General features: G+C 33.3%; 4 protein-coding genes across 9 annotated transcripts; 3 read left to right on the plus strand and 1 right to left on the minus strand.

The window, feature by feature from the left end:
* The first annotated feature begins 21,097 nt into the window (after window positions 1-21,097).
* On the plus strand, window positions 21,098-24,849 carry LOC129302841 (sm-like protein LSM36B). Its single transcript, XM_054941704.1, has 4 exons — window positions 21,098-21,112; window positions 21,870-21,904; window positions 22,984-23,096; window positions 23,179-24,849. The coding sequence occupies exons 1-4, from the start codon at window positions 21,098-21,100 to the stop codon at window positions 23,223-23,225; spliced, it is 210 nt and encodes a 69-aa protein (XP_054797679.1). The 3' UTR covers window positions 23,226-24,849.
* Window positions 24,850-26,253: 1,404 nt separating this feature from the next.
* Window positions 26,254-32,500, minus strand: LOC129301868 (UBP1-associated protein 2A-like). 4 transcript variants are annotated; one of them, XR_008591106.1, is made up of 3 exons: window positions 30,905-32,500; window positions 27,667-27,814; window positions 26,254-27,001 (listed from the first exon to the last, which is right to left on the minus strand). XR_008591106.1 is itself a non-coding variant. In XM_054940483.1 (2 exons), exon 1 carries the CDS (start codon window positions 32,396-32,398, stop codon window positions 30,905-30,907), a length of 1,494 nt encoding a protein of 497 aa, XP_054796458.1. In that variant the 5' UTR covers window positions 32,399-32,500; the 3' UTR covers window positions 26,254-27,814. The 4 variants fall into 4 exon arrangements, 2 of the variants coding, with proteins under 2 accessions (XP_054796458.1, XP_054796457.1); XR_008591105.1 differs by having other exon boundaries at window positions 26,254-27,100; XM_054940483.1 differs by having other exon boundaries at window positions 26,254-27,814.
* LOC129302842 (uncharacterized) lies at window positions 32,408-42,847 on the plus strand. The gene is made up of 2 exons (XM_054941705.1): window positions 32,408-32,472; window positions 42,547-42,847. Exons 1-2 carry the CDS (start codon window positions 32,408-32,410, stop codon window positions 42,845-42,847), a joined length of 366 nt encoding a protein of 121 aa, XP_054797680.1.
* An 11,131-nt stretch (window positions 42,848-53,978) lies between these two features.
* On the plus strand, window positions 53,979-59,694 carry LOC129303450 (ABSCISIC ACID-INSENSITIVE 5-like protein 2). Of its 3 annotated transcripts, none has more exons than XM_054942775.1 (5): window positions 53,979-54,105; window positions 54,237-54,318; window positions 54,829-55,508; window positions 55,618-55,689; window positions 59,064-59,694. In XM_054942775.1, exons 3-5 carry the CDS (start codon window positions 54,852-54,854, stop codon window positions 59,142-59,144), a joined length of 810 nt encoding a protein of 269 aa, XP_054798750.1. In that variant the 5' UTR covers window positions 53,979-54,105; window positions 54,237-54,318; window positions 54,829-54,851; the 3' UTR covers window positions 59,145-59,694. The 3 variants fall into 3 exon arrangements, 2 of the variants coding, with proteins under 2 accessions (XP_054798750.1, XP_054798749.1); XR_008591492.1 differs by having other exon boundaries at window positions 53,999-54,318; window positions 59,064-59,482; window positions 59,559-59,694; XM_054942774.1 differs by having other exon boundaries at window positions 53,999-54,318.
* Window positions 59,695-72,089: the final 12,395 nt, after the last annotated feature.

A 72,089-nucleotide genomic window follows, 5' to 3' on the forward strand; every position in this document is an offset into this window, starting at 1 on the left:
ACCCATTTCAGATTACAAGAGAGGAAAGGGAAGAGGAATAGAAAACCAAAGAAAATGAGCTCCAAATGTCTTCAAAGCTTCAATCTCTTGATCCCAACTCTTCCAATGCCCAAACCCTAGCACAACCAAGCTCCAAAAGTATCTAAAAGTCTGAAGAATACGTTCTGGGTCGAGCTCTCAGCTTATATGTGTCCTAGCCAACTAATTTTTGATAAATGAAACGCAGCATTTTTCTGACAGCGACGAAAGTCGCGAACGAAAGTCACGACTTTGAGACGACTTTGGCAGTTTTGCACTGTTTTTACAGCTAACAAAAATCATTCATTCTGCTCTTGATTTCTTCATCCAAAAGCCTTCCAAAAACATCCACAAAGCTCCAAAAATGTTTCTAATCAAAATAACATGAAATTAGGCCAAAAATATCAAATTAAAGCCAAGAACACAAGCCTAAAACATAATGCACATTTTCCTAAATTGGGCAATAAAAACATATACAATTAAACCAAAATGGACTAGAATCTAAGAAAAATGTGATGAAATAACATGAACTTCTAGAGGTTAACACACCCCCAAACTTAGATTTTTACTCGTCTTTGAGTAAAACAAGTAATAAAACAACTAGATTGACTAATTATTCATCTACTAAGCATGCATGAAAATATCCTCACTAGTTGCTCCAAATATATGTTAAAGAGGATAGCAGTGAAATATAAAGGAATGCCCAATTCACAAATTAAGATCATGCTTTCTAACAATTTAGAAATGTGTGTGTGTGAAACCAGAAAATGATTTTCCTACAACTATCAAGTCAAAATGTAACAACTCAATATGCATGGAACAAGCTCAATATCAAGACTTCATATTCCTAAACTCTTCTTCTCTCTCCACTAAAAGATCACTTCACATAATTCAAAATCAATGGGACTTTGTAAGCTTGTAGCGTGGCCGAAGGTTTTGGGCTTATTGAAATGAAAGGATAAATGGAATTCAAAGAACTTGAGATAAATGACAATGAGAAGCCAACCATTCCATCCATGCTAGCCAAATACTTTCTCCCAAACTTATCTCAAATACCATTCCTTGTACTCCAAATTTATTAATATTGAAACTCTTTTTTTTTTCATTGCATTTTTTTTTCATGTATATTTCTATTTTTTTTATACTTTTTTTTTTCAGGAGTACAATTAGTAAAATTGAAAACTTCATTTCCATTACTTACACCCAGATTTACAATAACAACACCTCCTTGAACAACTAAATCAATCTTCCCTACTAGCACATAAATTTTTTTTATCATTTACCTCAAGAGTAAGGTAGTTCATGGTTTTTCAAGTTGTAGAGGCTAGGGTTTAATGTAGGTTTCAAAAAGAAAATACATAAGATTTTCAATTCCAGACTCAAAAAGGGGTTCAAGTGGAAATGATGCAATAGGTGGGCTTGAAAGGCTCAAACGCATTTGAAAGAATGCCCAAATCATATTTTAATCTCATGCAAAGTGATTAAAATGCTTAAAGAGATTCCAAGATAGGTTCTAGAGTTTCTCAATTGAGAAAGAAAATGCACATAAACTTGCTACAAAATTTCCTAATAGAGGCACTCAAATCATTGTCTGGTTCAAAAATGAAAAAAAAAATTTCACAAAATTATTAGAAAGCAAGCCTTAACCCTGCAAATCAAGCATGCCAAAATATTTATCACAACTTCCTATAAAACATACAGTTTAAGCAACGTTCTATCATTGGATCACACATTTTATTCAACAAATAATTTCTCAATCTAGCTCAAATTTTAAAAGAGAGGAACAATAAATAGCTAAGTTTCAAAATTGAAGTTCATGTCAAATCAACCAAAATAATACCCTCACCCCCAAACTTAAATTGAACAGTGTCCTCACTGTCAAAAGAGGAAAGTAAGGGCCCTTTCTCATGCAACTATACAACCAAACAACAATAGAAAGGTTGCATGAGAGACACAAAAAGCACAACCTGTAAGAAAAGAGTATTTCAACAATATCCACAGGTAACAAAACAACTATAGAACTAGAATTAAGACAAGCTAATCTATGTGATCTCTTGGGAACTTTGAGGTAGAGAGGAGGATGAATGACAAATGTGATTCATGCTAAAGAAGAATGAAAGTGGACAAAGCTCAGGTGGCTAGAATTATGGATAGTGACAAGGGAAAGAACTTGAAAGATTTAGGGGGAAAAGGTTTGTATTAAAGTAATTGAGTGAGGTTAGCATTCATTGAGGGTAAAGTTTGGGCAAGAGAAAAAAAAACAAGAGGAAAAAATTCTTTCTCTTTTTTTTTTTTTAATTTTTAACTTTTTTTGAAATTTTTTCCAAAGTCATGACTTTCAGATTAGGCTTAAATTCAAAGTCGCGACTTTCTTCTTCTCTGGACGCTTATCAAAACTTTTAACAGCAAAAATTCTGTAGCAATCTGTTTTCAAAAATTTAATTTGTTCACCCCTTAAAACCTCTTCCAAACACTCAAATCACTCCAAAATCAATCTCTAACCATCATTCATCAACCATACACAATTTCCTTCAATTTAAATGCAATCAACCCCTAAAAAGAACCATTTTTCATAGGAATCAAACCACAAAAAATTGCATTTACTTCAATAAGCTCAAAATAATTACCAAGACAAGTTTATAAGCATAAAAACAACTTAAATAGCTTGACTTCCCTAAAATTTTCCTTCCTTTTATGCTCTTTTGTTCTTTGGGCACATTTCTTGCTTCTTCAAAGGCTTATACTTCCTCATATCTTCTTGTTAACCTACAAAAGAGACAAGATCACACATAACTTCACCAAAACAACTAATCTACAAAAGAAAAATCAAAAGATAAGGTTTAGAGCTTGGGTTGCCTCCCAAGTAGTGCTTGTTTTATAGTCATTCAGCCTGACTCTTCTCTCCTTTAAGAGGCATCAGATAAGGGCAAGGTAATTGCTTCACGGTCTACCTCACCACCCCAGTAATGCTTCACTCATTATCCATTGACTTTAAATCTTTCTCCTTCATTGCTTTCTAGCTCAATAGCACCATGAGGGAATGCTTGGACCACATTGAACGGTCCTGACCATCTAGACTTGAGTTTGCTAGGAAATAATCTCAATCTAGAGTTACACAAGAGTACTTTTTGGCCTAGCTCAAATGCTTTGCATAAAATTTTCTTGTCATGCCATCTCTTTATCTTCTCCTTGTATTGCCTAGCATTCTCATAGGCATTTAACTGAAATTCATCAAGTTCATTTAGTTGGAGAAGTCTCTTTTCACCCACAGCTTTAAAATCAAAGTTGAGCTTTTGGATAGCCCAATAAGCACCATGTTCTAGCTCTACAGGTAGATGACATGCTTTCCTAAAAACTAACCGATATGGAGACATGCCGATAGGAGTTTTGTAAGCCGTTCGATAAGCCCACAATGCATCGTCAAGTTTGGTGGACCAATCTTTTCTTGCCACTCCTACCGTCTTCTCAAGTATCTTCTTGATTTCCCGATTAGAGATCTCAGCTTGCCCGTTAGTTTGAGGATGGTAAGCAAGTGCAACCTTGTGCTTGACACCATATTTCTTCAAGAGAGATTGAAATTGGTTGTTGTAAAAATGAGTACCACCATCACTCACAATGGCTCTTGGTGCTCCAAAGCGGGTGAAAGTATGCTTCTTTAAGAACTTGAGCACCACTTTAGCATCATTAGTGGGAAATGCCGCCGCTTCGACCCATTTTGAGACATAGTCTACAGCTACAATGATATATTGATTGTTGAAAGACATGGGAAATGGTCCTATGAAGTCTATGGCCCACACGTCAAACAATTCTACTTCAAGCATGTTGTTGAGTGGCATTTCGTTCCTTCTAGATATATTACCCATCCTTTGACACCTATCACACTTTAAAACAAAGTCATATGCATCCTTGAATAAAGAGGGCCAATAGAAACTACTTTGTAAGATTTTAGATGCTGTCTTGTCACCCTCGAAGTGGCCTCCATAGTCAGAAGAATGGCAACATCTTAGAATTTCTTATTGCTCACACTCAGGAACACACTTTCTGATCATTTGATCAGCACATTGGTGAAACAGATAGGGTTCTTCCCAAAAATACAACTTAGCATCATAGAGAAACTTCTTCTTTTGATGAAACTTCAAATCAAAGGGCAAGATGCCACAAACAAGATAGTTGACAATGTCTACATACCACGGTGTTTGAATATTGTCAACTTTAAAGAGTTGCTCATTAAGAAAAGCTTCATCAATAACAACATTACATTTAAATTGAGCATCAGTACTTAACCTAGAAAGATGGTCCGCCACTTGATTCTCAGTACCCTTCATATCAATAATCTCCAAGTCAAATTCTTTTAGAAGTAGTACCCATCGAATTAACCTTGCTTTAGACTCCTTCTTGCTGAATAGGTACTTTAAAGCTGAATGGTTAGTGTAAACTATCACCTTAGTACCCACAAGATACGATCTAAACTTGGTAAAAGCAAACACCACTGCAAGAAGCTCTTTCTCAGTCGTGGTGTAGTTTTCTTGAGCATCATCAAGTGTTCTGCTAGCATAGTAAATTGGGTGAAGCACTTTTTCTTTCTTTTGGCCTAGTATAGCACCCACAGCAAAGTCACAAGCATCACACATCACAATAAAAGGCAAACTCCAATCAGGAGCCATCATGATAGGCGCAGACACAAGTCTTTTCTTCAACTCTTCAAATGCTTTCAAGCATGAATCATCAAATTTAAATTCAGCATCTTTTTCAAGAAGAAAGAGGCTTGACTATTTGGAGAAGTCTTTAATGAAACGGTGATAAAATCCCGCATGACCAAGAAAACTTCTCACACCCTTAACATTAGTAGGTGGAGGAAGTTGCTCAATCACTGAAATTTTAGCTCTATCTACCTCCAAGCCATTTTTGGAGACTCTATGGCCAAGAACTATACCCTCCTTAACCATGAAGTGGCATTTTTCCCAATTCAAGACCAAGTTGGTCTCTTTACATCTTTTTAACACATTGGCCAAGTTGATCAAACATTCCTCATATGAATCCCCAAAAACTGTGAAGTCATCCATGAAGACTTCCATAGTTTGCTCAATCATATCAGAGAAAATTGCCATCATACACCTCTGAAAAATAGCCGGTGCATTGCATAACCCAAAAGGCATGTGCTTGAAAGCAAAAGTTCCATAAGGACAAGTAAATGTCATTTTTTCTTGATCCTCTGGAGCTATAGCAATTTAGTTATAGCCTGAATACCCATCAAGGAAGCAAAAGAATTCCCTTCCAGCTAATTTGTTAAGCATTTGGTCGATAAAGGGAAGAGGAAAGTGATCTTTCCTAGTGGCCGCATTTAGCTTCGGGTAATCCATGCATACTCTCCACCCAGTGACAGTGCGAGTAGAAATTAGCTCATTGTGGGTGTTAGCCACTATAGTCATGCCTCCCTTTTTTGGAATGCATTGAACTGGACTCACCTAAGAGCTGTCAGAAATAGGATAGACAATGCCCACCTCAAGCCATTTTAAGATCTCCTTTTTCACAACTTCCTTCATAATAGGATTCAACCTTCTTTGATGTTCCACAGAAGTTTTATGATTGTCTTCAAGGAAAATCTTATGCATGTAAATTGAAGGGCTAATACCCTTTATGTCGACAATAGTCTACCCAATAGCTCTCTTGTGAGCTTTTAAGACTTCCACAAGTTGCTCTTCTTGTTGTTCATTCAACTCCGCAGCAATAATCACTGGCAAAGTATTGTTGGCTTCTAAATAGACATACCGAAGATGAGAAGGTAATGTCTTCAACTCAAGAGATGGTGGCTCTTCAATAGAGGATTTCAAAGATGGTCTACCAAGAGAAGATAAATCTAGAGATTCAAATTGGACACGGTTTCTAGGATAAACCGGTGATACATTCATGATAGCCATACACTCTTCTCCATCTTGAGTCTTTAATTGAGCTCCTAGTAACAAGGCTTCTAAAAAATCATTAGGAATTGCCTTATTGAATTCTTCTTATGCAACTTAATCAAGCATATCAACAAAGAAGCATTGCTCAAGATCATTGGGAGATTTCATCAACTTGTGCATGTTAAAAGTGACTTGCTCATCATCCACCCTCATAGTAAGCTCACCTTTTTCAACATCAATCAAGGTTCTAGCGGTTGCCAAGAATGGTCTTCCTAAGATAATAGGAATATCACGATCCACCTCACAATCAAGGACAATGAAATCAACCGAAAAAATGAATTTATCCACTTTTACAAGAACATCTTCAATAACACCACGTGGATAAGCCAAGCTTCTATCCGCTAATCGCAAAGTCACGGTTGTTGGTCTAGCTTCACCCAACTCCAATTTATTGAAAATAGAGAGAGGCATAAGATTGATACTAGCTCCAAGATCACATAATGCCTTACCCAAAAATTTATTCCCAATATGACACGGAATTAAGAAGCTACCGGGATCCTTCAACTTTTGAGGTAGTTGCTTAATGATATCCGTACAACTCTTGGTTAGAGCAACCGTCTCAAACTCATTAAACCTTCTCTTTTTAGAGAGCACATCTTTCATGAATTTAGCATATTTGGGCATTTGCTCCAAAGCTTCTACAAAAGGAATGTTGATATGTAATTGCTTGAACATATCAAGAAACTTTTTGAATTGGCCATCTTCTTGTTGCTTCCTAAGCCTTTGAGGAAAAGGTGGTAGAGGCACATATTTTGGCTTGGCCTCTAGTTGCTTTTTCTCATCACCATCCTTTTTGGCTTGATCTTCATTCTTTTTCTCTTCTTGATTATTCTTCGAGTTGTCACACTCTTCAACCACAATTTCTTCATTAATCACTTCATTATCAACAATCACCTTAGTAGCACCACTACTCACACCACTTGCACTTGGCATGAAAACTTTGGGTAATTGCATCCCACTTCTCAAAGTGATTGCTTTACACTCCTCCTTACCATCCCTTTTAGGATTTAGAATAGTGTCACTAGGGAGATTACTTCTTGACATAGCATTCATTTATGAAGCCAATTGCCCCATTTGCACTTCGAGGTTCTTGATTGCGGTATCATGAAGAGTAAGAGTTGCCTTAGTTTCAACTCTTGCAGACTCTTGATTACTCAAGATTTGTGCTAGCATCTTTTCCATTCTAGACTCCTCTTCTTTAACCGGCATTGGCTTTGGTAGAGCTTGAAAACCCGGAGGGTGAAGTGGCTTGACATTAGAGGATGAAGGTTGATTTGAAGAATTTCCTTGACTCCATGAAAAATTAGGATGATTCCTCTATCTTGAGTTGTATGTTTAAGAGTAAGGGTTGTTGTGAGGGTTTTGAAACTTACCCATATAGTTGACAAACTCAGTGGTCATATAAAGAGGACATTGATCGGGCATGTGCATATCATTGCATTGATTGCACATAGTTGGAATGGCTTGGACAGCATGCACATTATGAGAATTTCCCCTTTGCATTTGAGATTCCAACACATCAAAATGCTTGTTCATTGCATTCAAGATGGATACAATCTAGGAAGAGGAATCATCTTTAGCACTAGTTACCATTGATGTATTCCTTCTATCCGTGTTTTGAGTGTTGTTCACAGACAATTGGTCTAAGAGGTGAAAAACTTCATACATTCCGATATCCCCCATTTGTGATAGAATCAACCATGGCCTTCGAAGATGGATTCAGACGATTACAGAAAATTTAAATCACTACCCATTTGTCCACTCCATGATTAGGGCATTTCTTCATCAACATCTTGTATCTCTCCCAAGCTGCATAGAGATGTTCCTCCGGATATTGCTTAAAGCTAAGAAATTCATCTCTTGCTTCCACCATTTTATCATCAGAGAAAAATCGGGCTCTAAACTTGTTCTCAAGATCCTCCCATGAACCAATAGAACCTTCGGGAAGATTGTTGAACCATTCTTTAACCTTGTCTTGTAGAGAAATTGGAAATAATCGCAAGCGCAAGACATCTTTAGGCACCCCGTTTTGTCTGAAAGAATCACATACTTCCACAAAAGACATCAAGTGCTTGTTAGCATCTTCATTGAATAGACCATGAAACACACCATTCATTTGAAGCATTGTGATCATGGTGGGCTTGATCTCAAAAGTATGTGCTTGAAACTCCGGCATTCGAATACAAGATTGAGTACCCCTCAGATTTCGATTAGCAAAGTCATTGACTGAGGCAGTGTCATACTGGTCTTCTACCATGTTTCCCGATTCAGGAGTTCTTTTAGAATTAGGAGACTCAGTTTCTTCAAAGATTGTCAATCCTTCAAGTATCACTTCTAATCCTTTTGGGCCTATGACTTGCATATGCCAAATGGGTACCTAAAGAAGAAACAACCTAAGAAGTATCAAACTAAAACAAAAACACTGAATAAAGATAAAATAAAAATCTAGAACTAATATCTACAAAACTCAAGCGAAATCTAATATTACTAGTCTAAGGTTGATCAAAATATTTTCAAAAGCAAATCCCCGGCAACGGCGCCAAAAACTTGTTACTCACCGCAAGTGCACGGGTCGTAGCAAGTAATATAAAATGAGTAGAGTATCGTTCCCTCGAGGATTTGTTTAGAAAACTATAATCAAGCAAAAGACTAAGCAAATTTGATCAAGTTGAGCTACACATAGTTAGGTGAAATGGTTTTGTAAATGAATCTAACACGAGAAAATTAAGAAAGTGAGTGATTCACAAACTTCCAACACAAATTGAGACCTAGGATTAATTGTCCCCCTTGCATTTCATAACACCAAAATTACCTCCTCTCATAAATGCTTTTAATGGAAATAAGTGCTAACCTAAAGTTCTAAAAATACTTGGACAAGCTCTCTCAAGTCATGAACAAGTGTTTAGTTAAATTAATTGCCTAATCTCTTGTTACAATTAATAAAACTCAATTTTAAACACCAACCTTAATGTGGCTATGCAAGGCTAGCAAGTATATCTCTATCTTACTAGCAAAACCATCCATTCAACATGCAAATATCAAGTTCTTACACAATTTTACCCAAGTTCTACACTCAACCTAGCCCTCTCAAGCATCAATTAAGTGAACCCAACATCAAAATAGTGGCCAATCAAGTAGAAGCATTAAGGAAAGAGTAAAATAAACACATGTATATCATTAATCACAAAAAGAGAGGAGAAGTATGGTGTTAATCCATACAAGGGTTCTAAATAATCCTAGAACAAAGGGTTTAGCTACTCATAATCATCCACAAGCTACAAATATACAAAATAAGTGGACCCATTTCAGATTACAAGAGAGGAAAGGGAAGAGGAATAGAAAACCAAAGAAAATGAGCTCCAAATGTCTTCAAAGCTTCAATCTCTTGATCCCAACTCTTTCAATGCCCAAACCCTAGCACAACCAAGCTCCAAAAGTATCTAAAAGTCTGAAGAATACGTTCTGGGTTGAGCTCTCAGCTTATATGTGTCCTAGCCAACTAATTTTTGATAAATGAAACGCAGCGTTTTTCTGACAGCGACGAAAGTCGCGAACGAAAGTCACGACTTTGAGATGACTTTGGCAGTTTTGCACTGTTTTTACAGCTAACAAAAATCATTCATTCTGCTCTTGATTTCTTCATCCAAAAGCCTTCCAAAAACATCCACAAAGCTCCAAAAATGTTTCTAATCAAAATAACATGAAATTAGGCCAAAAATATCAAATTAAAGCCAAGAATACAAGCCCAAAACATAATGCACATTTTCCTAAATTGGGCAATAAAAACATATACAATTAAACCAAAATGGACTAGAATCTAAGAAAAATGTGATGAAATAACATGAACTTCTAGAGGTTAACACCACCCATACTGATGATTTGCAGACTAAGACAGTGGTTTGGTAGGCCCTATTTTGTGTAAGGCTAGAAGTCCTAGTTCAAGCGTAAAGCTTGCTTCACTAGAGAAAATCGAGAGTGCATGAGCATAATGGCAAATGAAAATGAAATCTCATGAATGCATGCTTATACTGTTTTATTGACATAATGCTACTTTATCTCTTGTTTATAATTTTAGTTGCTAACTGGTATTTGGGGTTTATCTAAGTTAAAAGGATGTATGTCTTACTCCGTTACCTTTGCACACAGGTGAAGAGAGCACGAGAAGGCCTAAAAAGGAAACGAGAAAAGATTACCCTCTACTGCTAGTTGTATGACTACCTTTAGTATAATGAATGTATAGTAAAGTTGTAAATATTTGAGTTACCAACTAAAATGTATAAGTATTTATGAATATGAATATATGATTTTGTTGTTGAAAACTTGTTTGTGTATGTGATATTACATCTTGCCGAATGTATCACAGTGGTAGATACGTGGGTAGACTCAGATGCTATCCAAGCAAGTTTTATATTATATTGTATGACTTGTTCTACTTGTATTGTATATGAATTTGTTATGTGAAATTGTGTACTTGTGGGAAACTTGACCAAATAGTAAGGCTTGGCTCCAGTTATGTGAATCAAGTGTATTTGCAATTCCCGACCATTTGGTGAGGCTTGGCCCCATATGTACAAGTCGAATGATTGAAAGTGGAACAAATGTATGTGTGCATGTGGTTATATGTTTATGCCTTATGTAAGTCCACAATTGTGTAATGTGGCATTGAGATGTCAAAATGAGTGTTTAATATGGTATATATGATATATTATGTTAATCAAGTGTATTTAGTCCTATTAAACTTGGTTCAAGATCTAGAATAGTCTAATGAGACAAGAAATGAGAATTAAATACTTAGAGTGCTAGTTTTTGAAAGAAAAGTAGCATTCAGATTGTTGAATCATGTCCAAACTTATCTCATTAGATAGATTATGTTATAAGCTTCATGTGGGCATTTGAATTACTCCAATTGGATGTCAGGTGTAAAAATGGAGCATGGCAGAAGTTCATATCAGAAAGCTATTGTGACAACAAAATCTGAAACATGCGTTATGGTGCATGCCGTGTGAGCCGTGGTGCATGGTTGAATTCTAAGGGTTTTGGGGTAGATCCTAAACTTATATTATTGAGATTTGTGTAGATCCAAAAGTGGAAGAGGATTTTGTGATTATTAGGAATTTATTTAAGGTTAAAAATTGTTTGTGAGGCTTTAGAATGGTTACTTGAGGCTTGAGCTAAGCATTTGATTTTTGGGATTTATTAGATGCAAAAGTAAGGTTTCCAAGAGGTTAATTATAATAATTAGAGATTTAATTTGTGTATTAGTAATGGATGGACAATGAAAATGATCAAGTCCAAGATTTAAGCGTATGAAAGGGGTGTTAGGTTAATTGCAATAACCTTTGTTATTAACTCTCAATTATTGAAACTAATGCTACTGTAACTAGGATCAATTTTGGTATGCTATTATTAAAAACCATTTATTACAAAATAAATAAGAACTAGGATCCCAAAATTCAATAAAATATAATAAGAATACTTTTCTAAAATTAAAGTAAATTTAAAGTTGTATGAAAATATGAAAAATCCCACTTGGCATTGAATTAGAAGGATAGAACATGAATTTATAAAATACCATGTGAGCTCATGGCGGCTAAGAGTACACTCATTGCAGCCAACCACGCTTGACTTACTCACCACGGCGAAGAAAGTTGTTTGCCATAGCCAACATATAAGGAGATGTTCACCGTAGTAGATGTTATACTCGTCACGGCTGACATAATTAGAAGACCCTCACTGCTACTATTGCCTCTTACACTATGGCTTATGAGGTAGAGGCTTTCTTGCTATGGCCAACGGCCTTCTTCACTATGATAAAGTTTGTGTCATCTGCAATACTCAAATAATAAGATGTAAGGTCATATTTACTAATCCATAATTAACACAAAACTCAAGGCAATTATTAGACCAATCCAATTAAATTACCAAGTTTGTGATTTGTAAAAATGGGATCCCAAGTTTTTATAATTCGAAAAATACTTACAATATCGTTTAGTGACTCAAATCAAAGTAAAATGTCATTACTGAAGCATGAAATACCTTTTGGGAGTCAAAGGGACTCAAAACTAGTTGGAAAATATCAAGAAGTAAAATACAAAGGGACGTGTCCTTCTTTATGCCACGTGTTGCGGCACAGGCACCATGCACAATGGCATACTACATGCTATTAGATAGCATTTTGTTGTCAAATGACAATAATTAGGGATAACTTTCAACGTGCTCCATTTCTCTGTCTGATGTTTGAATGAGGTGATCTAAATGTATATAGAAAATTCTTTTCATAAATTAGCGAATGACAAAGTTTTTACTTTCAAATTATTTCACATAAGGAAGATGAATATCCAAACATATTTTAACAACTTTTTACACTTTTCATAACTAAAGGATGTCCAAAACATCACACATGTGCCAAAAGCCACCACTAACACCTAGAACACACTCAATGGACTTAGGACTATCTATACAACATACCATATGCATATAATCTCAAAATTTCAAACTTTCTCTCTTTAACCCCTTTAATACCAAAACAGAAGGGAGAGGTTTTATCATCGCATAAATCATTTAATTTTAAATCAAACAATATGACAATATTCCATATACTTGCACTAGTATTTTGGCCTTATTAACATTTAAACAACTTGCCATTCCAAGGCTAAAATACATCCCAAGATTATAAACAATAATATAGTATAAGTGTAAACAAAATGCATTTCTTAAATGACAATATCCTATATACTATACAAAATAAATAAGTTTTTAGAAGCTTTATAGTAGTAACGACAATTCTTAAGCCTCCAGAGCCTTTTTCCTTTTCACACGTATGCTAGAATCGAAAAATATTGAAAGAGAAGGGCGAGTACAACTATTCAGTAACTAATGTACCTCTATCTTATGCAATTGCATAACAATTAACAACTTAACGTATAGATAATAACTGAATAGTCAAATACATGCAATCACTTGTATTGTAATTTCACAATTTACTTTAATCTTGTTTTTCACAAAATCAAATCACAAGGCACATTACCAGGACACAAATAACCATGTGACAATGGCGTAATCTATAATCATAATGCATATTGCCACAATACTGACAATCATGTGATAGTGGCACAATTACTATCACAACTTACTATAAACTTATTAACCATGTGACATATCAAATAAAAGTATAGATCAGTTCCTCCTTATTTCCTCCAACTGAAACCGTGGGTTATAATATCAATCAAGGTTCTGTTCGTGTGACTGGACTACCCAAGTTTTCCAATTGTGAAAAGTGACCCGACCAAAGAACCCTTCCATTCACTTCATTTAACTTTCATTATACTAATAAAATAATTTACAAACTACAATACTCTCCATTATCAATTTAACACTTATGGTTCATCTAAATCTGAAAATCAACCCAAACAACTTTATGGAATCACTAACTCTTGGTTTAGAACTTGGCAACTCCCATTAACTCCATTGGAGCCAATAAGTTCTAATAAAACCCTAGGAGAATTGAAATCATCATCATCCATCCCAAAATCTAGCTAGAAAATTGCATGACAAGGGAGGAGGGGGTTAGAGACACTTACCCAAGCAATCTTTAGCTCCAAATCATCTTAAATGGTTGACACTTATTTTTTTCCTTCTATATTATTGTCTAGTTCATGCATTTTAAATTTTTCAAAATGCATTATCTGCTATGGCAGATTTGTCTATTAGTCATGACAAACAGTACATATTCACTAACCTAATTTTAAAAATTTGTAATTAATTCCACACATCTCTAAAAATTGTGACTCTGTAGAAAGCTTAAGATGTCTACTTTCTCACGAAAAAATAATCACTCAAAAATATTATCATTTGCCCTTTACAAATCTTTAATTACAAAGATAGCTCATTTACATCCTCTTCTAAGCCTTAATCAATTGTAAAATCATTTCCCAATGTATTTAAATATCCTTAAACTCTTTTAAAATATTATTAACTTAATTAACTCAAAGCTTAAGAATTTAGGATGTTACATCTATCAAGGTTTAACTCCTAACTCAACTCTTATGTTAAGGAATTTCCAGAGTTAATGTGACTTTCTTAACCATATTTGCTGCTGGCCTTCTTCTCCGGCACCATGGTCCTCTTCATCAAGTTCACAATTAGTTGTAGCTCTTCCTATTTTTGATCCTAACTATGATTTATGGACAATCTGGCTCAAGAAATTTAAAAAGGGCATAAAGCATTTCTACTTTATTGTAATCTGCCTTAATTCTCAATTTATTAATGAAAAGTTGGTGATGAAACAAATTCACAATGCATCTCAGTTTCATTTCCTTTGCTTGAGAGCTACTCTTTGGTGGATAAATTCCTTTTGTGCTCATCATGATATATCTAATACTGCAGTTTAAATTAACAAACATTTTTCTCCTACGTCATTCTGTGGTAGCAGTTTCAACACCACGGTCTTAGACATTAATCATTTGCTCCACAAATTTCAACATTGTCATTTCCAAGTCATCTAAGAAGATATATTTTACTTTATATTTTTTTGTCCTATTTGGTTATTTTGTAATACTTTAGTTTTATGACTTTTTTCCTATACATTATGCTTATATTAACTTTTGACTTAACATACAAAAAAGATAGTTTTTGTTTTTCTACATAGTAAGAATTTTTTAAAAAATAGATTTTGTTTTAATTATCATAGAAGGTTTGAATAATTTGGTTTAAAAAAGTAAGGTGTTACTAATAGCCTACTTAGTCTCAACTGGAAATCGACTTGCCTTGTTTGCTAATGCGACAATCAATGCAGCCAGGGCTCTCTTCACCAAATCCCTCTTGACGCTGTCGATTCTCACCGCCGAGTTTTTGTTTTTGTTTTTAGGTTCCAATGCCATTGTGCACTATATTTTTGCAACTTTCCTTGTGATCAAAAAGCATCTTCTTTTACTTCCTCGTGTCCAAAATAAATCTAGAGTAGATACTGAGGAAAGATAAAGCAAAGAGAAGGAGAGAGAGGAAGATGAAGGAAAATAGTTGAGTCCTAATCAACATTTCAATTTTGGTTAGAGTTAAGTCTAGTAAGCATGTCTAATCGTTAACATTAACAACAAGGGCAAAATCAATACATTTTAATTATTTTAGGGGCAAAATTATTATGATAAATAGTTTAGGGTATTGGGTACTTCTTAGAGAATAATTCAAGTGTAAAAATATACCTTTACCCTTAATTAATTTAAGCATCAAAATATACTAAAAGCCAATTAAAATTTTGGCTTAATAGAAATATCAAGCCAATTCCTTCTAATTATTAGCACATCCCAAAAACTGGAGTTTAACTTTCATTATTTGTATGTGATAGCTTTTGAAGCCTTTTTTTTTAATACCAAAGAAAGTAGGGAGAATGATAGAAAAATGATAATTTGATTCCGTGAAATGTGATAATGACGAAAATTTATGTGTGAAATTACTTTAGTATCCATGTGTAACTAATTTTATATTGTTCACAAATTTAGTATAAATATTCGCAAGTTTGGTTTTACTAATGACGAAAATGATTTAGGAACACACAATTTTCTATCAACAATTTTCTTCAATTAGCAAAATCCAACTAATTTTATATGATTCACAAGTTTGATATAAATATTGGCAAGTTTGGTTCCACTAATGACTAAATGATTTAGAAAATTACAACTTTCTATCAGTAAAGTTTAACTAATTTTATATCACTTATGAGTTTGGTATAAGTATTTACAAATTTGATTCCACTAATAACAAAAATAATTTAAAAAATCACAACTTTTTAAATTGTAGAGGGGCAATAAAGTAATTTCAAGCAAAATTCTTGGAATGTCGCTGTCATTATCATATTTTGTAGGATCAAATTATCATTTTCTTATTTCAAAGGGATTTATCTGTCATTCTTTCAAGAAAGTACTAGCCAGACAAACAAACTTAAAAATCAAGAATCTATATGATAGTTATTTAAATCCTCACATGTCTCATCTCTTTAATTGGCTAATGATTCCATCATAATCATAACCTCCTTATCCATATCACAAGTAACATAAGATGCCAGCTTTTGTAAAGACATGCTTATACTTTATCTCCCAATCTTACTCTTACATAATTAACCTTATTATATCTTCAACTACGTTGAAGGCCAAGCGATTCCCAAAATGAACACTGCAAATGTTATTTAGGGTTTTAATGAAATATGAAAACATCATGTTCTTACATCCCCAATCCCAACAAATGAAAGATCCAGCCCTTCCCAAATGACTTAATGTATCTTTCACTAGGACAACATAGTTTTGAATACACTTGAAGTGGAATCGCTGGCTTTCATCTATCTACATACACATAACACTTGAAGTTTTCTACTCTATACTCACCTTCTGTTTAGACACATTTTAGACACATATTGCAAAAGCTATGAACACCGTGTATACTATGGTGGCTTATATTCACTTCTCTGCTACTAACACTTGACCATCAATGAACATTAGACGTACTATCAATTGCCCTCCCTCTCCCACTTCAACACGTTTTAACATTTTCTCTCCAACAAGTTTCGCTATTTCGTGGAACAACTTTTCCATGCTATCAACAAGATCTTGTCAAACTCTTTGAAAGACCTTTTCAAATAAAAGATATAACTATGATTATATTATATATAACTACTATTCTCTCATTTTCTTTTATTCTATTGCATAGTTAGTAGCAAATAGAAGTGGATGACTTGTCTTTCTTTAGTTTCTGACTCCTTTTTCTGCAGCAATATTAAAAAAATATACAAAATTAACAACTAGAAAATAATGGATCCAAGCAAGATTTTGAGAAAGAAGCTCTAACAATAGCTTTGTTTAAGACAAACATCTTTTGATGACTCAATATAATCTAGTTATACAATCTCGTCATATAATTGAATATCAAAAGTGTTAAATACACAATCTTGTGAAAACAGATAACTCTTCCTCCTTCCTTCTCATTATGCTCAGGTGTTCTTTTTTTTAAAAAAATAAAAACAATTATGTTTAAGATGCTATTAGATACAAGTCACTCTCTCTAAATTGTAGTTAGAGAAATGCTTAACAATCAACATCGTGGAATGTCCATGCTGATAACATAAAATAAAAAGTCTATTTAGGTTGAAAATATTTTTTTTAGAGAGAATGATAGAGAAATTTTAAAAGAATTAATTAATTTAAGTTAAATCTTAAATATTAAATTTTAAACATTTATAATTCAATTTCTCTATTTTACAACTTCATTATAATGAATTTATAATTTATATTTTAAATTTTAATGAAAAAAATAATTTTTTAAATTTTTTAATTATATTAAAATTTAAAAAAATAAATTATAAATTTATTATAATATAATTATAAAATTGAGAAATAAATTTGTATATTTTTAAAAGTTAACATTTGACACTTACCTTAAATTAACTGATACTTTTATCATTCTTTCTTTTTTCTCAGGAAAAATGACAATCAAGTCCCAAAAGATTAATTTTATACCAGTTAAATCCCAAGTAATTTTAAAAGGCCAATAAAGTCCCATGCTGTTTTTCACAAATTAGAGTTCTAATAAAAAAGACGAAAATGCCCCTATAATTATTGACTCAAGGAAGCTTTATTCTCTGCTGAGTTTGTTTGGCTGGTGCGTTTAGACATGTTTTTTTTTTGCAAATCCCTGCATCTGAATAAAAAAGTTGACTCCATTAAGATCTGATTTCTTGCAAAACGGCTCTCGTAAAGAAGAAGATGGAATGCTTTTTTACAACTGAACATGAAAGATTTTTTTTTTATTTCACATCTCTAAAAATTTAGCATGAAGATTCGACATTTTGCAACTGAAAGTGTAAGAATTTATCATCGAGTATCCATATTTTAAGATGGAACGTTCTCACTGTCTCACTGATGTAAAAATCACTTATGTCAAAAGTAACTTGTTTCTAAGTGATATATTATTACATTTTAATTTGGTAAGTTTGCAAGTTCAAAAATTAAATAGTTCTTCGATCCAAAATTTCATGTACAAGTTGCAAATTATTCCTAATGAAGTTGCAAAATTTGGTGTCTCAGTTGCAAAATACTGAAACGTTGTCCTAAAAGAATAAATCTTGTAAGAATCTAATAGTTCTTCGATTCAAAATTTTGAATACCAATTGCAAATTGTTCCTAAGGAAGTTGCAAAACTTGGTGTTTCAGTTGTAAATTACTAGAACATTGTCCTAAAAGAATAACTCTTGTAAGAATTTAATAGTTACTCGATCCAAAATATCGAGTACCAGCTGTAAATGCTTCCTAAGGAAGTTGTAAAATGTGGTGTCTCAGTTGTAAACTATTGGAACGTTATCCTAAAAAATTTAACTTTTCTATGAATTTAATAGTTTTTCGATCCAAAATTTCAAGTACCAGTTGCAAATTATTCCTAAGAAAGTTGCAAAATTGGGTGTTTCAGTTGCAAATTAATGGAATATTGTCCTAAAAGAATAACTCTTGTAAGAATTTAATAGTTCTTCGATCCAACATATCGACTACCAGATGCAAATTGTTCTTAAGAAAGTTGCAAAATTTGGTATCTCAGTTGCAAATTACTGGAACATTGTCCTAAAAGATTTAACTTTTCTATGAATTTAATAGTTCTTCGATCCAAAATTTTGAGTACTAGTTGCAAACTATTCCTAAGGAACTTGCAAAATGTGGTGTCTCAGTTGCAAAATACTGAAATGTTATCTTAAAAGAATAACTCTTGTAAGAATTTAATAGTTCTTCGATCCAAAATTTCATGTATAAGTTATAAATTATTCCTAAAGAAGTTCCAAAATTTAGTGTCTCAGTTGCAAATTACTGGAGCCATGTCGTAAAAGATTTAACTCTTGTAGGAATTTAATAGTTCTTCGATCCAAAATTTTGAGTACCAGTTGCAAAATTTTCCTAACGAAGTTGCAAAATTTGGTGTCTCAGTTGTAAATTACTGGAGCTTTGTCCTAGAATAATAACTTTTTTAAGAAATTCAGTAGTTATCCCACCCAAAATTTTGACAAACAGTTGCGACATTGGTTATATATAATTGATTTGGTTGCTTATTCAGCTTGTTTGATAGTCACAAAAAGTGTTTTATATCACTTCACTTGTCCTAAAATAATAATGAAATTAAAAAATTCCATGATTCATTTGTTACATTGAATTGGATCACCATATGATTAAAGTAATATAAGTAACAGCCTAGCTGTTTCAATTGGCAAGAAATACACGTTATATAGATAATTTTTGCCACTCGCATTGAATCATTGGCTTTTATAAGACCACTAAATTTTTCTTTATTTTTTTTTAGAAACTCTTTTTTGAAGTTGTCGTATCCAGACTTTTTTTTTATTGTAGCTTTCTTGTTGTCCATAATTTCTTGGTGTCTCAGTTGCAAATTACTTTTTTCTAGTTTGCAACAAAAGCAAATGAAATAGATTCAGCCAAATGTTACACCCAAAAACACATCACATACATATACACTAACATGGAATAGTGAACATGTAGGGTAGCAGCTTTTAATGGATTAATTAAAACTTTGGCAAATATGAGAGAGGAGAAAGGGGCTAATAGTGGTCATTTTCAAAAACATCAGGCCATTGTGATTATAGATAAGCTAAACGTAAAGGACATGTATACGCAGTGATTACAGTCCCAAGCCACATCATTACAAATATTATCCCAATACAAATGTAAAGAATGCACATACCAAACACCACTTAAAAGATTCTTCATATTTTAATGTATCTCATCATAGTTTGGCTACTATAATCATAAATGGGTAGGGTACCAACGCACATATTATCTCTTGGTGTAACAAACTTAGAACCTCACATAAGAGGAAGCAAAATAAACATAGAAGATTGCCTAAAAGATACGAACAAGAACCGGGTCTTACAAAATGCTACTCAAATTGGAAATACCATAGTGATATGCCATGTTCTGTTACAAAAATTAACACCTAAATAAAAGCATAAGCCTACACTTAAACAACTATTTGCATAACAACATTGCAAAGCTGATGAATTGACCAGTTTGCATCTTAATATAGACTTTAAAGTTAATAAAACACAAAACAGCAGGATCAAATGCTAATTACTATTGGATAAAGTCACTCGCATTCACTATAATGAGTTCATAACACAAACTAGTTTAAAAATAGCACAAAATTACTATATGGCTAACTGACAAGCTTTTCTTCTATTTAAGAAAGCATATCATGTTGTTCTTACAAGAAATCCTAGAAGATGGAAAATGAGTAACTAATGGGGTATGATATTGATTATGTCAAACTTATTTATAGAGCTGCCATTACATCACAATTGTAGTGATAACAACTTCTGAATGACATGGAATGTAATTCACACTTCATGATTTGGAAGACATTTTATTAAATATTAAAATATTTTTATTTGATTCTGAATTTATGACAATATACTAATAAAGCAGATGTGTATATATCTATGTATGTGTGCATGTATATGTATAACGGACTAAAATCATATTCAACTTCTTCTAATTTGATAAGCATTTGCAATCAAATTTCATGTAAAACACATGTCAAACACTTAATTTATCTCTAATTTGTGTATCCACAAAACTGATTGTCAACCAGAAACTACATAAAATAAGCAATAACTTATGGTCTCAGCAAGTAAATACGTTACTAGCCTTAGTTTCTGCCAATGACAGACAAAAGTAACAATAGGACTAATGGCAATTTTAAGCCTACTTGAAATGTGTTTGAAAAGGATACGAAGTACTGATATTTATGGTTAGATAAAGTAGAAGGCTGCACATGTACCCATCATCAGATTAAATGGTTCCCCTGTCATTCTTTTTTGCAATTTCACACGTGTAAAAGTTGCTAACCTACTGCTCTATCATAGGATAGAACCCTTTACAAGATCCCTGCATCCTGTAGCTTGCTTCTGTAACTTTGTTTTTTACATTTAACTGTGATTGGCTCTTAAATATGATATAGAACCAAAGTCCATCAGCCAAATCAAATATCCCCAAGCTCAATTCTAATATAGAAAACACAGAAACTAAAAATTTTGCTGTTGAAAGATTTATACAAACTTCTTCCAACTTAGAGAACGCATGTCTGAAGCCAGAGTATGCAGGCAGCTTAAGGACAGTCAGACAAAACATAAACAGTAATAGACGCAAAGGTTATGTGAAATCAATGGAAAACCATAACTTATGCAAGAAGACAGAAGCACACGAATGACATACTGACTTTCAAGAAAGGGCAAAAAGAAAACAGAGAAGAGACAAGGAGTAATATACAAAGATGACAAGATGAGAATAGACACAGATGAGAAGCAATGTACCGACAAATCAATCAAAACAGCTTGCATTGAGGAAGAGAAGCTTTCCTGTGATCAATCAATCGAAAGAGCTTATGCTAGGGTAGAGAAGCTTTCCTCTAATCAATCAATTGAAATAGCTCCTTGGTAAGGCAACGAAGATCAAAAGAGAGCTCGTCGTTAGGGCAAAGAAGAGAGCTCATCGCACACATAGGAACTTATTAGCAAGGCAGAGAAGAAACCGAGCAGAGATGAGAGCTCGTCCTACATAGGATCTCGTTCTAGCAGAGAAGAAAACGAGCATTTAACAATTACTTGAAAAGAAGGGTGTTTCAGTCTTTTCTTGTGACACCAAAATACCACTTAAGTATTTTGGGACTTCATTGGCCTTTTAGAATTACTTGGGACTTAACTGATATAAAATTAATCTTTTGGGACTTGATTGTCATTTTCCCTTTGTCTTATCCTCCTTTGGAGGTTGGGAGGCCGACGCTCCGTCTCGCTATTTCTTTTCCGGTTTTCCCTTACCCGGGGTTGCCATCTCTCCGACATCATCAGACTAGCTCCTTCTGGCGGTAAATTCTCCAACGTCTCGCTTGTAAGTCCGTCTCTCTCTTTCCTTAATTACTCGATATTGAAGTTTACATTATATATAATTTTGTGGGGCGAGTTGTTTGACCTGTGCCGATTTGGCTATTATCTCTTTTTCTGCTTTGTCTTTCCTCCAACGCTGGGATCTTTAGATGTTTTTCTTCTGGAAATTGTTGTTTATTTATTCATTTCCATGCTACTGCCTGTTGAGCTTCGAATTCCTACCTTTTCCCTTTTTTACAATTCCCATAATAAGTGGGAATTTTCTGCCCTTGTGTTGAATAAGGAGTCACTATATTTGATGGTTGTTAGAGAAATGGAAAGAGCTCATAATTTGGCTATATGCTTATTGGGTTTCCCATTTCCGTTCGAATTCGAGTCCTCTTATTGGATGTTTTGAGCTAATAAATTTGCAAAAAAAAAAAAAATCTATAGAATACATTCTAAAATATTGTACTCAAGTTTTTGGCACTTTTTTTTAAGAAATTATTAAAAAAAAAAACTAACGTTTATTCAACCATTATCTGTGATCTGGATAAGAGAATTAGGTGCCATAAGGCGCTTGCTTCATACCCAGAAAACGTGCTTGACTTTTGGCGCCTGACTTTTACCAGCATGAGAGGTGCTAAAAAAAACTTTGCCTCTATGGTACCCAATGCCAAGACAAGCCCTTTTAATAACATTGCTGGTGGATCTAACATTGTATCTTAACGCGGATAATAAAATAATTTATTTTGTTCTAGGATTTCAAGGATTCTTGATGTGCATGTGGCATTAGTTCTTTGGGGAAGAATTTGTTAATTTATTACCCTAGCAAAGGCATTTTTTTAACACAAGAACAAAGTTGTGAAAAAAAAAAAATAAAAGGTCATATTTTACACTGTCTAATCAAAATGTTGAGTAACAGAGTAAGAGGAAAGGAGAGCAATGATAATCAACTTCTTATCACTGTTTACTTATTTTGGGGCCTTCACTTTGTGGGCATATTATTAATAGTTGATCCACTTGGTCGCATTGTTTTTTTTGCTAATGCTTCCATGGGTGCATCAATGAACTAGCTTGATTCCTTTTGGTTAATCTTTGCAGGCATTCTAGCTTGCTAGATGGCTATATGAATATTGCAATGGAACAAACAGAAGAGTATGTCAATGGGCAATTGAAGAACAAATATGGAGATGCTTTTATTCGAGGGAATAATGGTTGTTATGGTGATGTTTCATATTAGCATTTGATTTATTTTACTGCAACGAGTAATAATTGAAATATCTTACATCGATCCAGTTCTATACATCAGTACATCGAAAAGGACTCACACAGATGGGGCTTAGATTATGACTTTGTGCTGCTATTTCACAACTTTGGTTTCGGAAGACTGCTGATTGGCTATTACATTTCCAGGTTATTGCTTACAGGTTTTGATTCTTATATTTAAGCTGTACACTTCCTTCGTGCTTGTTAATTGTGCATATCCCTGACAAAATGAAACAATTTGTTCCCGAAAAGGTTGTTCTGCAAGCTCTAAGATCCTCTTCATTCACGTGAATGTAGAGGATGCATTTAGAGAAACATTGAAAACTGTTATTGTGTGTGGTGCCCACACCCTCCGTTAGATATTTGGATAGAGGGCAGACATATCATATTTAGGTGAGGCTTATTTGTCTACTTTTTCTCTAGCATTCTCAACATTCACTTTGTGAATTGGGAGAGGCCCTAAATTTCTAGCATTGCTGTACTTCAGTTTTCAGGGTTTCTGACAATATTAGTCACATTTGTTGTGTAAGGGCGTTTATTTTTTTCCCTTTAGAGCATTCTACATGCTCGGAATGTTCCCTCGAGTAGTCATGTTCAGTATTTTCATAAAAATTGATTAATGTCGTATTAGCGTTGACGAATCAGCCTAAGATTTTTTTAGATAATTTCAAGTTCATATTGAATGTTATAAACATTGACCACTCGCTTAAGATGGTATACTATAAACTAGCTTAGGTGGGGAATCGTATAAATGTGAAATAGATCTAGGTATAACCGAAGCTGGTAATAGACACGCTGTGTTTGGATTACCTCCCCTATTGAGATTAGGGTGGTCCAAACCTCGCTTAGGGGGTCAAAAGATCTTACTTAGATTAAAATCTTGTTTGAATAAAAAAAGTAGCTAAATAGATGGTAAGGCTAAACAAGTGTTATCATATGGAAACTGAGAAGAGTAGCTTTTTAACGTGCCGTGGGGTGTAGTGTTGGGATATTGGCATATTCTTTTCTCTCTACTCATATCTTCACTTCTAGATTGCTACTTCTCTCTTTGCTCAGTCTCCCATTTTCACAAGCTCTGTCTTCACCTCCTTGCCATTGTTGCTGACCGCTCATTGTGCTTGCTGCTGTTTCTGTTAGAGGAAGTCTAGGATGTCGTGACAACTTGTAGGTTCCATCGAGATTGCTTTGTCCCTTATTTTCTTCTTGTGCTGACTGTGTTGCGCGATATCAGTCAAGATTGTTGGATCTTGTCTTTGCTTTCCTTGGTCCTCGTTCGGTGCTTGCCATGATTGTACTCGCTGGATTAGCTCTCTGTTGTTGTTACTGAATTCATAGAAGCAAAGGAAACCCCCCCCCCCCGGCGGAAACAAAGCGAAAGCTTAGCCAGGACAAAGAAGAAAAAGCTGCACTCCTTGAAGTTATAGGATGTTGATTCGATGAAGAAAAAGTTGCTCTGTTGATATTGATTTGCTTGGAGTTTGCTAAGGGAGCTTTGATTCGTTGGTCCTGGTGGCTGTCTTTTTGCCCTCTGTGAACAGTGTCTATATTCTGGATATTTTCTTTTCTTTTCTTTTTTGTTCTCTCTTTTTTTCTGTTTATTTTTAATTTAGTTTTTACTTTTCCTTTCTTTTTAATTTTGAATTGAGCTTGGTGCTTGATCACCTTTGGATATACTTTAATTTTCATTACTTTTTCTTTTCTTTTTTGTTTTGCCCATTGGGTGTTAATTAGTAATTATTGAATTAATTTTTCCAGTTAAGTGCAATGGATTGGAGAATTAACATTCAATTATATATTCATATCTTTTCGTTGTATTACTGGAAGAAATTCACAAATTATCGAAATCCATGAAAAATACTGATGAAAATTTTTTAATTTATCAATTTATTTTATATTTTTAATTCTACTTTTCCTAAAAGAAAGTATTTTTTAAGTTTAATTTTTTTAAAAAATATATCAAATTAGTTGCAAAAATATATATATATATATATATAAAATTTTATGTTCATTTTAATTATTATATATTTCAACTAATTTTTGAATTAAGTTATCCAAATAAACTTTAACTTATCCAATTGACTTGTGATAAAAACAGTATTTAAATATAAATCACATTAAAGTTATAAGCTTTTATCCTAATCTCAATTTTAATTTGCTAATCTCAATTGGTTTTATTTGGAGGGGACAATGTTTTACCCAAAAATCGTAATATTAACTTTATTTTAATAAGGTTTTTATACTAATTAAATTAGTTAAATTGAGATGATTATTAACGAGACTTTAGAGAGAAAAAAAAAAACGGCCAGGACAATCATAACGAGACTTGTGAATTTAGAATAACTTTTTAATATTTAATATTATCAAAATAATTATTACATACGAGCAACCTATATCTTGATTTCAAGAAAAGATTGCATCCCATACCATTTTCGGATGTAATTATGATTAAATTAGATTTTGGATAATTTATTTGAATACTCAGGCCACACGAAAGCCTGTATGTATAGCGCCAAAAGAGCCGAACAATTTCCAAAAGGAAAGCATAGATACAATGATTAGAAGGGAGACAAACCAAACACTCAACAAAGTCCAATGCACAGGCCCCGCAGCTCCGCCAATTTCATAATTTTGTTATGAATGGGACACAATAACATGACAATTATAACATATTCTCTCCTTCCCACATTATAAAACATTTTTAAATAAAATCACATACTAACAATTTATTATACTTTATAATTTTATTTTTTTCAACACAAAAATGTGAACTTCAAAAAATACCCTTCACCTATTTCATTTATAAAGAACTATTGAAAAGAGAAAATATAATGAAAAGGCTAATATTGAAAAAATATTATTAACAAAACTTCATTTTTATCAAAAATAAACTATGTTTTAAAATTTCAAATCTCTCCCAAAAAAATGTCTCACGATTTGATATGTAAGAAGAAATACCCAGGATAACGCAAAATGACAACCATCATCTATGCTCTAAATTAAGATCTATATTTACCATTAAAGTCTCGTACACAACCCAACCCCCATATTTTGATTATATAATTTTAAGGCATAATCTAAGTCAAAAAGCAAAACTTCCACACATGATTATAAAACATTTACATGCATAACTATAAAGAATATTATGAAAGTATTCCACGGCGAATAAAAAAAAAAAAACGGTGGGGTAACGAAACATGAACATAACGTTGCGGAAGGGGTGCAGCAGGTGAGGTACACATTCCTAGTGACCCAACGTCCTACTTCCTGATTCGGTTAAATTTGTTCACACGATTCATCCTTGTACCCCAGCAATAGTCTTTCTTATTTCTCGTGAGGAGTGGAGTGAAAATCCAATCTTGGCTTCTCCAAGTTGAGCCATTTCCTCTAGTCTAACGCACACAACATTAGGACCTACAAATTTCTTTTCAGGACAGACACTGCAAATCCCCCTCAATGAAATGCCCTCATTTGTTACCACAGCGCAGAGTGCGACTAGGATACTAACTCCAATAGTTACTACATTGTTCCAATCCATTCTTATTAGAAGACATAATAGAACCATAACATCAAACCTATTCTAAACAACTTTAGAAAGTCAAATTGCTACTGAGCAATTGGTTAAAGTCCTACATTCCTTTGCTTTAAGAATAACAAGTGGTTAGAAGACTTACAAAAGTTTGTGCTTCTGTAAGTTCCCAAGTGACCAATATTTTTCCAGAAATTACCATCTCAAGCAATGATCGAACTCCTCTGCTGACTTAAATATAGAGAACTCTTCCTTATGAGTAGAATGAAGCCATACCAGCATCCCATCAGCATCATGCTTAATTATTTCACGTCATGCCAAAAACACCTGACGGTTATGACCCAAACAATTCAGGGATGATAACTACCTCATCCACCATAGACAACCGTCTGAACCAATGTATCACCCATTTCATCTCCATCATACCTTCATATAACGTCATGCAGCATTCTAATAGTTGAGCCTAGAAGATTTGCAAAGAAAATGATAGAGACAACACACAAGATGGAAAAAGACTGTCTAGACCCAGCTTGGCATTGGGCTTCATTATGGGAGCTCTGCACTTTGAAAAAGCAGCCGCTTGGCTGGAGACATATAAATGAATTTTGGGGGGGCAAAATTGTTTTGACGTGGTATAAGTTAAGTAAAGTACTTTTATCCTTCCCCATGCAGTGTCAAGAAAAATCTTCAAAGCCACAGTAGTACTAAACAGGGCATTAACCAACCCACAAATTATATGTTAACAGCTAATTCAAAATCCAAACAAAATTTGGAACTCCACTTGTTAATGCATGGAGAATAACCCCGAAAATCAATTAAAAACTCCTGAAAGTTAAAAAGGGAATTTCAATAAACTAAAACCTTTCCAAGCAATAGCAGCAGAAAAAATAAGTCATACCAATGGAGAACATCAAGGATAGTAGGACCAATGCATCCATCCAGGACAAAATTCACAAAAGGGAGAGCAACCCACCCAAGTGACCACTTCTCACCTTGGATAGATGTTTCAAAGCTCCATCAGTGGTTGCAGATGTCAAACTATGAAGAGGGGACCAGTTGTTCAGATACGACATGGTGTAATAGGTCATAATCCAGGTCAACGCTCAGCATATGCCAAAGTTATGAAAGAAATAACCTCTGCTGCTTGTCAAGAATGTTGTTGAAAAACATAAGCCGTATGTAAATGGTTCACCACATCAAATATAGTTCATTTTTCTACTTCATTGGAAAAACAAGAGAAAAGAGGATCGAGGCAAAAAACTATGGCCTTCAAATTGAATGTGACGTTAAAATGTGGACATTCTACTAAAATCAAAAAGCACGAAAAATTCACAAATCAATTCCCTCAAATTACCAGAATGAACTTTCATGCTTAACAAATACGTAGAGAATAATAACAACTAAAAGGATGGAAAAATCTCATAAATCATGGCTGAAACCCAGAGGCACGTGTAAAACATAAAATACTTGAATTTTCAGCCTCCAATAAAAACAAAGTATTCCAAACCATCTCGCTGTCATGGGCTTTCAATGTCAAGCAACCACAAATTGCATTGCTATAGCTTTTTTCTTTTTTTCTTTCTTTCTTTTTTTTTTTTGGGGGGGGGGGAGGGGGGAGTCCACACGTTTAAAAATATTGCATAAAGTTTTCTCTGCCTCAAAATTCAACCTGATCCTCAACAGCATTTCAAGTAGAGGCACTACATTGCTTAAAAAAACTTGTCACAGGGAAAATGTACTTGATATCAAGAAAATACAAGTTTCAGAATCTGGTTCTTTTAGAGATCAAATGGTGATGATTCATTACAAATTTAAAGGATGCATTTGAATAGTGCTGGGAACTTCAGAAGAATCAGCAGAGTCCAAAACTAAATGATTGATGCATCTATGAGGTATCTGCACAATGAATACATAAAGCATAAAAAGAGTAATTTCATTAAAAATATCCAGTAGAAAGGCAGATACAATAGTAAAGTTATGAAAGCCATACCAATGGTACTGCAAAAAAGATTTTCATGTTATATTTGTTACAAACCACAATACAAACAAGGTAATGTTTGTTTTAAAACAAGACTGATGAAAACATAAATAAATGATAAAACAGTAAAATGCAAGCTTCTGAATGTTGTTTGGCGAGGATAAAACTCAATACGTCAAAGCTAAATGTTCATTGAACTTGGAACAGAAAGCATTAACATTTATTGTTTCAATTTTCCTTCTTGCGGCCTGATATGAATGCAAATAAGAAATTTTAAAAACAAAAGACTAATATGAGAAAACTCAGGAAATGGTGAGCACACTTACTAAATATAAGGACACAATTATGGCTGCTAAATTGCAGGAGTGCTAGCCTGACTATGCAGAGGGCCAGAAGCAACATGAAATCATGTTCCTAGTGATGAATAGAGTTGTAAATGGTCTCTACTAGCTAAGGCATGATTCAACACTGGATAGCAGGCTCATTCAGCAAGTCAGACATCACTAGACCAAAAACCACTAACTGGGGACAGTATTTTATTTTTTAGAGCAATAAAGAGAAACTAACTTTAAATATAGAATCAATCAGACAGCTATATCTACAAGACAACAGATAGATATTACTCTCAAGATTAACCCATCATATTCTCACCAACTTTAATCCATGGAAATTTCATCATTTTGCTTTCCAGACTGGGAAAAATAATATGCACTATGTGAATTTAGAAGGTAAGTAGGCAGCATCTAAGCAATGTGCCCTGCTACAAATTCAAACTTTCCTGAATTAAAGATGTATGATAACATCAAAAGGCAACGGCAACCTGACCAAATGTCCCTTTGTACAAGGACTAGCATTGGTTGAACACCCAGTCATGGGAAATCCTTGATTATCTGTAACACTTATAAACAACAGCTAGCAAACATGAAAACACCCTTATAAGATATCTCTTACACCCAAAAAGAAGCATGCATCCATAATTGTTGCATGCTTAGATAACACCTTTATAAGATTTTACAATATTTATTCAATAAAGAAACACGCAACCACTCACTGTTGCAAGCTTAGAGGACATCTTTAAATGATTTCAGAAGATATATTTCATAGACCTGTAAAGTGATCCATCAACAACCATGGTAGATAAAAGCATCCCGACATAGTTCACGTCACTCTTCTCTAGGGCTTTAACCATCACCCTCCCTTGTGATGTTAAAAAAAAAAAAAACCACCTCACTTTATCGCATGTCAATAACATTGCTCCATATTTTTGTCCTCCCGTCTAAGAGAACGAACTATAACAAGGATATTCACAAAAATTGACGACAAAAAACAATATATTTCACATATAACACAAGACCACCTCATTCTCTACAAAACATAGTCCCAAATTAGAAAATTCAACCAGCATATATACATGGACAAACCATAGAGGACCTCAGTTCTAAAATATCAAAGACAGCATATCCACCAATTTACAAGTTAACAATTAATACACATTCTGTCTTTTATCCTTTAGCATTCTGACTCCAAAAGCAAACACCCAATTTAATTGCTTGAACTGAAAAGGGAATTCAGACAGGAGTAAAGCAAATACTGATCCAGATGTCTAGGTTTCGCTAGAAAAAAAGTACTTGTCGCATTCATAAATAAATACTTAGCATGAAGAATGCACCTAAGCATAAGCTCCCTCTAAAAGGAAATCATTTATCCCCTATTGCACAGCACTGATTAGCCACAATACCAAAATTTTTTAAGATAAACAACGTGACTAGCGACCCTTTTGCAATGGACATTTTCTTTCTTAATTGAAATGTGAATAAATTTTGCAACTCAAATTCTTTTGGCAATAGTCAAGTTAATTTTGAAATTACTAGAAAGCAATAATTACATCATGGTCAAAGGAAGCAATATGCTCGACGCACCACCCACATTAATCCATAAGTAAATTCTTTTAAAGGAAAATGTTTGATTTCTTCACATTTTCAGGGGGCGTCGGAACTAAAAATATGAAACAGTAAAAAGAAACTGCCAAAAATACTCGTTCAATTTATATAGATGTTCCCCCACACTATCTGTCTCTTGTTTTACAGTACAGTGTCATCATCAGTTTCATGTTATGCGTTATAAAACATTTTCATTTTTTGGCACATACAAAAGAAAACAGTTTTCATGAAAAACAAGAGTAACCTTAAAACGGAAAAAAATCAGCAGCAAATAGATTTGGAAAATGCAAGGCTACCCAAAGCTTGACTCACCTAATGACCCATGTAAGGAGCGCCAGGGCCAGGATGAGGCCTAACACCACTGCTCTGCCCCATTTGTGGATTCTGGTACCCCCCTTGCATTCCTGGTTGGTTCCCGTAGCCCACAGCAGGTTGATTGACATATCCAGCAGGGGGCCCAGCCTGGTTTGTGGGGGCACCACCAAGACCTCCAAGCAGGTTACCCAGCCCTAGCCCTGCACCTTGGGTGGTGAGCAAAGCAGTCAAGGCCTGCCCAAGTGCCGGATTCAGTCCCTGTGCTGCCACTCCAGGATTGAAACCGACAGAAGGAGCTGAGGGCGCCATTAGGTGTCCGGGTCCCGGTCCATGCCCGCCAGACTGATACTTAGTTTTCTCCTTTCTTGACTGGTAATGAGGCTGATGATGATGAGAATGATGCTGCTGCTGGTGATGTTGATATCCCTTGTTTCCCTTAGGACCATCAACAGCCTTCTGACAATACAATGTATGCCCTTCAAAGTTTTTGTGAGGTTCTTCCAAAGCCTTCTTTGCACTCTCTACTGACTTGTATACAAACAATGCAAATCCCTTCGGCTTCCCCGTCTGCTTATCAAGACCCAAGGGACCATCCTCTATCTCCCCAAATTGACCGAAGAACTCAAGCAATTTTTGGGGATCCAGTTCTGCACTTACATTGCTAACAAAGATCTTCCTTTGAGTATATTCAGACACCGGTGGGGCCACTGTAGCAGGTGAGGGGACTGGTCCAGCGGAGGCCAATTGACACGATGTTGTACGGTTCCCAATCTTTTTCTGCGGCTGTTTCAGCGCCTTTCGAGCGCCACTTCGGTGCTTGAACAAGATGAAGGCATAACCTTTTGATTTCCCAGAGACCCTATCGATGACAGCCTTGCAATCCTCAATCTCACCATACTTCCCAAAAACACTCGTAAGGGTTTCCGCAGTGGTGTCCCAGCCAAGACCGTGGATGAAGATTTTTCGGTGGGCAGGATCGACGTCCGCCAGCTGACGGACGTTGTCGATAAAATCCGGGTACTTCTCTGCAGCTTGCTTGACAAGAGAGTAGAGCTGCTCCTTTGTAAAAGGCTCAAGAAGCTTCTCTAAAGGCTCTTCTTCGTCCAAAACCTCATCATCATCATCGTTCTCGTTGCCTTCCTCGGCTCCATTCGCATCAACCTCAGCTGATTCAGATGGGGCAGCACCGGTTACAGCTTCCGCTGTTTCTCGGCGTTCAACAACCTGCTCTTGAGGGTGAACTTCTGGAGATACACCTGCATCCGCGTTTTCTTCCAATTGTACATCTTCCTGATGCGTATCATCATCCACAGCCATCGTTTCGTGTCCCTGGTGCTCTTCTTCCAGGGTTGCTTCCGGGTTTGGTTGTTCGTCAACTCTAACTTCCTCATGGATTTGCTGTTCTTGGGTTTGTTCTTGTTGTGCAGGTTGTGAATCAGATGTCTTAGCAGATTCGATCTCAGATGATCGAATCTTTCGCTTCTTGGCCATGGCGGTAGAATGGCGTTTTGGGACTTGGAAGACGAGCTAGGGTTTGAAGCAGAGAAAATAGAGAACGGAAAATCGTTTTATCAAACTCCGAACACAAATAAAAAATGACTTTTACCTGTTAATTATGGATGTGAGCTTTCGCCATTTCTTTTTTCTTTGTTTTTTTTTTTTTTCCCTGGCCGGGCCAGAGCCATACAGGACCCAAAAGACACAATGTTATAGGCGAGTACTATGCTAAGTTGCTAACCTTTTTTCCAGTCTATGAGTGCCGGATGCGAACGTCATTCTGGTATTTCATATTACCTGAATGCATTAAAAATAACAGTTTTGAGTTTTACTGTCTAATTTTCAAACATTCAATCTTATTTAAAAGAAAATTTATTCACAATTCCTTGTAGTCTATCTCAATTTTATATTAAATAAACTAGTGTATTTTCCCTTCTTATTCTGAAAACCACGTTGTTGTCCCAAGGAGGGGTTTTTCAAAAAATAATAATAATAATAAAAATAAGAAAGGCCGCAAGAAGAATAGTACAAAGGTAACAATTAAGTTATATCAACATTTAAAAAACTATCAAGTCAATCTATATCATTGTTAGTTTCTTTATAGATATAATCAAGAGTGATTATTTAATCTTTTATAATAAAATTTTTAATTTTTATAATTGCTTTAGAGAGAGGGTGATTGTCATTAAAATTACAATAAATAAGTGAAAGAGCTTAAAAAGAGTTGGTGTAAATATTAACTTTTAAAAACTTGCTCATCCAACATGAATATAGTAGATAAATCTGCACTCGAATGATGCACTTTGATGTAACCATGTTTTGTTGTCTTTGTATCTACATATATAAGCATTTTTACTCGGAAATCAAAAATGGAAATTGGTTGTTTGCAATTATAGAGGCCAAGAATTGCTTCTTCAGGCATGACGTTTTGTTGTGTGTGTGTAAAGAAGGAAGTGCATGTTCACAATTTATTGAGTCTTAAAAAAATAAATAAAAATATTTTATTAAAAAAATGTGTTATCTACATTTTTTTTTCAAAACATTATTATTAGATAAATTAACTCATTAATCAAAAAAAATCGTGTGCCCAAAAAATATGGAACAAATTCTTGAAAATTTGAGAGTATGATTAATTCACATTAATGTACGAAGAATTTATCGTTAATATATGATCGTATATCATTGACAAATATAATAAATCAATCATAATGCAAAATATAAGAGATATTGGGTTATTTGTGTTCGTTGGGAACAATAAATTACCAAACGTGCCGGAGACGTTGAGTCTCAATTGATAACAAAAGGTTTCTGGACTCCCTTACCATAGTTTACCTGAAAAGGTAAAAGATACACAAGAGTTGAAATAACAAGTGTTTAATTAATGCTAAAGGATTACAAAGCATTAAAGATTACAAGACTAAAAACGAAAGTAAAGTTACACGTAAAATCTATCTTATGAATCAAAGAACTATAGATGTGAAAATGTCAGTATTGGATAAGTGTTGTTGTCCTCTTTCTTTATGATTTAATCCTCCTTTTATAATGATTAAGCTGTGGCAGTTGCTTCCATGGAATTTAGAACTTATTAGCAGAATATTAGGGATTCCTTATACACGGTCTGCGAAATTCATGGCATAGTTTATTAGCAATGAGTTCCATTATTTAACGGTTAGCCCATGCCTTCGAGATACTCGTGAATAATTGTCATGTTTTCACAAAATTTAGGGCTCGTTGAGGTTATGGTTTTACGCACCAACGATCTAAGTAGTTGCTTCGAAACTTAAAGGATTCGAGAACCTGTGTTCATCTAACTAAGTTATTCTCTTAAGATCTAGACTAGCCCTTTTTGTTTAGATTGCTGATTAGGCCTAACTCTTTAGTTACTCAACCCACTTTAGATTATGGCCCTTAGTAAGTGACATTTCAATGTTAGCCCAAACAATGCCCCTCGCGTACTAGTGGCTGGTAACTGTAAGCCATGTGGCACATTTGAAAGAAGACCTAAACATCGCTTCATCTCTGTGCGCCTTCTTGTAAATATAAATTTTTAGGGTAAAGGGGCAAATATACCTACAAAGTGGTTAGCTAATGACACCCAGTATTTTAAAGTGAGGAAAAGGGTAAAAATACTCCTAACATTATATGAATGGGTACAAAAGTGACCAAACCGTTAACTTTGACCTAATGCATTAACTTTGATCATTAAATACTGACGTGCATGCCATATGTCAACCTTTGCTGACGTGAACTAATAAAGGGACAAAAATACTCATGAAGTCATCAGCCAAGAGCAAAAATATATATAATATTACTAAAGTTGGTGCAAAAATAACCAATCCATCAAATCCCTTAAATATTGACCGTTTGGTTGACATCTAAGTAGAAGTTAACTATTTTTTTGCTAATGTAGACTAAAAATATTCCCAAATAAATTTTTACGAGTGTTGATTGATCATCATATGAGTACATATACTTAGTAACCAATCTATCAAAATTTATGCCACATGATTTCTTTCCATCGTCACATATCTCACCCCCTTCCTTCCTCCCTTTTCACTCATTTTTTTTTCTGCAAAACTTAATATTCAACATAGTGAGATAGGTTATACACATTGAAAGATCGAAATTAAGCACACCTCTTACACCGCACTACTTTAAGAATATTGTTACAACCTTAAGCAATTTCATGTATAATAGGTTCAAAATTTTCAATTAGCTTGCACCACTACTGTAAAGAAACAAGCAATTTAATTTGATATTTGGTCAAAACGACATTTTTTCATATGATATTCATATAATGATCGATTAACCTTTAGAGAATTTCATCTAGAATATGTTTTGTTCGTTCAGCAAAAAATGGTCAACTTCTACTTAGGTATCAACCAAATGGTCAACATTTAAAGCATTTGATGGATTGGTCATTTTTGCACCAAATCTGATAACATTCTGGGTATTTTTGCTCCTGGTCGACGACTTCATAGATATTTTTGCCCCTTTATTAGTCCACATCAGCAAAGGCTAACACGTGGCATGCACAATCAACATTTAATAATTAAAGTTAACAATGTTAAGTCAAAGTTAACAGTCTGATCACTTTTGCACCCACTCATATAACGTTATGAGTATTTTTGCCCTTTTCTTCATTTTAGGATATTGGGTACCCCTAGTTGACCACTTTGTGAGTATTTTTGCCCTATTATCCAAATTTTTATTTCTTTTCTTTGCCATTCCTTTTGTTTTCTTTACCATTTCTTGAACCTTAAGCTTTTACTATCCTTATTCCTTTAATTTCTCTGTTCAACAATGGCTTCCTCCTCTATTTCTGCCACTTCTTTTGTCGCTCCCCCTAATATTCCTGTCAGGAGCTTACTCAACTCTTTAATCACAATCTAAAATCTTGTCACCCTTTTAGGAGGACTTACTACAGTAAATACTTCACCTTAAACTTGCATTTCTTTGAATTAAGTTCTTCGTCTAATGTTTTCCCCTTTCTTTTTTGGTAAGATTTTTGTCTTATGTCTGATTCTTGCATATTTTAAGGATAAATGTTGATCACATTGTACTTTGTCTTTTTAGCACCTCTCCTGGAGCTTTCATATATCTAATCAGAGTGACATTGGGTATTTAACCATTGCTCCTGACCCATCAGAGGTGATAGTACCCACTCAACAGAATTCATAGCCTCTAACCTCAATTCGTGACCTTATGTTGGCCTAGATGACCTCGACCTTTACTAAATCCTCTTACCAAAAGCTCCACAACTGACCCCAATTTCCTCATCCATGGACTATCTGGGTTAAATGCTTAAAGCCAACTTATGAATTATAGTGGAAGGACATAGGCTTTTTTGACCTAATCCAACTTTTGTTAGCTGAAGTTGATATACCTATTAACTTGCTAACGGCCATTTTGAGTTTTTGGGCTCCTAGTTGCAATGCCTTCCTTTTCGAGCTCAACCCCATATCAATCATACTTTAGGATGTGTTTATGTTCTTAGGGCTATCAATTACTAGAGAGGAGAACTTCTTTGCCATCCCTAAGAGGCATGAGTCTTATGTCACTCTGTCTGTTGAACTGGAATCCAAGATTTGGGGTGACGCGTCTTATACATAGATCATAGAGCTATCTTTGGAGAAGTCATCTATGAGCCCATGACCCTTACAGAGCATTTGGTTTTCATCTAGATCTTATTAAGTCAATAAATCTTGGCCCCGAGGGGAGGAAAGCCTATACAATTCCATCTATGAGTCGCTCAATCCTTACTTAGGAGCAACCAATTGGCCCTGGGTACCATCTTTCTTTGTCGTCTTTATGATGGGCCTCTATGGTTTTTAAAGATATGGACAACCACCGACTTCCCCTGCTTCATCAAGAGTCTTTGCCTATAGAGTCAAGCATCTCTCATCCTTTTATTGGTTTGCTGAGTGCTTTCCCTCTAGAAGAGATGAAAAACTTCTTTGAATTTTTGTATTGGCAGAATTGGTCCTTGCAAAGGACTTTAAAGCCTTTCAATGTTTTGAATTGCCATCCTCCTCCTTGGTATAGATTTTGGTGGATTAGAAGAATAAACCTACTTCTTTGCTCAGGGACGAGATCTTTCTCTTGACCACCATGCCTAGAAAGATGTGGCTTCCTTTCACTACCTCGTCCTCCAAATCCTTAAAGTTTTTTCTAGAATTTTATCACCCCTAACTAGTAGTAGGCCGGTTCAAACTTAGCCAGTGTATACCTTATAGTTTATCTTCTTGAGTCAATATGGAGTTGCTGGACAAATATGCCATCGATCGGGTAGCCATTCCACACACTACCCAAAAGTAGTGTAAGGTGGAGCAAGTGGACCTGGATGCCTATCTTTGTTTTAATAAGTGGTAGCCCTAGTGTTCAGATGTATCGTAAAGAGCTATACCAGTAAGTATCGTTTATTATTTATGTCTTTTTCTCGTTATATTGCTTATACATTTTGACATATTTCTTGCTTTTTGTAGACCTGGATTGGGCACAATCTCCCATATTGGTAATTTCTTAAGGGGCAATATTGATGCTCCTACTACTTCTGCAACCAAGATAGTCCCTTTGATAGGGGCCGTGGTCGGGGAAATTAAGTAAGATGATGCCTCCTCACAGGTATTTGTCCCCAAGAAGCCAAGACTTAAGAAAAGCCATTCCTCGGGTGCACAAGAAAAGGGGAGGAAGCTGATAAAAGGAAACAGGCCCTATCCCCTTCAGTATTGCCAAACCCTAAGAGAAGGAAAAAGACATCGTCCCTTTTAGTGGTCTCTAAGAAACCTCCTCTTTTACTTTCTTTGATTGATTCCAGTGTTAAAGGGGACATTATCTCACAAAAATGTTCCTGCTTCATAATTCTTTCAGATGATTTAGAGGATGTAGGGTATGTCCTCTTCTACTCGGTAGGTTAAAGGCTTAGGGTTCAGATCCTCAAGTAGCTGCTTCTACTGTAGTCCCTGAGGCAACTCATTGTTCAAAGGGTCAAAGGGCGCTTGATAAGCCTTAAGAGATTACATTCACTATGGCCCTAGAGGTGACTGGTGACTTAAAGGGTCCCGGGGCTCTTGCTGAAGCTTAAGAGGTTGCTTCCACTGTGGCCCTAGAGGCAACTCCCATTGTTACCCTAGAGGGAAGTACTCGGCCTTGAGTTCTAAGATACTCGTTGTGGAGCAATGTAAGCCTGTTGGTGCTGGTACAACAACTGCTAATCTCCTAGTCTAACGATCTTCATAAATCCCTCTAGCTTTTGGTCTAGGTGCCTTTAGACCTGATGAGTCTAAGCCCATTACTCTTGTGGGTCGAGTGAAGAAGCTTTGCACTCTATACTTATCCCTTACTCCATAAACAAAGGCAAGGCTATGGTGGACCCGAATCAAGTATGTTTCCACTCTTAATCTGCATTTATTTATTTATTTATTTTATTACTCCGTTGACTAATTATTTATGTTCCTTCAGTCAATCTTAATGATGGTGGCCCTCACTGATGCTCTTTTGGCCTACCTCTGTATTTTTGATAAGTAGGTTGTCTAGGATGCTTAAAGTCCATCTAATTCCATCTTGGCTGGAACCTTCTATTACTCCATAAACAAAGCTATAAAGAGTTACTCCGGGTCGTGTTAATTGTGGAGAAGGCAGCTCCTTTGCTTGAGTTGGAGTTCCTTTGTCTGTGTAAGATTTGCTTACTTAAACACAATTAATTATCAGTTCCAAGGTAATCAATGGTATAACCCAATAAGAATTATCAAGTTTTCACAATTTTAAATGATCATGTGCATTTTATATTTCCAAATTAGAGTTTAAAACATTTGTGAAAGCCTGGAAAATGAAGGAAGAATCAAAACATTTTCATAAAACTTCAAAATAGTGAACTATGAAGAAAATAGCACATGTGCCATAGTTAATTGCTCCTACATTGCAGTGTGTTGTCTCTGTGCCATGCTCTACAATGTAAGGTGTCATGCGCTATGACTCATTGCACAAATTTAACAGCATTTTGCAATTAAATGATAGCACCAGGGATAAACTTTTAATGAGTTCCATATCTTCATCTGACGTCCAATGGAGGTGATCGAGGTGTCTACAAAAACCTTTTTCCTAGCTCTAGCTAATGGCACAAGTTTAACAACTAAATTATTTTTCTATAAAAGTTAGATATCCAATACAAACTCACTTTTTTTTTCACATTAACTCACAACTAGGGTGCCCAAACTCCAACTAATATGCCAAAAGTCTATACTAACCCTTAGACCACACTTAATGGACTATTTAGGACTCATGCAAAACACTGTAATCAACCAAATGCACATACGTCATAAATTCAACTCTTAATCCCCTCAATTTTACAAAAACACAAGGGGGAGGTAACTTTGCATTAAATCATTAATATTCATTCAAAACAACCCAAAAGCACTTAACCCCACTTATACTAGTACTTTGGCCCTATAAAAGTTTTACAATCACATCATACTAACTTAAGGCACATAATATACATGATTTTCACAACAATAATACAAGTAGTCAAAATAATGAGATAAAATCGTAGTTGGTAAATTAACCATCAAAATACACATATAAGTAAATCCTAGTACAATTTTCATCAGTTCTAGGCTTTTAGTCATTTTTCTTGATCCTGATTCGAAGTGCTAGGACTTGAAAATATTGAAGAATAAAGGGTAAGTACAACTACCCAGTAACTAAAGTCAATTTAGCCTATACAGTTGCATATCAATTAATTATAGATACAAATGGCAATAAAATGAAACATCATGTACATATAGCAATTTTAGCCTTGTCTACAACAATAATAACTATGTCATCATGCAAGCAATGCAAAAATAATAACTAGGCACCCCTTAAACATGTTGGACCATAATAATAACAACCATGTGGTTAAAACTAAATGCATGATCAATGCCAGCCATATACCATCTTGTTACCTCCAACATGAAACTGGTGGCTATTAATGGCTATGTCTGTAACTTAAACTAACCCAATCTTCTACTTGTGAGGAGCTACTAGGTTTAGGTTAACTTACTCGCTTGTGTACTGTAGTTTTCCCTAATACTAATAACCATGAAATGTTGTATTCCTAATCTAGTCTCCCCATGAATTAGTGGAGACTAGTTAGGTTTGAGTTTTTTCAAAGAACAAGTAAGATAGTCATGCTTGAGTGGTATGATTTTCACCCTTTTGTATATATTTCTACTCTATTTTGAATTAATTTATATTTGATTTCAAAATTCAAGCTATTAAAATTGGGATTCCAACTTTGAAAGGTTTATATTTTTAAATAAAGTCATTGTTGGATTGTGAAATGAGTATTCTAATACTTATTTTAAAACTTTCAACTATAGCAAACCTTTGATTTGTCTTTTTCTTTTTACTATGGTTAGTCTTTTAATAACTAGTTGAAGTCAACACTTATGATTTAGTAATCGTATGGTTTAATCCATAGTCACCATAAAGGTTTTGGCTAAGTGATAAGGTAATAAGGAGAACGTTACAGCTAGAAGGGTCAAACAAATGTTTTAGGTTATAATGTCAACACTAGACTTAGGTCCAAAGAGAAGTCGGGTCACTTGGACCTCAAAAAGGGAGAAAATCAAAGAAATATAGGACTGTGCCATATGTCATGGCAAGCACCACATTCATCTCAATGCATGTGTGGTAATTCATAAAGAAGGGACCTCTTTATGCCATGGGCCATGACATATAGTCAAATTTCAACATAAGTAAAGCTTTGCCAGTTTGCAAAATCAGAAGGAAGAAAGTGAGAAAAATGAAAAGAGCACATTAAGGCTCGATATTTTGAATCATTGAGAACATTTTGAAGCTTTTAAATACTAAAGGTAAGTCTCTTATGTCCATTCCCTTCATCCTTCTCCATTTTTCTTGAAGGTTTGAGTTAGGGTTTATAGTGGGATGATGATTTTTGGCCCATAATAGCTATGAGTTTGAACTTATTTATATAAATGGAGTTAATAAGAGTTGTTTATGTTATTCAAACCTAATATTAATAATTAAATGGACTTTGGTAGTTGAAAGGTAATAAATATCCATAAATGGCATTTATTGAGGTTGTTGGAGGAGTTGAAATGTCATTAACAGTGGTTTGAGAGCTTAATGATGCTAGTTTAAACTAAAGGGAGCCAATAAACCCTATCGATAACCTTATATGTGAGGAATTAGAGTTTTGGGAGTTTTAAAAGTGTTGAATACGATGTGGGAATTATCCTAATGGGAATATTAATTATTGTTGATGTGATTAATTGTAAAGTAATTACAACCAGGCACCATTCTCAGAAGAAATTGTATTGAGGGGTGAACATTTAATCTCTAAAAGATTTAATGTGATTGGGGAACAAATTAGTTATGCATTTTCTTGTTAATTGATTATTTATTGAAATGAAATATTTGAAGAACCAAATGATGCTTATAGTCTCATTTTAAAAGCAAATTATGGTAGTGACAAATAATATGATGGGTTTAATTGATGAAAATTAATATATGTATATGTTTGACTATATGATTGTTGTTGTTGAATAAAAGTATGTGAATATATAAATGAGCATATTAAAAGAAAATTTGTGAATTAAGATATGTGTAAAGTATGATTGTGATTGTGAAAAGAGATGAACAAGGTTGTTGAGAAATTACAATGCCATGACCATATGCTTGAAATCCGTATGCAAATGATATGTTGACATTGGGCATGCTATTTGTTGAATATGAGTTGTATTGCATGATTATTTAAGGCAGGAATTCACCTATAAGGAGAGTAGAGATTTCTAAATATATGTGGCAAGTCCACCATTTGGAGCTTGATGGCTTGCCTCTATTTATTCATTCTACTTGTTCTTTAAGGGATTGTTTTACTTGTGCTTTGAGGGACTCAAACTTAATTAGTCTCTACTAGTTCATAATGAGACTAGATTAAGGGCACGATACCCTATTGTTGTTATATATTGAGGAAAATTGTGATTTACAAGTGAGTGAAGTAGCCTTAGCTAAGAAACTCCTTATAAGTAAAAGGCTTAGGTAGTCTTATTACATAAATGAATCCATTAAATAGTCACCAGGCTTATATCATAGGTATCATGAAGTATCATGATAACATTAATCATGTATATTATGTAACGGTCACATAGTTATTATTTTTGTAGTTTCACATATCTTATTTGACTACATGGTTGTTATTGCTATGGTCTTGCATATTATTTGTATGAGGCACATGGTTGATATTTTTATGTTCCCTTTTTGTGAAATTGTGATATATGTAGGTACTTGATCACATGGTTCTTAATTTTGTGGTATTGGCTAGTCATTAGAAAGAGAATTATATGAATTTTGAATGGTAGGTTTTGCTACTTACACTATTATAATTGATTGATGTGCATTTGTATAAGCAAAATTAACTTTAGTTACTGAATGATTGTACCCACTCATTTCTCTTCAATAACCCTATTATTTTCCATCCTTTTGAGTGGCTGTTGTGTTGGATTTAGAGTGGCTGCTTGAACATTGTTGAAAACTTTTGACAATCTTATTTTGTTAGAGTATAGATTTTATCAATGAGTGTGTTTTTTTGTTGACAATATCAATATGTCATAATGGTGATTCTTTTGCTACTCTTAAAGTAATAGTTTCGAGCTAGGGAAGAAAGAATGGATCAAAAATGTTGTTGAATATTTGCAAGTAACGGAGGAAGAATTTCAAGCTAGGGAAGAAAGAAGGGAGGAAGAATTTCGTGCTAGGGAAGAAAGAATGGATCAAAAATGGGCGATGATTATGGCACGGATAAGCAAATTTGAAAAAGGTGGTCCTTCTAAAACCAGTGATGAAGAAGGTTGTGGTGATTTGGAGAATGACTCACAAGAAGATGGTTCTGATGATGAAGAAGATGATGAAGATGATGAGTTCAGTAAGAATGAATTATGATTTCATGTTTTATGTGTTATGACTTTTATTGCCTAGTATTATGAACTTTGCTATAAACAATATGATATAATGCAATTTTTTGATGGTTCAATTATGACATATGTGCTTATATGTCAACTTTTTTTAGTTGTTATCTGTTATTTGAGAAATATTTTAATAGGTTTATAATATAATTTTTAAATCATCAAATAAATAATGATAATAATATAGAGTTCTCACAAAATTTCTTGTAATAAAATTTTGTGAGAATAAATTTCTCATGAAAATTAATTCATCAAATTAGTGAGAAAAACAATTAAACAAACTGTTAGCATTTCTCACGGTGTATTGTTATGAGAGAATTTCTCATGAATATTGTATATAAGAATTTGTCTTACATTTCTCGCAGCATTATTTTAAAAGAAATTCTCTCAGCTTTATTATGCATGAAAATTTCTCATAGAATATTATCATAGGAAATTCTCACAACATCCTTATATGAGAGAATTTCTCATGCCAATAATATGTGAGAAGTTGTCACAAATTTATATTAAAGGAAATACTCTCATAAAGTTTCCGCAAGAACTTCTCACAGATTTTATCTCAGTAAGTCTTACGGATAAGGGCGTGAGAAATGATTCTCACGGTTCCATTCGTGTGAAATGTTTTTTCCTTTGATAGGTTTAGTAACGAACCTTTTGGCGTGAGAAATGCTGTGAGAAAACTATTTCTCATAGAAATTTAAGTGATTTCTCACATATTTATTTTGTAAGAAAAACGTTGTTTTGTTGTAGTGTTCATTTATCTATTTTTGATCAAAATGCTCTATGGTTTTGTTTAGGCTACACAAAGAACATGATGTCTTCTAAGATGTTTGAATTATGATAATCAAATAGTAATAGCCAAGAAATCATATGTGGAGAAAATTTCTCCATGTTTAGAATCTATTGTTTCTATGGTTTCTTCCATGAAAATATACAACTTTTTTTTATATACAATGAAAATATACAATTCTAGAAGTTGTGAAATATACATATAGCTTTAGTGCGGTTTTCTCATGCTATTGGGCTTACTCTTATGGCTACTTAGTTGAGCAACTTATAAAATAGTTATTGAGGTACTTAAGTCGTTGCCTCAAATTTAGAGCAATTGCATATCCAAAGATGTACCAATAGGAGATTGTTAAGTCTATCAGGAATTTTATCTTAGTTTTTATTCTCATTTTATTATAGTTTTGTGAACTATTTTCATGGAATCTATTTTCCCATTACCTTTATGTAAATTTTGAATGCAAAAATACCACGTTGAAAAAGGTATGAAAGCTTGGCAATATATTTCAAATGGATTTAGGAGCAAGGACACTTGAAATGGATTTAAGAGCAAGGACACTTGATTTATAAACCTTTGTTGCCTAGTATCACAGATTACAAGATCTTCATGAGTTATCCATGAAGAATTCCCATGCCTTTCCCTATATTTATGACATATTTCAGCCGTTCAATTGTTTTTAGGTGACTATGATACTATATGTTTTAAAAATATAAGAACTTGTAGCATTTTATTTGCATGGATTTTCTTTTGCTCATTGATGTCATTTTATTTTTCATTTTAAGAATGCAAATATGAATAACATTAAGTATTTGCTTTGTGGAAGAAGTACTGGAATAATTTGTTCTTATTTATAGCAAAACTAGCTTTCTAAACCTTCTATTTTGTGCTTAGCATATGAGAATTATGTTTACTAACATGAACTATCACATAATGTTCAAACATGACTTTTTATGATTAACTGGTTTATAAGTAATCGATTCTTTCTTCTTGTAGGACTGAAGCTAAAGTAAAGAGAAGAACTAAGTGGCCCCAAAAGGTCTCAACAAACTTCATTGTCTTTCCCACGAACTGTGCTCATTTTTTATATGGTTATAGCAAGATTACTAAGGAAATGATAAGCTGCATGTGGTATGTGAGATAGATTGCATTGAAATGTTTAAGACAAATAAATTGCTCGCTAAACACATTATCCCTGTGGAACCAGTAAGTAGGTATCAAGATTGTGGGGACATAATTCATGAAATACTACTTTGACGTATTGTTTGAATTCTTTTTCTCTAGAACAATCATTGTAAAAGAAGCATAGTCATGCAGATGCAGAATCATATACACTTGTTAACTTCTCTCACACTACCTGAAGGAAAATGCTTCACTTTAAAGCATATCTCGAGTATATAAAGGTCAATCAGCTATAGGTGAGCATTATCATAATTGTTGCTCAACTTGGTATATTGTCTAATTGATGTAGATATATGAGCTAATAAGGTATATTACAATTTATGCACAGGTTTTTAAATTTTAAGATAAGTTATAGAGTCTTAGTAGGAATTTATGGATCCAAGAGAGTTATGATTAAATAGAGATAAAGTATAGATTCAAGTTAGCATGGTGCATATCTATGCTCATGGTTGTAAAATCGAACCAAACCGGCCTGTCAAACTCTTAAATTGCCAACACGTCTAGTCCAATTTTGTATTTTATTTAGGTATGAGTTGACCTAAGTTAACCCGAGTGACCCGAGATTAACCCAGATTAACCCGCCCAACCCCATGGGTCATGCAGGTTGAGCAGGTTACATGAAAATTAAAAAAAAATGTAGAAGCCTCTAGCCAATTGCCTCTTGCCTCTTGGCTTTGATCTCTTGCCTGAGACCAACTCAAAAAGAAAGGAACAAACCTTTGACCTTTTTGTTTGAGAACTTTGTGTGTCTGTCATTTATGGGTCTCATCTTTAACCTTCTTAACACTCTATGGGCTTCATCGGCAACTCTACTTCACCATCAACTCTGCCACTATTGTCCGTTGCTCACCATCGTCTTTATCTCATGCTAGTAGGGCTATTGTTGTTCTCGCGACTTGCGAGAGAAAGAACCAGAGGAAAGATGAAGAGGGAAATAAAATGAAGAAGGAAATGACCAGCTGCTGCTATGCAAATTTCAAGTCACAAGCTACAATTGCTTTATTAAATTTTTTTTATTCAAGCAAGGCAATCCTGTCATTTCACCCCCTGGTCCCTTTCCATACACATTTTTTCCTCTCCTTTTTTTCACTAAAGCATGCTCTGTTTGTCACCATGTAGTACACACACACCTCACACATTTCAATATCTTATTAATTAAATTATACATTTACATATATTTTTAATATTGTTTAACTTGTCAATTTTTTATTTCTATTTTTTAATTCTTTATTTATAACTTATTATTATTTTTGTTACTTTAATTTTATTATTATGTAAATTTTTTTAACTATTGTTATAATTATTTTTTATGTTATATAAGATATTAAGCCTTGAATATGGATGAATGTATTGACAATTAATGAGTATTTATTTAAATTGTATTATTTTATTGACTCCGATTTGACCCCGATTAAACCTCTGACCCTTGACTCCTGTAGGTTCAATGACTAGTCTAATTTTTAGTACATTGTTTATGCTATGGATAATGCATATGGTCAATTTGTTGTTGATTGATTGAAGCATGTGAGTAGAAAATAAATTTATGAGAGCCTCAGGAATTAGGTAGAGAATTGGGGAAATGGTACAAGATATATATAGTTTTTTTAACATAGCTTTATATTTGTTTTGTCTGTTTAAGAATCATAATGAAATAGTATTAGAATAATGTGTTGATAAAATAATTTTTGTGATCCATTCGGATAAGAGATACTCAAACTAATTGAGTATTTTATAATTCATTTAATTTATTATAGTAAATTCATATTATATCTACATTATAAATTCAATTAATTTTTCTCTTAATCTATAGGATATTAACATTTTCAAACTAAACATATGATGAAATCTTCCTCATGTATTGCATGGGAGAGAAATCTAGTTATATAAATTTTGAATAGTAGGTTTTGCCACTTACACCATTATAATTTATTGATATGCCTTTGCATATACAAGATTAATCTTAGTTATTGAGTGGTTTTACTCAACTATTTCTCTTTAATATTTACAAGTCCTAGCTCTAGTCAAGACAGGGGAAAAGCACCAGAGGTTTAGGACATTGATTCATAAATTATAGGCTTATATTATTTTATAATGTGTATTTTGACTAGATTATTGCCAACTAGAAATCATATTATTTTGACTTACTTACAGTATTAGTGGTTTGAATTAAATTGTGTATTTTGGGTCATATTTTGTTTGTATGATTAATCTTGATATTTAGACAAAGCCAAAATACTAATGTAAGTAAGATAATAATGATATTGTTGGTTGTAAGAATGAATAGTTGAAATTCATAGTGATTGGCTTCCCCTTCTTGATTTTGTTATTAAAGGGTTGAGCATTGAATGTTGTAATTGTGCACATGTATGTGTTATAGTGTATTACATAGGTGTCCTATGGTCTATTGAGTATAGTCTAAAATAAGTTTATGCTTTTGGCACTTGGAAAATGAAATTGAACACTCTGAATGTGTTTTAAAGTTTAAAAAGAGTGAGTTGTCAATGAGTGTTCAACTTTTTAATGAGAAATGATATGTGAGTAAGACTAAAGTTGAAAAACATGTGAGCCAGGCCCTTATAAGCCCAACCCTTATGGGCCTAGGTCCTAAAGCTTGATTACGTGAATTTTACCCAAAAGTTGAGGCCTAACCTTTATTTAAAAGGTTAAGGGCTAAGTCCGTAAGCTCTATTATGAAAAAAATAAAATAAAATTCAACATTATAATTTACTTAAAATATTCTAAAATTTAACATACACCAAACTAAAGTCTCACATAATCTAAAAAATAATAAAAGATTTAGAAGTCTAAATAAGATAAAGGCAAACTTATAAAATATTAAAACTCTCAGATGTAGGTCCACTTGTTGAAGATAGATGTGGAGGCTCAATGTCAACAATCTCTGCAACTTCTTCATTATCATATATAATAAATATTAATCAAATTGTGTCATTATCAAATATATATCTATACATATATCACAAGATAAAATATAAAAATTACTATAAAATGGTATAAAACCATTCAACCAATTATAGGCACAAGTCAATGCTTGCACATTATCTAGAAGGAGGCGATAATGATACTTTGTTAGAATTTAGGAGCCGATGCTAAAAGGTGATTCATTAGCTACTGCAGTGATCGAAATACTTAGAGTATCACATGACATCCTTGAAAGATTGGGAAATCATTGTTAATTAGTCTTCTCCCAATACAACACATCTAACTCTAAAAATTAGTGACCATCAAGGAAAGCTTCTTCCAAATAATAATCTAATTCAAATTTTTTAATAGAAGAAACATCCTTACTCTTAAAATTAAGAAAATCCTACATATAAAAAAATTCAAGTATATCAAATAAGAAATTACAATTTATAAACTAACAACAATGAGATAAAAACTTACACTATAAGCTTGAGTTTAAGACATGGTTGGTTCCCTCTTCTTCTCTAACATCCTTCCACTAGTGCTTGAGTTTGGTTGACTTTGTGTTGAAGTTGAACTTGGTGTAAGATTAATAGAAAATCCACTCATTTCTTTATATTGATCAAACATACAATACAACTTCTTTTTGATATTATTGACTTTCATGAAGTAATTCATAGGATCAATCAGTGAGTAAAAATACTTAATCACTTCAAGCTTTGCTCGTGGATCAAAAACATTTCTAATAGAAAAGATTACTATAGTCACTCCAATACTTGTCAAATTTCTCCTTCATTCTAACCGTCATACTAAAAATCACAGAATCACAATTGCTAGTGGCTTCATTCAACAAAATCTCAATTTTTGATATTTACCCAAAATACATATTTGAGGTAGGATAGGATGTTTTAAAAATCAAAGTTGTAATAATGACTGTAAGAAAGTGCACATTTCCTTTGCTCTCCTCCACTCTTCATTTGACAAGCAATGTTTAAAACTAGTATTACTACAAGACATGCAAACAAAAACTCTTTTATACCTAATTCCACTTTCAAGCATATCATAGGTGGAATTTCATCTAGTAGGCACATCTAATTGCAATCCTATTGAGGTGTCAATACCACTAACTTGTTGAATACATTACCTAAAAGTTTTCATCTTGGACTCTGACATCTTAATATATTTAATGCTTTCTCAAATTTTATTTATCACAACATTTGTTACTTTCAAACCTTCTTAAACTATCAAGTTCAAAATATGTGCACAACACCTCACATGAAAAAAATTTCCCATCACAAATCAAGTTATTTTGTAAAACTAACCTTTCTTTCAAAATTTTATCCATACAATCATTTATAGATGCATTGTGTAAAATAATTATAAAAAATTTCTTTTCAATCCCACCTTCACACAAGCTCTCAAAAACTTTGCTTGCCAATTCATGTTCAAAATGTGGAGGCTCCATCTTAAAAAAGAAAGTATTTTACTATTAAGTTTCTAATTTTCATCCACAAAATGTGCTAAAAAGGAAATATAATCTTCAAATGTTACAGCAGTCCAACAATCATAGGTGAAACATATTTTACTAGGACTCTTTGATAAAATCACTTTCAACTTTTCTTTCTATAGCTCATAAAATCTCCTAACATCTGACACAGCCATTTTTCTACTCACAACCTTAATATCAAGATTACATTCCTTAAGCAGCTACCTTAAAAGAGAACATTTAATAAAGGAATATGGAAAATCATGTCCAATAATCAACATTCCCAACAACTCTCAAATACACGAATTATGGGTTTGTCTATAGGTCTAACATTGCCTTCATTATCTAACATCATCAAGCCTATAATATGAAACTTTAGAAAGCCACGCACTATTTAATATGTCAACTTAGATGTGAAATGCCATGATTTCCACCATATGCTAACAAAGTACCACAACCATTACACTTTGCCTTTATTGCTTCCTCTTTATTAACCACTTTAGAAAAAAACTTTCAAACATCTGAGGTATAACTTTTAGCTTTCTTAGGTGGTTTCATGTTGAATGTAGTAAATTGGGTGGGAGTTGATTCTTTATTACTTTCCTCCTCAACTAACTTCTTACTAGTTTTATTAGTTTTAGCATTAGATGATGACATACTGCAAACAAACATAAATCATATAATCAAGAAACCAAAGACAGAGCATTAACTAGGAATTACAACATAACCCCCTTATGCGCATTTGAAGTTATGACCACATTAACCACGGTTTACAATATAACCCCCAGGCACATTTGAAGTTATGACACATTAACCAAGAATTACAACATAACCCCCTAGGCATATAATCAAGAAACCAAAGACAGAGCATTAGATGATGACATACTTGTTTGTAGGAACCCATAAGTTGATTTGCAGTCTCAAGATTGTGTTCACAGACTTGCATTAGATGGTTAGATTTGATGCTGAAATGGTTTTCAATTCTAAGGATAGTACAATTACCAATGAGTATATTAACAGGATTATTGCTAAAGGAGAGGAAGCAATAGCTGAACTTGATGCTAAGATGAAGAAATTTACTGAAGATGCTATAAAATTTATGATGGATGACAGTATGAACCTATAACTTTAAAATTCTAGTTTTCAAATACTAATAGCTAGATCTTTCTGTTGATAAATCTATTGTGCTTTTTTTAACTCGTATGCCCTCTTTTTTTCTTAAGCAGTTTGATGTTGTTTGTTTAATTGAATTGAAATGAAATTTAGATGCCTTATGGTGTGAAACTGAATCACTCTTGGCCTAGAGGATTAGAAACCAAGAATTACAACAAAAGATCGAAGGACAATCAGAACATTAACTAAGGCCAGATTACCAAAAATTGATCGAGATAGAGGAGGCAAACTTAGAATCAAGAATTAGAAGCAAATCAAGAAGTAAATATTCAAGAATTAGAGGCTATGCTGTTAAGATCGAGAGGCCAAAGCTCCTTGACATTACTGAGGTCAAAAGGCCAAGAATCAGAGGTGACATTGCTAAAATCAAGTCGAAAGGCCAAGAATTAGAACACTATATTGAGGCTAAGAATTTGAAGATTGAGATGAGTAGAGCCAGAAGATTGAGACTGTGAGAGACGGGAGGAGACTTGAATGCTCGAGAAGGAGAGACAGAGAGAAGAGACAGGTCTGAGATGGTGAGACTCTGAGACATAAGAAGAGACTAAGTGTATTAGGGTTTTCTCTTTTGAAATTGAGATCAAATGTTGCGTTTGAACTTTGAAGTATGACTGAAGAAAAAAAAATAAAACGGGCTTCATAGGCTGCTTGGGCCTGAGCCCATTTTTTCAGGGCTTAAAAAGGAGCAGGCTTCAAGCCGATACCCCAAAAAAATACTAATTTTTCAAGCTCAAACCCTTATTAAAATGGGCTTAAACGGGCAGCCCACTAGGCTAACCCTTATTCCTAACTTTAAGTAAAACTAATTCCATTAGTTAGTACTCTAAAAGATTTTTTTGTAGACACCTAAATCACCATAATCAGATATCAAACAAAAAAATGGTAGATGTTAGAAGTTTCCCTTAGATGCTGTCATTTAACAACAATTATGCTGTCAAATTATGCAATCCACCATAGTACAGGCACCACATAGCACAGAGAAGGTTGTGTCATGGTGCACCCCCATTTTACAATACTAAAATATTATTCTTCAACCCTATTTGCAAATGCTTTGAAAAAAATTTGGTATCCCATGCTTCCGTAAACTTATTTTTATGCTAATTGTTATTTATGAAATGATTTTAAGGTATTTTATGAGTTTGAAAACTTGGGATCTCATTGAGGTAAATTTTTACAAACTTGGTAATCTATTTGGATTAGCTTTTGATTACCTTAGTTTTAAAGTTATTTGTGATTTAGTAAGGGAGACCTTACATGTGACATCCACATTAGATGCCTGATTAGTTAAAGGTCACTTTTGTTCTCAAAGTATGTGTTCAAGACATCTGATATCCTTACTTGATTTTGGCTCATTTCTCCCCTAAATGTTAAAAAACCTCACCATGCATGTCCTGCTATCAATGCACTATCAACGGACATTAATTTAGGTTAGTGAGTCTCACACATATGTACACATGACATCTAAGTATATAACTAGTTTAGAATTTTTTTAAAAAGAATCTTCCCTCAAATCATAGTAAAAAATTAAATTAAAAAAATTTCTCCATATGCAAACTTGGCATCTTGACTCATTTTTTTTTTAAATTTCCTTTATGTGTAAACTTGGTAGCTTGACTTAGATTTTATTTTTTTAAAAAAATTCTCCATGTCTACACTTCACAAGCGCTTGCCCTCAATCCTTATAACTAAGGCTTATGGTTGTTGTGAGAGAGAGCAATTGCTTGTCTATATATGAATTAGCCAATTAGGTTTTAGGGTTGAGGCAATGTAGAGAAGGAAAGATGTTGAGATTGAAAGGGGGAGAGTAATATTTCTTTAAAAAAAAACTAGTATACCTACTAAGTGTACACATGGAGAGATTTTTTAATTTAATTTTTGACAGTAAGTGAGACTTTTTTTTAAACAAAAAATTTGACTAGGCATCCAATTGCATGCCATGTGTACACACGCTTGGGATCTACTAACTTAAATTAATGTTTGTCTATGACGCGCAAATGACAAGATATATGTGGTTTGGTTTTTTGATGTTTAATGGGTAAAATGACCTAAATTAAAATTGAGTTTAAAATAACAAGTGTTCCTAAGTGAATACTTTGAGGAAAGAGTGATCTTATTAAATTTTGACTATGTATTCATATGGATGTCACATGTACATTTTTCGTAAAAAAAAATTGGTTAACGAACGCATTAATCACAAAATTAAAACAGATGCACTACAGGAAAATAGAGAAGTGAGAACACCCTTTAGCAAGAGTATAATGCAAAGGGGCAATTTTAACTTTATGGGTCATTTTCTATAATTTTTAAATCAACTAACGGTCAAATTTAACTTTTTTATGGCATGATGCTTGATGTATTATTTTCAAATGTTAAAAGAAGAAATTATACCCAATGGCAGATGCAAGACCCTGAGTTAGTGGGGGCATAAATTATACAAAATGTAAAAATAATTAAAAAATAAAAAATTAATATATAAAATAAATATTTACATACCTTATAATTTTTCTCTATGTGGCTTCATGTTTTAAAACTATTGAATGATCAATTCATTATCAATACTATTAAACCATAAGTTTTCCATTCGATTATGCAATCAATTTTTCAGAAACTTAGCAAAAAAGGCTCTTTCTATAGTTATTGTGGCAACAGGCAATATCATTGCTAGTTGTAATCATTTTCTCACACTTAACCTCACATGCTCACGCCATTTATTCTGTCTCTTGTCTTAGACCCTGTTTTTTAATAAAGAATCTCTCCATCTTCCTATCTTTTAATCTTCTTTTAGTTTTTGTATGTTTTAAAATTTTAGATTTCATTTTTATTAAGGCTATTTATTATTTAGTTTGACTTAGGTTTGTAAAATATTAAAAAGGAAAATTAAAATTATATTCTTATGAAAGTAATCTAAATTTAAATATAATAAATTTAAAATTAAAATCTATTCGGGTTAAGTAAAATATAAAAGACCTAAATATTTTTTAAGTGAAATACATTTTAGTTTGGGTTTAATAAGTTCAAAATCAGAGGGACAATGGGGGCAAATTTTTAAAACCACTACCTCTCTTTCTAATTTTTCCAACTTGAGGGGAGGCAATTGTCCACTCTCAATAATATGTAGGTCCGTTACTGATTATATCACGTAAAAAAATTAGGATACTAAATTCTCTTGAGTGAATAGTTAAAAGATAAAAATATTGTTTAAATCTTAAATAAATATGTTAAAAGTATTATGGAGATCAAGATATCCATGAGGCCTTCGTTAATAGCTGGTATTATAGAGGATTTGAGAAATGTTATGTAAACTTTGAGTAACAAGTTATAATATTTTTATCCATATAGTTTATAAATAATGATTTTTATAATTTGTTCGTGAGCTATATTTACATTTTGACTTCCTATGATTGTTGATGATATTAACATCTTCGTTTTTTTTTTGTCCATTTACATTTTCAAATGAGGATGACATAATTAAGGAATTGAAAAAAAAAAGGAAAAAGAAAAAAAAAAAAAGAAAAAGAAAGAAAGAGTTGAATTGGTGATGCGATGCTCCAGTACAAGGAGCCCCAACATTTGTTCCCAAACTCTGCCACTTGCCAATATTTCCCACAAAATCAGACACAACGGGCAAGCAAGAAAAGCCAAGCATTCGTCAAATTTCCAAATCACTCTCAGGCCAGCGCCCATTAACGTATTGCTCTCGACAAGCTTTCCAACTAATTATTATATTGGTGTCCCTTGCGTTTCGATCTCAATTTGCCTTGTAAAAAATTGTTCAATTTGATCATCATTTCAACGGCTTTCCTCGTGTTACTTTTGCAGCTGCCGTGCCCAGAACTATAAGGGCCCTTTCCCCTCTGATTATATCGGTTTTATATCAGATCCTCGTACTATTTCTTTTTAGGTATGGGCCTTGTGCTTTGTAGCCGCTGTTATCGGTTAATTGATTACTTTGTTGTTATAATTAAATCCGGCATCCGTCTCTGTTTCTGGGCCTAATCAAGCTTGTGGGTTTTTTCTGTTTGCCACAGTTTCATTTGATAATATGGTGAATGGGTTAATAGTGATAAACGAAGTAAAATACCTTGACGGTACTACGATCATTTGCTTGATACTAGAGAATGTAGAGGAATGAAAGTGATTTAAACACAAATGCCAGAGCTAGTCCTTCTTCTCGTGCTTTTCCCCATAAACAGTTTTGTTTCGAATATCATCCAGAAACATACCGGTACTGAGGTAGTAGGGTTAAAGTATTATATTTTTAAAATAAGGTCCTTTCTATTGATGGAAAAAAATACTTTAGTCCATGAATAACAGTTGGGTTGTATTTTGAAACTGCCTATATTGATTTTGAGAATTGAGTTCCTGGCTTCCAGTGGAATTCTCAATGATTTAATGCATCAATACATTGCAGATTTTGTCTTCAAAGTGTCCTGAATGGGGATTCAGACAATGGGTTCTCAAGGTAATGGGCAACAGTCTCATTTACAGCCTTCCCCATTGACAAGGCAAAGCTCATGGTATAGTCTTACACTTGATGAGGTTAAAAATCAACTAGGAGACCTGGGGAAGCCATTGGGAAGCATGAACCTTGATGAGCTTCTTCAGAATGTATGGACTGCTGAAGCAAACAAATCTATAGGGGTAGAAAATGAGAACCTGTCATCATCATCTTCTCTTCAACGTCAGGCCAGTCTGACCCTGGCCCGGGCTTTGAGTGGGAAGACAGTTGACGATGTATGGAGAGAAATCCGACAAGGTCAGAAGAAACGATTTTCAGAGGATATAAGAGGTCCAGATGGAGAGATGACTCTTGGTGAAACAACCTTGGAGGATTTCTTGGTACAAGCAGGGCTTTTTGCTGAAGCTTCTATTAGTCCCTCGATGGGGTTGGATACTATGGAAGCCATCAACCCACAAAGTCTTCAACATAAGACAGGCTTGTCATCCTCCCCTTCATTTGGCAGTTTATCTGACACAAGACCAGGCCGCAAAAGGGACACTCCAGATGCATATGAGAAAACTTTGGAGAGGAGGCTGAGGAGAAAAATCAAGAACAGGGAATCTGCTGCCCGTTCACGAGCCAGAAAGCAGGTTTAACCTGTATTGACTGTATAAGATTTGAGTGATTGATTAAATTTTGTTATTTTCACTTTTTGGAATATTATCTTGGACTGCTACTGATCAGAGTTGGATGGTTCAGGCTTACCATAATGAATTGGTTAGCAAGGTTTCTCGTCTAGAAGAAGAAAATACAAAGCTCAAGAAAGAGAAGGTACAGATTCTCATTCAGATTTTTTATTGCCCCATAATGATTTCTTGTGTTTATAATAAAGTCGCCTTTATTTTCTTTGGCTGTGAGTTTAATTGAGCATTTAGGTTATTTGGTTACTATTGGCATGAAGGAGCAAATTTTTTCTTTATTCTAATTGAAAATTTATCATGCAATTCATGTGGCTAGCCCCACCTAGTGGGATAAGGCTTGTTGTTGTTGTTATTGTAATAATTGAAAATTTATGATTCATTGTATGCTGTGTATTGAGTTTGTCTAACACCAAGTGACCCATAAGGTGAACTATCTCTTCCTGGCATGGGTGTCATGTTATGTACCTAAATTTATCACAATCTTTAGATATTAACAAGGAATCTTGAAGTAATCATTTTTCGGTATAAAATCTTCTCCCTTTTAAGAAATAGCAACCAATGGAAGCTGAGTTGGGATGACATTTTGATAAACTGCTAGTTGACTGTGTTGATAAGTTTTTGCCATACCTGCTATGTATATTATTATTTATGACTGAATCCATGTCATTAAGAAATTTTAAAAGGCCTTGTAATGAGTCACCATAATCAGAGGTGAGCTGTAAATGCATATTTAGAATTCAATAAAGTGACATTTGGATGAAAGAGTTGAGAATTGAAATGCTAAATACATATATTCAATTTATCTGATTTCCAGAAAGCTTTTAAGCTACATTAAATTACTTCTTTACCCTTTAATATATTTATTGATGCCTATCTCTTTGTTACACTCACATTTATTTTAGCATCTTGTGCTTTAATCTGCTTTTGAATCTTGTATCCTGCATGAACAAACAAGAACAAGTTTGTTCTTAATTAGTGTGCATGGTATTGCATGCTCTGAGTGATGCAGTTCATCCCTAGCATCCCTCTGATAAATGTGATGTACTTAAAAACTTTGACGATTAAATTAAAGCTTTGGTGCTTGAAAGATGCTTCTTTGTGCAATCTGAACTTCCAGTTTAACATTGTAGTCCTTCAAAGTGAAATTCTTCACTAATGCAGTCCTCTCATTAACAGACATGTTACTTGACCCATAGTTATTTCTTATTAATAGCTTGTAGTGCACATATGGCATCACTGCTCCTAAATGCTTTAGTGCTTAGCGCCTAGTGTTGTTTGATCTAACTAAAAATGCAGCATACAATTTAAAAAGAAAAGCAAAATATAATTGATAATAAGTAATATAGAAACGAAACCGGTTAAAATATATATATATATATATCATAACAACATTATAATCATCCATTAATCACAACATCAGGCAAATAAATCATCAAATGTATGGAGATTTATTGTTTTTAAGGCTTAAGCTTAAACCTAAGATATCGAAACAAATTCCTCTTCCTCGGAAGCAATGTCATTATGATCATCATTAAGAAAATCTCTTTATTTTCTCTTCATCTTTTGATGACTCCATTTGTTCATCAAACATATCAACAGATGAGAAGAGGAGAATGTTATTGCCCTTCTTGTGCTCTTGATGTGGATAATAGATGCTAAATCTTTGAAATTGATTTTCCAAGGATGGGTCAAGTGAATCTCCGGTGCTACCTTTGCAAACTACTCAAATCAGGGTTGTTGTCGCCCTATTCATATGTTGCTCCTGTAGCACAACTGCAACATTCATGTCTACAAATATAGCTTCTATAGCACAAATATACTGTAGTTATATAAAAGTTTCAAAGCTATGCACTTGATGTAGCACCAAGCATTGAAGCATACGAGCTATGGCATGGGCTGTAACTTGCTATTGATAACTATGAAAAATGGCTGAACAATATTCTCATGGGCCACTATTTGACCATGTATATAAATTGTGAAGTTCTTCTTTTCCATTAGAGCTTGAAAAAATTTACAATTCAAGGTGCTACATCATAGAAGGGCCAATTGATGAGATAATTAAACCAAGTGATTGTGTCTCTTCACTTATTGTTTACTCAGTTTGATGCTATATGATGATAGTAGTCACTTTGGAGGACTACAATGTGAAACTTGAAAAGTGGAGGACTAAACTGAACAAATAAATATGTTTTATGATCTAAATATTAATTCACTCTGTTAATAATCTTCTCACCAAGGCTTCTATTATGGTTGTTTGTACATCTATGATATTTCAAAGACAATATGGAGTACATTTAGGATTCAGCTAGGATACATTATCTCGTAGCATTAAACAGCCCCTTAAAAATGAAATGCATATTAAAGTTGAGACCCAACAAATACCTTTCATTAACCTTAAAACTGCAAAAATTGATAATAGGCTGAACCACATTTGGGGGATTTGATTTCTGATTGGTTTAAATGAATATGCTTGGAAGCACAAGGGATGTTGGCCCTGTTAGTTGTTCAAGTTTTTATCCTATAGAGTATGGATAACTTTCAAATTGGTTGGGAGGGTTGCCAAGAAATTATTGCACCTCATGCTTTGATATATAAGGACCAAATAACTACTCATCTAGACCAAAAAGCTTTTAGTGAAAAAACTTGTTAATATTGTTATGGTTGTGAACATTGGCACTTCTTAGAGGTGAAGAGAGGGATGCAGTGTACATATGAGATCTGGACACATATTACTACCTTTTATATGTATTTGCTTTTGCATGCGATATAAATGCTCATGCATAATGAAAAAGCCACAACGTTCATAATTGTGGCTTTCACCTTAACTGAAAAATTGGGCCGTGTCTAATGATTACATTTCTGCATATGGATATCCTGGGATTAAGTAATGTGAATTATAAATGGAAGTTGCTCATTCTGGCAAGTTAAGGAATTTTGGTGAAGAGGGCAGTAGTGCGTCAATCAATTTGGAAGTATTAGAATTTTGGTCGGCTGATCTAGTGATGCTTTACTATTGTAATTATTGCTCTTTTAGATTGACCCTGTTTTTTCCTGCCTAAAGTATAGTCATATAAAATGGTAAAAGTTCAATTATGTTCTTAACCTTGCTATATTTGGTTCTTATGTGGACATTCATTTTGCGTATAGGCTGCCACAAGGCCTGTCACTTTCTAAAATAATGTAACTTTCTTTATCCGTTAGTTATGATCCAATTAGCTCATGTAGGGCAGCCTAATTGATGTTACTATTGTTTTCTTCTTATTGATTTTATGATGTGTTCATTTTACTAAATTTAACTAGGCTGATTACTGATGTATAATAGAGTTTTTCAAAGGCAAAAATTGTAAGTGGCAATTATTCAAGTGTACTACAAATCTACCATTCTTTGTGAATCATTGCAAGATGATTTTTCTAGTACCACCAGAGCTCCTACGATTTCAGTTTTGCCCATTGTGCAACATCTACAAAATGCTAACTTCATTGTGGATTCCTCCCCTCTTATAGGAGTTTGAGAAGAGGTTGGCATCTGAATCATCACGTGAACTAACATATCAGCTTCGAAGAACGAGTTCTGCTTCTTTCTGACATGACCTGCGCTGAAGTGTTGTTGTTGTTCCCTATGCTCGAGGTTTTAAGAGGGGCGTGTCCAGGAATGCATCACCCAATTGCTCATCACTGTTGCAGATGGTGTGCTTTCTCGAGTAGTTTGTTAAATCTATCTCTACAATTAACTAACTAAGCGGTACATATTGCAGCAAAGTTTCAGTGTTCATAAACTTCAGCTTTGCTTTGCTGGAAAACATGTCAAGAAAGTCGGGGAGCTTGCTGAAGGGTTGCCTTTTTGGTGTAGTGATTATCCTTGTGTGTGGTGGTATTGTTAGGTACTCAAGTTCTTAAAAGGCGACTGATAGAATTGAAAAAAGGTAGGTCTTATTAGCATTTTTGGCTTTCAGGAGATATTGTAGTAAATTTTAACTTATATTTGATGGTAATGTTTAGGGTAAATACAGTCATGGAGAAATGTGTGCGCTCACTGGAGTTATGTTCCAGACATTTGCAGTGGCAAAGTAATAGTTAATTCTTCATTATAGTTTTCTGGGGAAGTTTGCCCCATGATCTTGTTTCTTTCTTGCTACCCAACTTTCTGCTTTTGTTTCTTTGTTTTCTTTGGGACAAATTCTGCTTTTTTCTTTTCTTTTTTTGTTAAGTAGGAGGTTCGTGACTTAGGGAAGGGGTAAAGATTGAACACTCCAGATAGTATAAAGTAAATACAGCTGAAGTGACGAGAGAGTTTGCTTCAATTTTAGTTCAATTGTGCTCTGGGAGAGGGAGTGAGTTAGTTTACTTCAAATTTGCTGTGTCTATCTCTACTTCAGTTAAAATAGATTTCAAAGAAGTTGTGTTCAGAGATCGAATTTGACATCTTTAAGATTGAAAATTGTGTCGTGGGAACTGATAATCGAGGTTTACAAGTGGATTGAGAAAACAAGGATAAAGTTTGTTGCTGACTTCCCTTGTCTCTCTGGTTTCGAAGTGCTGTCACTGGTATCTAATGATGTTTCTTTCCCATAGCTGTTGGAGTCCGATCCAAAGTCTCGGGGGACCAAAATAAGGGTCATGGCATCAATAAACCAATACAGAATAGAATCGTTAGGTAAGTAGAATATTTGTGAGGATTCGATATGGCAGTGACTTAGTGTCAGGGTTCGTGTTAAGAATAGCGATTAACCATCCCCAAATTATATAACCGGGTGTGGTTTAGATTTGCCATTTGGGAGTGTATTTTTTATTTTTTATTTTTTGGGTACATAAGAGGGTAGCGCCCAACAGAAAATTAAATTAGAGGGGATAGAGATCCCAGACACTGGGAGTCCGCAAGGTCCCTGAGATGTTATGGAACCCTATCCAAAAAAGATGTACTCCGAAGCCCATCTTGAGCTAATCTATCAGCTACTTCATTCAGTTCCCTGGGAACATCTTGAACACAAATTTCCCAATCCATCTGAAGCACAGAGTGTATCTGAAGCAACAGCCTGCAGTAAACTGTCAATCCCTGATGATTCAGTGGTCAGCTCATCAACTAGTTTGATGAAGTCCTGAAACTCCTATGCATAAAGGAGTGTAATAGGACAATAGAACAAAGGCCCTATTTTTATTAGGCCCGAACTAAACCGTGACATCGGTGTATTTCACAGAATTTCATGTAACGACTTCTATTACTGACTGTTTGCCAAAAAGGACTTCTTATAGTTGGCATAAAAAAACAAAAAAAGCAACTCATATGTTATTCCGGTCCAAATATTAGACGCGTCTGTCTATGTCACACATTACAATAATGGTATATTTGGATTAATGAAAATTTTGATTTTGATTTAAACTGAATTTTTTATTTGGGCATACAAAAATTTTTAAATGTGGATTTGCTTTAAATTATAATTATTTTATAATTTTAAATTTTTTCTATATTTTAATCATTTAAAATTTTAATCACTTTCAACATTTTGTTCTACTCTCATATCTTTTTCTAATATTTTATCAATTAAAAAATAAAAATAAAGTCATCATTTTAAATTTTTCATTTTCAGTTTGAATTTAAATTCATCTCTTCTTTATTTAAAATTTTTTAAACCATCCAATCAAGAGATTTTAAATACATAAAATTTAAATGAGAAATTTAAAATGCAAAATTTCAAATCTAAAATCTAAATCCAATTGCTACCTAAAAGTATTTACTCCTCTAGACTTTAGTCCTACTTACAAGGTGGAAGGAGAGTAGTATTTATTTTGATCATATTTATAAGGTATTCATTTAATTTTTTATACTAATTTTTACCCTTTTGTCCTTATTAAATGTTGTAACATTTTATTTTTAAAGTATGTACATCTAATAAGGGTAAAATTTTAAAAAATTATTGCATTTTTAGACAAATAAAATAAAATTTAAGATTTTTTAAATTTCGATAAAATATATTGAAAGTGATTTATAAATAAAATTAAAGAAAGTATTTCCTTATTTTTATAAAAAAATGATATGTCTTTCTCCTTTTGCTTTTAACCCCTTATTATAAAGAGTGAGGAGAAGTATTTAGTTAGATTATATTTTTTATGTGTCATGTTCACATTAATTAATACAAGGCTAAAAGTGAAAAAATAATTTTAAAAAGCACCAAATATCCTATATCTTGGACCAAACTTAATTGAAAAATTGTTTTATAATTTTAGACCAAATTGACTATTCATATTAAATAGGTAAAAATGTGCCTTTATTTTTTAAAACTTTATGTGAGGTTTTATTTTGGTTTTGTAACTTTATAAAGAGTTTTTCTTAGATATTGTTAGTTTCATTTTATGTTGGTTCCTTAACTTTATAAAAAGTTCTTTCAGCTCTCTAATCTAAATATTGTTAGTTTGGTCCTAAAAAAAGTAGCACTATTAAAATTTTAAATGTTGACAAAATATTTTAAATATTAGCATATTAAGTTTTAATTTTTTAAAATAATAATGATTGATACAAAAAATAATCATTTGAGCATAACGGTTTTAACATTAGAGGATTGAAAATATAATTTACAAAATGAGATAATATTAGTTAACCTTCAAAAGAATGAATTAATGACACATAGGTCACCAACAAATTTTTCTTTAAAAAATGAGTTCAAATATCAATACACAATAGTTATAAATACGAATCTCATTTATAACTTGATAGTTACATTTAAAATTAAACATATTACTTGCAATTGAAACTTTGAACTTTGCAAAGATTTGAATTGATTTTTTTTAACTTATTTTTTATAAAATTTTGTCAAGTTTTAATGGACATTAATTCAATCTTTCAGAGACCTAACTGCCATTTTTTTTTACAAAATTAAAAGATCAAACTAAAATTTCATATAAATTAGAGAACTAGCACTTACACTATGGTTGTGGGGGAGGGAGAGGGAAGAGAAAAGCAAGGGAAAACTATATTTTCTTTTGTTTGGCTAAGGAAAAAAATAAAAGAGGGAAAAAACATATAAGACTCGCATTTGTTTTCTCTTCTAAATTCTCTATTTAAAAATGAAGATATTTTAGAAAGAAAATTTTATCTTCAAATTTACTTACAAATATTTTTTTTCAATGTAATTTGAAAAATATTAATTTTAAATTTCTAGGTTATTTTTTACCTAAATGCCCTTATATTTGGTTGTGGTTTAATTTTTTTTTAAATTAGTCTCATAATCTTGTAGTGACATTTCAAATTTTTTTTATCTTTATTTACTGTTAAATATCTTCTGGCCTTTGAATGATATTTGCCCTTTAGATTTTAACCAATCCTATTAGTACTTAGATACATAAAGTTTTATAGATTTAAATTTGATTCAAATCTAAGCAAACTTTTTAACTACAATTCTTTTATAATTTCAAATACCTAATATACTCTCATTATTTCATATCTTAATTGTCCTCTTTTAATATTATTAAGATATTATTTTTTAATTAACAAGTCTAAAAATCTGATAGAGCTTGATTGTGGGAAATGACAAGTGTCAATTATGTTTCAATAAATAACTATCATTAATTAACAAGTACTCATATATTTAATAAGAAGTCGTTCATTAAATGTGCAATGCTTCTTGTTAGATGCATGGTATTTATTAATTAATGAATGACTGTTTGTTAAAACATAAGTTATGTTTGTCCCTTCTCACAATCAAACTCTTTTATATTTTTGAATTTATCAATTAGCGAATAACTTTTTTTTTAAATGCACATAGATACTTGTTAATTAATGAATGGTTATTTGTTAAAACATAATCTACACTTGTCTCTTCGCTACTATTAAAACACGATTTACAATTGTCTCTTCCTACAACCAAGTCTTTTCATATTTTTAAACTTGTCAATTAATAAATAATTTCTTGTTGAATGTGCATGGGTACTTGTTAATTAACAAATGACTACTTCTTAAAATATAATTTACACTTGTTTCTTCTCACATTTAAGTTCTTTCATATTTTTGAACTTGTTAATTAACGAATATGGCTTCTTATTGAATACGTGTTAGTATTTTTTAATTAACAAATGACTACTAATTGAAACATGATCTACACTTGTCCTTTCTCACAATCAATCTATTTTATATTTTTAAACTTGTCAATTAGTAAATGACTTCTTTTTAAATATACATGGGTACTTATTAATTATCGATTGACTACTTATTAAAATATAATTTATATTTGTCTTTTTTCACAGCTCTTTTGCATTTTTGATTCTATCAATTAGTGAATAATTTTGTATTAAATGTATATGAATATTTATTAACTAATAAATGTATATTTGTTTAGACAAATACATAATCCGAAAACTTAAAAATTTAGAAGACAACATATCTTAAATTTTGGCATATATAAAATTAAAGGAGATTGGTTGGTGGTTCTACAACCTTTTGATGGCTAAAGGGTCTTACATTCAAGGCCTCTGGTCACCAAGAGGATTTAATTGGTCATCAGAGCTTTGATGACTGTTCATTAGTTTGTCGTTAATGATGGTGGGACCCCACTCATTGTCGGTCCAGTGATTGACACGAGCAATAGTTAAGAATTATTTTTTAAAACAAGAAAAGTAAAGATATTATAGTTTTGTCCTATTTAAAATTATTCTTAAATTAGTCCCCTCCCCGTGCACCAGTATTTTAAAATTTGTTTTGTCTTTTTTTTTTATATTAAATATATTCAATGGTTCTTCGACCATATTTTCTCAAATCTACATCTAAAGAATAGCACTCCACATACACGCGCGCGACCATATCGGCATATTTGTTAATTTCTTTTAATTATGATCAAAACTTAAAGGTAGTTATTCAATTTTTTATTACAAACTCCTTAATTTTATTAATATTTTTTAATAGATGATGACTGTAAAAAAAGTCATGCTGAATGAGCAAAAAAACTTTTATATAATCAGTATAGATATTAATTTTTGTAAATTTTACATTTTAATAAAGATGAAGACTTTCTAGAATGTTTAATAATTCAATTGCAATATTAAAATAGTAATTAAGATATGTTAAAAATCCCGTGATTCAATTTCTTCTCTCATCACAAATAACGCTGCCACAAGCTATCCAGTCCTGTTAGAGCTTGCTAAACTGTGAATATGAAGTCTAACTGACCTTGTTTCTGAATGATACCGGTTAGCTTCACATACAAGTCTGACCCACCGCCAATAGCTTTTGTTATTTGTTTGTTTGTTTGTTTTTTTTTTTTTTAGCCTAAGGGGTGCAAATGTACGATAGGGGGGTTCAATTGGTAGAGGCAAAGTGGAATATTGAGTAGAATAATCAACTGAAAAGTAGAAGATAAAATAAAATAAAGTGAAAAAGATAGAGATAAGGATATAGCGATAAGGATGATTAGAGATAAGGTCGCCACGTCTTTGCCGATGACCTTTTTGTGCTTCCTGAATCCTGAGCATCTTTTCATTTTTACCCCCTTTTATTAAAATCAAAGTCCGGCTATTTATGTATAATTACATATTTTTTTTATTTAAAAATATAAAATATTTTTAATTTCATCTCAGTTTTAATTATTTATTTTTAAATTAATTTTATTTTTTCATATTTATTTTTATTAAATATTATATAATAAATATAAAATAATTATTAATAAAAATATTTTTTAAAAATGTAATGATTATATCTCAAACTATTAAAAATATTTTATATTTTTTAACATTTAATTTTTTAAAAAATATTTTATATTTTTAGACGAAAGAATGTTTTAATTTTTTAAATTTCTTCGGTTCAAAAAACAATCTTTTAAATTTCTCGACAAACCATTCTCAACTTGAAATAATCATTCAAATTTAACTAAGTAATAATAATAAATATCGAATGTTTATGTTTAAACACTCTAACAAGTTGTCACATTTATATGTTTAATAAAATGAATTATTTTTCAATGAGTTAAAATACAAATCCATCCTCAAAGTATTTTTAAAGGTGCAACTAGCATTCTAAAATATTTTCAAGATCAATATTCCTCCCGAATTAAAATGTTACGATTTAGACTTGATCTAACGGATTGAAAACGTTAATCGTGAAATTGCTTATTGTAATTGTTATTTGCTCTCTTAAATTTCCACGTGTTACATTATTTTGGCCGAGACCTTCATTTTTTTTCAAGGTTAAAGCAGCATCATTTCGACAAAAAAAAAAAAAAGATTATTTCAGCCTCTTCCGCCTCCTCTCTTCTGTCGTCGTATCATTGCCAGTGCCGTCAAATTTGCTACTGCTTCTGAGCATTTGCCGAGAAATACGATTGGTTCTTAATCTTCTAGATCTGAATCCAATCAGTGCCATCGAATCCACTTTTGCCCCTCTCTTTCATCTTACCTCCAACTAGGGTAGAAAAATGGGTTAGCCTAACTTAAAAAAAAAAGCCCTTATGAACTTAGGTTTAAAAAAGTCAGGTTTAAAAAAATCTATTTATGTAAAAATGATTTTATTTACAAAGCCTGACTTTGATCTCGCAGGACAGGGGTTGGCCCTGCAAGATTCGAATCCTTTCATATTTTTTTAATTTTTTTCTTTTAAATAAATATGTAAAATAAAAAAATATTATAAAATTTTGAGCCATGTTATAAACATGAACAAATTTAAGTATCAACCATTTTAATTAAATCAAACAATTCTTCTTTAAATCTTAATAAGACAATAATATTTAAACATTAATAGAAACATTTTTTGTTGGGGCCAAACAATAGTTGAAACATTAGCGTCATCATTATATAAAAGAACTCCTATTTCAAGTAATAAAATATTAAAATTTATAAGTTTTTAATTCAAATCATACAGCCTCAAATTGTATAAGTGTAAAAACACTCTTTTGTTAGAAATATAATTTAAAAATATTAACATACACATACCATAAATCAAATCATTTTCTAGTTTAAATTAAATCAAACAATTTTTTAAAGTTCGGATAAAGAAATCATTGCCTAGAATAAAAAAAAACTAAACTATTATGCAAAGTTTAATTGTTAAAAAAAAAAAACAACAACTAATTCAAAATATTATCAATAACATAAAAAAATAAATAATATAAACATGATAATTAATATTTAAAGAATAGATAAATAAAAGGCCTAAATGGATTGGCCCTTGGCTCTACAAGGCTAACCTTTTTAAGCCATCGACCCATTAGAGCCAGCCATTATAAGTTCATTTTATGTTTGGAAGATCTAATTTTCAAGTCCAGCCTTAGTAATTATCAAACTTAAATAGCTCGGCCCATTTTCTACCTCCACCTTCAACCTTCTTTTAGATCTCAAATTCTTCCAGATTCCAAAGCAATGGAGGTTCTTTTATCTTAACATCAACCATCTTTTAAATATCGATCAGCCTTCTTCTTCCAAATCCCAAAGTGATAGAGGTCGTGGTATTTGATGGAGGTACAATTTTAAAGGTCTCAGTCTTAATGGATGATGGAGGGAGGTCTTGGTTGTAGATCGAAGGTTATGGAGTCTAGATATCTTTCTTTTGGTATTCAAACCTTAGTCATTTGATAGCTTCTTCACAACTATCCGATGGCTTCTTTGATAGCAAAGCCAATTTTGGCCTCCACCATTTTTTATGGTACCCCTATCACTTTGAGAAACCCTTATATACTATGTCTCTTATTTTACATTGATAAATGGGGATTTTTTTAGTTTTTTCTTTTGAGTGAAAATTGAAAATGATTGTTTTGGCACTTGAAATTGCTTTAAATGAATTGAATGTATTTTGTGATTTGTGTATGTCTTGGAGTTATTTGCTTCCTCCTTGAACTTTATTGATGTTGTGTTGAAATATTGATGTTGGCTTGTGGGTACATAATGATTTTTTTATCAGCAATTTTTTGGGATGAGAGGTTGTTGGCTAAAGTTACAAGCCATAGATCACATCAGTTAATGTTTTAGGCTTGTAAAGAGAAATTTTTTATCTGAAAATATTCACTAGTTATGAGAGATAAAGATAAGGGAGGGAAATGATTGGTCAATGTTAGGAAGCTTTTTTTAATAAACAAAAGACCTGAACTATAGGTCTCTACCATGTTGTATGTCTTTATTCAGTAAAATACAAAAGGTTATTAGAAGGACAGCTAATGGTATAATGGCAGGCTCTAAATCTAAAGCTTGTTGAGCTAAATGATGGGCTGTTGTATTAGCAATATGAGGGAGATGAGAAAATTGCATTGTCCATTCACATTTCTTTAACTCTTCAATTTCCTTTAATAAGTCCTTGTTAAGATGTAGGTCATCATCTTCAAAGGTGTTAAGTCGTATTACTTCATTGGAATTTGACTGAATAATTATGTTTCAAAAGCCCCCTTCCTAATCCACATGGAGACCAAGGAGGATTCCCCATAGCTTTGACTGTAAACTATCACCTTGTGTCATACTATGAATGAAACCTATTAAAAAGTTTCCATTATTGTTGTGAAATACCCCACAGCATCTTGGCTTGTTCGCAACGTGCAAAAAAGCTTCATCAATGTAGACTGACACTTAACCTAGATCTGGAGCTTTCCATTTTTGTTGCTTATCACTAAGAGTTGTCCCATTCCAGTTTATTCCTGCAGTCGGCTCTTCTTCTCACCAAGTTTAGTGATATGAAAATAGTATTGGCTTCTATGAGGACGACTTCATTATATTAGGATCTTCCTTTAAAAATGCATTCGTTCCTCCTTCTCCATAGAAGCCAATAAACAATATAGAAGATTGCTAGCCAATCCTCATAATCATCGTTATAGCTTCATTTAAGGTTCTGAGCTAGCCACTTAGATTGTGAAAGAGTAAAAAATTTATCTCTTGTCTTTGAGTTCACTATAGTTTCTTAGAGTGATGTAGCCCTAAGGCAGTCATGCAGCACATGCACTATATCTTCACATGACGAATAGCACCAGACACATCTTTCGTCTGTCACCATGCCTCTCTTCTTCCTAGCTTCATTTGTAAGTAGTTGTCCATGGTAGGCAAGCCATATGAAGGATTTGCATTATTGCAGCACTTAAAGCTTTCATATTCTCTGCTAAGCATTGTCTGCAGACGTTGGGGTATGGACGAGATTAGTGTAGGCTGATTTAATAGAGAAAACTCCATGTCTGTCATGTTTCTATTGAGCATACTTCCCTTCTTCAACAATATTGATCCTGTCACATACTTCATTCCATGTAGCCTTAATTCTTGACTAAGTATTTGAGCCCGCTTTTGTCATGTTTATGCGAGGAATGAGGTCCTAGCCACAGTTATATTTTCTTTTCACCATATAAACCTAGAGATCATCCCTTTTTATGCATAAGAGACCAGCCAAGTTTTATGAGAAAAATATGATTATGAGTTTTGGTTTGGCATAGACCCAAGCCCCTTTCCATCTTTAGTTTGCAAACTTTCTCCCAAGACACCAAATTAGTTTTCCTCTTATCCCCAGTACTTCCCTATAAAAAGTTATGATTCAACTGGTCAAGCATTTCACAAGTACTCATTGGTAAGAGTGTAGTTTGCTTGACATAAGATGGAATAGCCAATGTAATAAAGGTGATTAGAGTGTTTTGACTCACAAGAGACAGGTAGTCTACTTTTTTAATGTGAAAGGCGACATTTCACTTTGTCAACTATTTTTAAAAAGGGCTCCTTCCTAACTCTCTTGTGCTGTAGGGGTACTCCAAGATACCAAGGTCAACCATTCAAGTAAAACCTAATAGCCCACTGATTTCCTCTAGCCTGGAGTTGCACGCGTTATCAAAGAAAAAGATTCTTGTTTTGGCTACATTCACTTTCATACTAGAGCTCACACAAGAAATATCTAAGCATTCTTTCATGTTTTTATCTTGAGAGACTAAAGCTTTAACAAATAGGATAAGGTCATTTGTGAAACATAGGTGTAAAATAGGGGGCCTTTCACACCAAGCCAAATTAGGCACCACTTTTTATTGCTACACTGCATTTGAATGAGGTAAGATAGTTTCTCCATGCTTGTTACAAAAAAGTAAGGTGATAATAGATCCATTTTCCGTACGTCGTGTCTCAAAGTGAACGATTCAACTCGACTCCCATTCTAAAGAATTTGCAAGGATAGAAAAGAAATAGTATACCTAATAGTTTCCACTAATATTGGCAGTAGATTCAATTCCTACAAGCAAGAAATTGTGAAGTGCTAATTTAGCCTATCTTATGCTTAAGGTCTATTTTAATAGCCATAAAGCCTTTACCCTTCTTTGTGCTTCTCATGGAATGTATAATCTCCTAGGTAATAATTATATTATCCATACTATGATGGCTCGAGATAAAGCTACATTGATAGGGTGAAATGACCTTAAGAAGAATAGGTTTCAATCTGTTAGTGATGACTTTTGTAAGGACTTTAAAAATTACATTATAAAGACTAACCAAGTGGAGGTCATGGATTGACTCTAGGTGTTCATTCTTGGGGATGAGCATGAAAAAGACCCAATTAGTCTCTCACAACCTTTTTAAGTGCAAATATAATTGGAAGAATTACATTGAAGCCCTATACAATAAAATTAATTACTGCAAGGTCCATTGACAACTGAACTAAATTATATTAATAACTGATTGTGTTGTTAATGTAGTCTAGTTTGATTGTCAATGGACCTTGCAGTAATTAATTTTCTTGTGTGGGATCTGGTTGTAATTCTCTCAAAATAATTCTTTAACAAAGCTAACCATTAAGGGGCTGGCTATTCTCCATTAACTCTAGAAGAATATAGGACTAAGACCACATGGATTGGGGATTTAAGAGCCCCCATATCGAAGACAACCTCTCTTATCTCATTTTCTTCTATCATTCTACCAATAGTAGTAACATCCGTGGCCTCTAAAGTAGGATATGAAATGGTGTATTGTACTTTGTTTCTAACTTCCTCATCTTCATCAAACAACTTTTTGAAGAATGATGTTGTCATCATTTAAAGCATCTTATCATCATAAACCCAGTCACTATTCTCATTTTGAAGAGCATGTGATGTGTGTTGGGAGGTTTTTTTTTGAAATATAAGGATACAGAAAAACCATGCAAGGAGATAAAATCAAGCCATGTCTAAAACCATAAGGTTGATGCAATCAAGAGACGGGTTATCCAAAACCATAATATTGAAGCTATCTTTGAAAGTTTGTTGGGCTAGCAAGTCGGTGTATTTATTCGCTTCTCTGTAAACATGGTTGAAGGTGATTTCCTATTCATTCATGGTGAGCTTCCTAATTTTCTTGATATATTTAGAGAGATGGTGTATATCAGAGAGATTATGATCGATAAGGGATAAGGCTTCTATGAAATTAGAGTAGACATTGACTTTAGAGAACTTAGCATTCCAACAAAGTTTAAGACCCTCTAAAATCCCCATAATCTCAGCAACTATGCTAGGATAGTAGCTAAGATTCTTAGTGAAACCTTGACCCAATTACCCTTATCATCCCTTATGATGCCCCTGCAAGTAGCAACCCTATTGATGTTGATAAATCCGTCAATGTTAAGCTTGACCCGTCCCAATATAGGAGGGTTCCACTTAGCTTTATGTCTAGCACTACTTTTACTTATATGATTGATTCTAGTTTAAAGTCTTAAATTGTTAATAATCTGTTAAGTGCAAGAGAAGATAATGTCTTTATCATGGTTATTATTTTCAAAATAGGCCTTGTTGTATCTTGTCTTTCATATATTCTAGTAGGCAAGTGCAAAGAGTCTATGCTAGCTTGTTCTTCTCATACTCAGGCTACTTACTTCATTTTTTGCATTCCAAACAATCTAATCCTACACACAAAGAGAGAAGAAAGTATTAAGTTTGGTAGGACTAACTAATTTTTTCCAAACATTACGAGCATCCTCACAATCCCATAAGATATGGATAAAAGAGTTGGAGAGTTACAACCAAAAGGGCAAGTACATAGTTGGGGTGTATTTTCATTATGATTAGTTTCATTCGTTTGGAAATGATCCCAGGCAACTTTTCAAAGAAAGTATTTAATTTTCTTATAAGTAGGCCATTTCTAGATCTTAAACCATATTTTAGAGTGCATTTGGTCCCTTCAAATCTCCATTGCTTTGTAGGTGGATTTGATAGAAAAATTATTATCAGAAGAAGGCCTCCAATAAAGAAGATCGTTATCACCCTAAAGGTTAAAGAGTTGAATAAGAGCAATATGTTTGATCACTTTAGGGTTGAGATACCTTCCTAGAGATTAAAGTTCCACCCTCTAGTAGATGATCTGAAGTCCGAAACTCTTGCGTGAAGAATATAATCTACATTGTTGAAAGCATATTTAACAAGAGGATCTGGTAAAAGGGACCATTTATCAAACCAAAAAGATATCTGACCCCTTCTCTTAACTTTCTAGCAGACATTGAACATGAATTTATCCCAGTTATTCTAAGTATAGAAACATGCGTTTGGTTTATGAATCATGGGTATGATGGGCTTGTTGCATTTGTATTTGTCATAAAGGATCCACACCCAGAGGCAATTTGGTTTAGTGATGAGGCCTTAACAAAGC

The sequence above is a fragment of the Prosopis cineraria genome, unplaced genomic scaffold (assembly GCF_029017545.1).
Source record: "Prosopis cineraria cultivar Desert tree isolate PC_DT_omini unplaced genomic scaffold, ASM2901754v1 PC2, whole genome shotgun sequence".
Classification (NCBI taxonomy): Eukaryota; Viridiplantae; Streptophyta; class Magnoliopsida; order Fabales; family Fabaceae; genus Prosopis; species Prosopis cineraria.

Bases quoted from the DNA above. Each gene is read 5' to 3' on its own strand.
- LOC129302841 (XM_054941704.1), top strand. The intron at 21,905-22,983 runs GTAAGTCCGTCT...TAATCTTTGCAG, and splicing joins AATTCTCCAACGTCTCGCTT to GCATTCTAGCTTGCTAGATG. The intron at 23,097-23,178 runs GTTGTTATGGTG...ACATCGATCCAG, and splicing joins TTTTATTCGAGGGAATAATG to TTCTATACATCAGTACATCG.
- LOC129301868 (XM_054940483.1), bottom strand. From the start codon at position 32,398: ATGGCCAAGAAGCGAAAGATTCGATCATCTGAGATCGAATCTGCTAAG.
- LOC129302842 (XM_054941705.1), top strand. From the start codon at position 32,408: ATGGCGTTTTGGGACTTGGAAGACGAGCTAGGGTTTGAAGCAGAGAAA. The intron at 32,473-42,546 runs GTTTTATCAAAC...CTACTCTTAAAG, and splicing joins AAAATAGAGAACGGAAAATC to TAATAGTTTCGAGCTAGGGA.
- LOC129303450 (XM_054942775.1), top strand. From the start codon at position 54,852: ATGGGGATTCAGACAATGGGTTCTCAAGGTAATGGGCAACAGTCTCAT. The intron at 55,509-55,617 runs GTTTAACCTGTA...TGGATGGTTCAG, and splicing joins GTTCACGAGCCAGAAAGCAG to GCTTACCATAATGAATTGGT. The intron at 55,690-59,063 runs GTACAGATTCTC...CCCCTCTTATAG, and splicing joins CAAAGCTCAAGAAAGAGAAG to GAGTTTGAGAAGAGGTTGGC.